Source organism: Bradysia coprophila, unplaced genomic scaffold (assembly GCF_014529535.1).
Source record: "Bradysia coprophila strain Holo2 unplaced genomic scaffold, BU_Bcop_v1 contig_24, whole genome shotgun sequence".
Classification (NCBI taxonomy): domain Eukaryota; kingdom Metazoa; phylum Arthropoda; class Insecta; order Diptera; family Sciaridae; genus Bradysia; species Bradysia coprophila.
In genome coordinates, this window is record NW_023503501.1 from 8,466,328 (window position 1) to 8,538,416 (window position 72,089).

General features: G+C 35.2%; 2 protein-coding genes across 3 annotated transcripts; both read right to left on the reverse strand.

The window, feature by feature from the left end:
• Nucleotides 1-34,456: 34,456 nt before the first annotated feature.
• Nucleotides 34,457-37,894, reverse strand: LOC119077743. 2 transcript variants are annotated; one of them, XM_037185021.1, is made up of 9 exons: nt 37,742-37,894; nt 37,606-37,686; nt 35,616-35,651; nt 35,522-35,554; nt 35,382-35,465; nt 35,254-35,316; nt 35,082-35,197; nt 34,968-35,008; nt 34,457-34,911 (listed from the first exon to the last, which is right to left on the reverse strand). In XM_037185021.1, exons 2-9 carry the CDS (start codon nt 37,675-37,677, stop codon nt 34,844-34,846), a joined length of 513 nt encoding a protein of 170 aa, XP_037040916.1. In that variant the 5' UTR covers nt 37,678-37,686; nt 37,742-37,894; the 3' UTR covers nt 34,457-34,843. The 2 variants fall into 2 exon arrangements, with proteins under 2 accessions (XP_037040916.1, XP_037040917.1); XM_037185022.1 differs by lacking the exons at nt 35,522-35,554; nt 35,616-35,651 and having other exon boundaries at nt 37,742-37,891.
• A 1,908-nt stretch (nt 37,895-39,802) lies between these two features.
• LOC119077574 (probable cytochrome P450 9f2) lies at nt 39,803-42,648 on the reverse strand. The gene is made up of 3 exons (XM_037184785.1): nt 42,384-42,648; nt 41,102-42,321; nt 39,803-39,985 (listed from the first exon to the last, which is right to left on the reverse strand). The coding sequence occupies exons 1-3, from the start codon at nt 42,584-42,586 to the stop codon at nt 39,819-39,821; spliced, it is 1,590 nt and encodes a 529-aa protein (XP_037040680.1). The 5' UTR covers nt 42,587-42,648; the 3' UTR covers nt 39,803-39,818.
• Between the last annotated feature and the right edge of the window lie 29,441 nt (nt 42,649-72,089).

A 72,089-nucleotide genomic window follows, 5' to 3' on the forward strand; every position in this document is an offset into this window, starting at 1 on the left:
AAGATCGTTGCTGATTTTCATATAGAAAGTTTTCTCGAGACCACCTCCGAAATAGATACATACAGACGAACGAGAACCAAAGCAACACTTCAAAAAGACTTTATTTTCGACCCACAGTTGCTTCAAACGCCATATTCGTCAATGGAAAATCTCCGAACCAGTACGTATTCCACTATTACATGCATCCAGCGGGCAGAAAGGTGCATTTTCACTGTCACAAACAGTGACGTAAAGTGCACTTACCGCACGCTAGCAAATTCTTCCGGTGCGGACTACAATTCTTCCGGAGCGGACTACAAACTACGCACACTACTGATTCATTTTTTTGTGTGCTAAAATCCCAATTTTCAAAAATTCAATTCTCTCACAACATTTTGTGTTGAGTGTTTACATTCAAGTTCCATTAGATAGAGTGTTGTCGCGTTAAAATTACACTCATAAATTAATGGCATCGTTAAATATTCAAGCGTCCAAACTCATTCACTGTTAATCGCTAAACTACTGTAGCTAAATAAAAATAATAAATAAATTACAGAAGGGCTACCGTTGAGCACTGATTTGTGTTTTTTTTTCTTCTGCTTTTTTTTAATAAATTCGAAGGGATTGTTGGAACGCATATTTAGCCACAAGCAGATAAATTTTAATTATTTTTTTATACTTCTTAATTGTGTACATAAAATATAATTCCGCAGACTTTCGGTTTTCGGGTATGGTCTATAAAAATTAAGCATCAGAACGGAGCCAGAAAAAAAAGCGAAGAAAAGTTGTTATGGAAAGAAAGGCCTAAATGAGAAAGTAACCCAAAACAAATTTGACTATGGATAAAGGGGCAATTAATTTTTTTTAATATAAAAATTAGAATCTCTGAGCGCAAGATGAAGTTTTAATTGATGAAAGAATTTACATTATTTTTCGTTGAAAATCATCTCAGACAAAGTATCGCAATGACATGGAAAAATTTTCCGAAAAGAAAGGCAGAGAAATTTGACTGAATCATTTGTATTAGAACTTTGTTGTTTTCCTTGATTTTAGAAAGGAAGCGTCCACAAAGAAGTAAGTGTTGAACCTGCACTAATTACTTCAATTTCTATTAAAATTCGACCATTTGAAAAGTCTATCAATACGCATACAACGTATTGTATTCTCATTCGATTCACATTAACTTGATAAAGTTTGCATTGTTAGCTCACTGAAAAACGACAAGATAGTGTCACTTCATTGGAAACGAAATCAATTTTTTTTTTCATTATTCATCAAATTTAAATGAATTGAAATGGGTATTATGTATAATACGACTGATTCAATTTCAATGTAGTACAAAGGTAGGTATTTGTTTACCGAGAGGAGAAAATATCACATCAATATAACAAGAGCAAAGTTTGCAGCCAGAATGAAGTGAGGGCGATAAATCGCTTGAGTTGATCGATCTTCTATTTTCCCTCAAGGTATAAAGACAAAGTTTTTACGAACGAGAAAATAGCTATTTTCTCACTTTAGTTGAAACTTTGGGAGCATTTGTTGAAAAACATTGCGTAGACCAAGGTTGTATAAGAGGAGGTTACGTCAATCGCTGTTATTTCACTGCACAAAAAAACGTGTAGCCCACGGTAACTCTAACTGCATTTCAGTACAAAATTTCAACTGAACTGAAACTAAGCTACAATTTTGTATGAAAACTACAGGAAAGTTAAACGGAAAAAAAAGGTGGAAATTTCATTTTCTCGTGTGACACATCCTCAAATTGAATTTTCCATTTTTTGCCTAGGTGAACAAATAATTATTTAGTCCACATCACGAAGCGAAAGCATCAATTGAAAAAATGTGTGTCAATTCAAGAGAGAAATGTTGTATTTTCAACTCAAAAATAGTGAAAAATAGTAGATTACGTCCTTTGTTGGAACCTTTTTTGCCTGAGCTGAAGGCAAAATATAAAATTCCAAACATTTTACTCACTTGAGCCCCGGGAAAATGAAACTCGACGCTCATATCAATTAAGTAAAGAAACTTTTCAGCAATGTCTCTACCGTCGAGGTCTCTCTTAGAACTTTTCTCACTTGAACTGTCACTTTGTTTATGTTTTCAAAAATGGTATGGTGAATTAAAGATTTTGTATCGTCGAGGAAAACGGTTAATCACACCTCTGGGAAGAATTGGAAATTCCTATTGGAGCGAAATTGCTCCTGCTAGAATTACCTCTTTTCTTCCCTTGGTTAACAGATAACTATTGTCATTTGAATTGTCATAGGAAAAAACGTCAACAATATAACATTTCGTCAAAGCATTTTGAGTGGAGAAAATAAGGGTAGTCACACCACACAACTGAAAATTGTTTTTGTTTCTTCGACACTGTTTTGTTATTAAGACATTCCGTCAATCAACTGGTATCAATTTTTAGCACATCAAAGCAGGTTTTTTTTCAAATCGCCAATGAAAAAATATTATTACGTGAACGTCGAATATGCAATTCTACCAAGTTTACCAAGTCACTATACCCCAACCCTAGTAATGGGGTTGCCCTTTATAAACCATAAAACCAATACAAACACTAGTTGTTACACAACAACGCAAAGAGCAAAGGAGACATAACTCAAATTTTTCTTTTGTTTGGTCAGGTTTGACAGTACAACTGTCGTGTAATATATCCAAAGTACTCCGGACACCTGGCTCTCAACAGAATTTTCCTATCGGCATTCGCATCAGCTGGTTTTCCAGGTAAGCTGGAGCCGCCTGGACTTTCTCGCCGTGATGGAAAACCACCCGACGGACTTACTTATTACCCTTGGAGTCATGGCAAATCATTGGTGTGGGACGTTACATTGCTTGATACGGTTGCCCCAAGCTATTTGAGATGGAGTTCGGTGCCTAGTAGATCGGTAGCTGACAATGCAGAACGTGATAAACATAACAACTACACTGACCTCAAAAATCAATATATCTTCACGCCGCTGGCTTTCGAATCCTTTGGTTCTGTTGGTCCAGAAACTTCAATTTTCTTGCAAAAACTCGGTAAACTTATGGCCAGAAATTCCGGTGAAACACGGTCATTAGATTTTCTGTTACAAAAGTTTCGATTTCCATTCAACGAAGAAATTCCACCTGCATTTGGGACACTTTTGGAATTGACGATAATTGTGATATTTTTATGTGATTATAATCTTTTAGTTTTATTGTAAAATGCAAATATTGTGAAAAGTGAGTTAAAAAAAAGGAAAAATTTGCATTAGGTCTCTTTCGCGATGCTATGTTGTGTAACCTTAGGCGGTTTTCGCATCGTTATGTGAAGCGCAATTATTTAAAAAACTTTCTGTAAATTTACCAAATCTTCGCACAGTAATACGAAATATACCTAAAATTGCTTTTGATAAATTGTCAGAGAACAAATAAAATGAAACGTGTTAGGTGTTTTTCGCATCGTTCTGTGTAGGGACAATGGGGGACTGAAGTTTCAATAATTTCGATAGACAACATTATTCTAAGCAAAAAATTATTCTACACTATCGTAAAATTATAAACATTTATATTTTTAATTAATTGTTTTCTGATTTTCAAAGATCAGTCAAACATAAAAAAGACTATACGTCTCTATATGCCTCTCTTTTCTTCTCATGTCATTTTTTCTTAATTCTCTCACGAAAAAGGTATGCTTTTGGGTTGAATTTGGGTCGTAGTCGTAATTGAAATATAAATTAAAAGTAAAAAACTTGAAATTTCGGCAATAGTGTAGAACAATTTTTTGTTTACAATAACATTCTTAATCTAAATACAAAAAATGTCAAAAGTTCAATGTCCCATTATGTTTTATTCTTAATTGTTCTGTCGACGTAACTTATTTTTTTGTTTCCAACGAGTTCACAATAAATTGGACAATTAACGTTACACCTGCCCGCACGTGATCGAATAAGGAAAATGAAATCGATTTTCTTTCCGACGTTATGCAAATCAATATCAACATTAATTTTATGTATAAAAAAAACCGTCTCATCTTATATTCCATCCATACCACAGTTACTACTCTACCGCAACTTTGGGCTCAAAATATTTTTATCCTAGGAGGAATTCCATTTGTATTCCGTGTAACGTTTACACAGAAGAATTTATTGTGTCTCCACAAATTCAAGTTCCATTGTGACCTAAACAAAAACCGAAAAAAAAACAAATTTTATACAAGTCTTTTGCGGACAAGAATATATAGCTGATCCAGAGTTTTTTTTTTCCTTTTTCTTTTTCTCTACGCCTATTATGTATGGGACTACACATCGTTATGTCTCGCTTCGCAAATGACATACGTGCAGAATAAATAATGAGTTTATGAAAGTGGATATTCTGATTTCGATAGAAATAGGAAATTGGATTTAAATGAAAAATCATATTCCGTTTGAGATCAATAAATTTTTCTTTTGGTTTTGTTGCTGAGCATGGCAAAACCGATTCCATATCCAATTGAGTGATTCCTGGATTATATCATGCAACTTACACCCATAAATTGTGGCCGAAAGCAGTCAAACATTAAAAGCTAACATCAGAGACAAGGTATAGCGCGAATTTGGACGCTTCAGAACTGAAGCTTAAAACTGTTCTCTAACTACGCCCGTGATGGTTACCATCACAAATCAAATCGATTGCTGTTCCACTGAAAACTCTATCCCAATTGTCTGCCAAAGTTAGCGTTATCCTTTAATGCTCAACATACGAATCGGATTTACCCGAAAATTTCGTAAAGTTATTTCAATCAAAACTTTCGTTAGACTATGTGTTAGCAATTGTTTGACGTCATTGAAGTAAAAGTCTTCCGTCTATTTACACAATTATGCGCGTTACTGAGGGGTAGATAACGGACAAATCGATTGTACACAATAAAGTTCTTGGATTCTGAACTAAAGAGGGGACGAGGTTCGGATTACCTCAATCTGATAGTCGATTGATAGTCTGATAGTCGAATCTGATCAAGTTTAACCTAACCTGAGGTAGTAGTTTTAGTAGTACAACGCTAAAAAGCCTCAGCTATTTTTCTAGTCAATTTTCGTTGAAGTTCGAAGCTTTTTAACGTTGAACGGCAAAACAAACTTGACCGCTGACCTGTTACATGAACAATTATGGAAGATATGTGGATACTTTCGATAAATGAAACCGGGTTCAGGTCAGACCCTCTTTCTGAAATTACTTGCCCTGAACTGAACTTTTAGGGTTTTAGGTTTAACTTATTTTTGACGTCGATTGATCGCTGGAGACCTATCCAGAGCTTTAAGCTTAATTTCGGCTTACAAAAATCTTTCCGTTTTGACTCTGTTTACCTAAACCACGCCTCTTTTATATTGTTTGAATAGGAAAGAGAAAAAACGGAGTGTTTTTTTGTAAGTGGAAATCAGGACTTACACTAATGACTTGCTTTGACTTATTGAATTTAAAGAAAGTTCTTTATTAAATCCACTTTTTTTGGTATTACATCTGACGTTAATTCTGTCCCCGTAGCTATTGTATTGTGATTCGTGTGACGTCGTTGCGTTCACTTTTTGAAGTGTTTTAGCTCAAAACTTCGTATTGCTATTGGGTTTTAAATCTCACATTAATACCTCGGTTTCTTCGTCTTGGTATTAATGTTCGATTTAAAATCCAGTGGCAGTGATATACTTTGAGAAAATGTTCCATCAGAAATTCTAAATACCTATGTGCCCCTCGCACATATAACACGATGAATCGGTTTCACATATTGTTGTCTTAAAATACAATACAATAAAGGATAATGATGTTGAATACTTTGAGCAGAACGAAACTCAACGATTACAAATTTTCTTTTGATGTTAAATTTGCCTTGCGGCGGATTCCAATTGGTGGTCTAAATCCATTAAATTTCTACACCTATTGTTCCGTTCATGTATTTCAGTTGTATTGTAATAAGATATATTCACATACACATTATCGTACAGGCATTGCTGAGTATGTTTAAATGTGAGAAAAAAGCTAACGTTCATAAAGGACAAACAGTGCAAGAGCGTAAAAATCCTCTACTTAATTCTTTTAATTGATTTCCGAAACATTTGTCTGAAAAGTTAGTTTTGCGACATGAGATCTGGAAAACAGACGTGCATAACTTTAGACATACAGCTCCATTTACACAGTGCTTTGGGTGCTAGGACCATAATGAATCAATTAAAATCAAAGGATTTATTCCAGTCATCTAAACCGAATACTAACTACAAGTCTTCAATGTAAACGAATATACTGTAGGGATTACACGATCCAGACAAACACGAACAGATAAGACTTTGTTCTCCATTTCAATTAAGGCACAAAGAGCTTTGTTCACGTAGTAAACTACAGACCCGGTGTATTAAATCTCTTATTTAAAACCGGATTTCTCGGTAACCGCATTTTTTGCTGGAATTTATTTCCACACAAGCAACGAAAAATGAAGCGTCAGAAGAATAACGAGCGAAAACTGGAGACAGTCATATTGAATTCACAATTTTTATATTCCCGTATATGATAGGGAACTGTATATCACATGAAACATCTCTAGTTCTTTAAGTTTTGTGTACAAACATATTTACTGAAGCAAAACGAGCAGCTTGAATCAATTTTATGGGAATTTCATGTATGAGATTAACGCTTGGATTGTCTATTCTTTTTTTCAATATTTTAGTGCAATGTGTGATTCTATTCGTAAATGCTTCACGTGTACGATTAAATATCACAAACGGTTCTCAGTGTGGTGTACACTGAGCGAAATACTTGGCATACGTGACATGAAATTTATACGCACATTACGTAAACCAACTATGATACGCACTACGAGCAAGATGTCAACGGCTAAACGTTTTTCTGCTACTCGTATTTATATGAACTTTACGTATTTATACGAACTGTGCGTATTTATACGAACTGTGCGTATTTATACGAACTGTGCGTATTTATACGAACTGTGCGTATTTATACGAACTGTGCGTATTTATACGAACTATGCGTATTTATACGAACTGTGCGTATTTATACGAACTGTGCGTATTTATACGAACTGTGCGTATTTATTTTAGATAAAAACTGTATGTATTTCATTTTGCTCAGTGTATTCGCTTTTTGACTTAATTCAACTCTTTTTGTTCAATAGAAATTCTATGTGACATTGAAGAGAGAATACAATATAATGTGGATCGCGATTCGTTTAAAGTAATTTTAGTATAAACATGATCTTTGTAAAAGCCAACATGAACATAATATTGAGCAAATATCTATGCTTTTTACCATTAAAAACCCCATATATATTGAGAAAATGCACACCACGTACGGTACGTACGGTATAAAATATCTCATGTGTACTGTATGTATAAATATGTGGCTTTGTAAGAGAGTCAAAAAGGCGAAGGTAAACTAAAAAAAGAGCTTTTAGTTCTTTAGTTCCCCCAAAACGTTCAGTTTAAAATAGAATGAGCGCTTCAAGACAGTATATCTCGGTATAATGTTCGATGTGTGTTAGAAAATACCATCGTTGACGTTGTAAATTTCTTGGAAACTTTATACATCTCAACTTCCGCTAAAGTACATACAATATCCTTGTTCCTTGCTCTTTTTATGATGGAATTTTTCGGTTAGAAAATTTGCATTAAAGTTCCGTTTTACGAAAATCTCATCACAATTTTTGCTTGATGAAAACAACAGAGACATTTCATTTAAGAAAAATTTAAGTTTTTGCCATTATCGTCAAGGAAAACGATACACACATTTTATAAATTCATGCTAGTTGATGGAATTTTTAACGAAAACATCTACTTTTTGGCACAAACGTCTTTTTAGTCTTCAAAGTGGACATTTTGATTTGCATATCCAGATCTGCTAAACTCCTATTCAATAGAGTAACGAAACTGATGAATACCGAAGTGGCTGCAAGGCAGTAGGGGCAAAGCGTTTACCTACTAATGTAGATGAAAATCCACAAAACAAATGTCAGACAGCCATACGGGCTTTAAGAACATAACATAGTTTTTAACGTTCAAAGGGTAGTCGAAAACACACGAGCAATTGTGCATTGCTGGTAGCCGACAACGATGCTGCGTTTTCCATTGTATTGTATGGAAAAATGAAAGAGAAAATGAAAACTAGTGATCTTTGCTTTATAATAGAAAAATGACACCATCTACAGTACAGCTCAAGTGTCAATACAAATCGGAGTACAATGAAAGGCGCAGTACATCTGTCAACTTTAGCAACTCAAGTTGCTTGTGTGTTTTCGGCCTCACGTGAGACGTAGTGCAAATATCTGAAGTCTAACTTTAGGCGCAGATCAGCACCAGACGAAAAATCCTAATGGCTTGCTAACCTATAGGCGTGGTTCGGAATTAACGTAAAGCATGTGGACTTCATGGCTAAATATCCCACATTGGGAGGCCTACATCCAGTAGTGGATAAGAAAAGCTACAAATAAATATGAGACACTCACTTTCCTGACCCAACGTTAGTGAAGCGCCGTGACGCTAGTCCGTTCACACTGAAAAATGTGAAACACTTTGTGATGCAAAATTTTGTTGGTAATTTTTTTTCTAGAATTTTTTCGGTCAAACGTTTACTTTTCTTTTTGCGAGTCGAAGCTGTAAGCTCCACCTTCACCGATATCAGTTCTTTTGTAAGTGGATAAAAGGACTTGCCTGACTTACAGTGGCGGTAAGTGGCTTTGGGCGATTTATATTTGACCTATCTTTCTAGCTTAGGTTAAGTATACACTCAACCGTGAAATCCAATTTTGACAGAAAATGTATGGCCTATCTGTCATTATTTCACTGCTTGCGAAAAAGTCACCGAAAGTCTATACATTTTCTGTCAAAATTTCATTTCGGGGCTGACTAAGCTTGTGATTAAACGATTTCAGCAACAATTTTCTTTAAACTGTTTATACTTGTTTATAACGGTTGAACCTGCTATACACGCAAGTGCGTGGTAGTGGTACAACGGTTTGTATGAATCAGCTGAAATTTCAATGTCTCTCACTGTATGGAAAGAATTTAGAATAAAAAGTTGTGTTTATTGCTATCCTCATTGCAGAAAACATTTTCCATAGAACTAGCCCTCTATTTTCAGCATCAACGCAACGTCTGTGTGAATATATACTTTTCTTAACTCTCATAAATTGCTAACATTCTTCCGATGATTTCCAATGAATGCTAAATCATTTTTTCATTTCAATGCACGCAAATTGTATGCAATAAATATCTCTGGAAAAGCTCCATCACAAATTTCATTAAATCAACGATGATGCTCCAGATATTCTACATATATGTATTTAAACTGAAACGAATGCAACATTTGCAACAGCTCATAATTTTTTGTTGTTGTGCAATTGAATCATACACACACTACCCGGTTATCTGTTGAATTTACAGAGTTCTTAGTTACATCGTATTTATGAAATATCAATGCGATATTAACGTACTTTGTGTTGAAATAGTATGTTGTGTTACAAGTATTGTAATGTTGATTTTTTCAGCACTAGACCCAAGTTTTCCTTACGAGCGGAGCGAGTAAGGAAATTTGGGTCGTGTGTTGAAAAAATCTCATTACAATACGTGTAACACATCATGCTTTGTGCCAACCGAGTGTCGAAATAGACAAAACACCAAAATTTCTATTAACAAAATATAAAGTTCCATTAAAAACACTCATGAAAAATTTGCAACTTAATTTGATCAATCGACGTTGCATTGCAAACGAATTATTGACAGTGACGATTGTAATAAACGTCATTCGTCTTGAACATTCTTTGCGATTAAACGTGTTTTGGGATAGTTCCAATAAAGATTCAGATTTAGAAGAAGCTGCTGAGCGGGCACTCGGTAAATTAATACCAGTGGTGTGAAGTTAAACTTGTGAAACAAATCGAAGAAAAAAAGTTGCTCGCGTATTTTGAATTTGATTTGCATAATTTGCACAATTGATGTGGCTACTGCTTTGAAATCTGGTGGACAATTGATGGGCGGACCAATGAATCGTGCTGACATTCGGTCTGCTGTACACAAATCTATTTTTTAATTGTTGACTCAAATTGTTTGCGAGAAGAATGCATTTTCTTGTCCGACCAAAGCCAAAAATAAATTTCGAATGCGTCTGAGTAAATAAACGGACATTCGGCATAGCCACCGTCATTGCGCATTTTTTCTTTTCAGCACTCAAACGGGTGTGGAAATAAAATTATTTTTCAGCACTCAAACGGGTGCGGAAATAAGTCACTTTTCAACACTCAAACGAGTGCTGCAAAATGTCGTATTTCGACACTCGGTGGCACAAAAGATTATTTTATGAAAATATTTTGTAAAGAGAACATTCATTGAATGCAGCAATGTAATGAATTTTACGAAGTGTAGATATTTGCACGATTGCCCTTTTATCTAATTGGTTTATTAACATTTTGCATCTGACAGACTTTCGATAAAGTTTTATATTTGACGGGAAATGAGACTGTAAAAGTGAGCTTAGCTGCGAGTTTTCTTTTTGTTGAGTGTAATACTATGTACGCTGTGTTTGAGTGATCCAATCCTAATAAAACCGTCGTCTCAGTACCTCAGTATTTTTGAACTTTCTCGAAAATTGTAGAAAAAATTTAATTTAAATCAAAAAAAATTCTTGATTTTCTCCAAATGTTCTTGGTTTTCTTGAGTTTCCCGGAAACTTTTCTCAAAGGTAGCCAGCCACTACACCAGGAGAGGGATGACAGCAGCAGAAGGTTCAGAACATAGCATGAATTCTCTTTCCTGTGTACTATGTCAACTCTATCGATCGATTCACTATTTTACTGATAGATGTCGCTGCAACAAAAACAAAAACTAATTACTGTTCCAGAGTCCTGAAGTGATGTACGGAATTTTATTCGAGTAAAAAATCAATTATCTTTCTGTTGACAGCTCGTTCGTTGCAGCGACATCTTTCAAAAAATGACGAACCGTAATCTGATAGAATTGAGAAAAGCGAACTGATGTCGTAGTCCTTCTCCAGGGCCTAATTTTGGGAAATCAATTTGCCAAAATTAGGCCTTTCACTAAACTAGGTCTCATTCATGAATGACGTCCACTTCTTTTCAGTACTTCCAGCTGATTTAATTCATTAACAACCCGATAACTATCTTTGAAATCAATCAATTGAATTTCGTCGACAAGCGATCCGCATATGGGGTATATTTGGGGGGTAGAACGCACACTTGACTCACGAAAACGTGAATTAAATCTGATGGCAACACTGACAAAAGGGACATTGTTTAATACTTTCTATTATAATATTACGTAATTGCTGCAAGAGACACTGCCGTAATTTTACAAAACTATGCCCGGAAAACGTCGCCTCGAAAATACAGCCATGGAAAGCATGCGTGGTAAAATGATTACTATCATCTGTCTTCCGGATTAATGTCAAACAAATTTTCATTCCAGATTTGTTTTATTATTCGCATTTTGAGAAAAGTGTCAACACAACCAACACCCCGTACGTGATGCTTTTTGATAAAAGTTGAAAAATTTGAAAAAGAATTTCACATTAAATCCGATAAGCCCAACGAAAAACTTATGTGAAAGACGAAGTTCACGGAATGCTTGGAAACAAAAGAACAACAATAGCTACGATAAAATACCCTTACCCACGTCAATTTATCGAAATAATATGAATTTTATGTCCCGCAGCTTATATGTCTTTTTCATGTGAAACAAGAATTTCAATAAAAAAAAGTTTCGTTCTACTTTGTGGACACATTTTTCTTATTTTGTGTTGAAGGAATTTTTAGTTTAGAATTTTGTTACGGCGAACTAAAGGACAAAATTTCATGCTTTTAGCCCCAAAAAACTATGTTTTCTTTACGTGAAGCTTTGATGATATTAATTAAATATTGATACGGTCAGGACAAACTTGCAATCACAATCACATACGTGGGATTGCACATTGATCGAATGATTTTCTTTGGGAAAATGAAGCATAATGGACAGTTTGCGCAAATGACGTATAACTTATACGTTGACTTATAAATCTGAACTTATAAGTTATAAGTCAGGTGGTTATAAGTGGATTATATGTATACATATAAGTCAAATTTATAAGTTCATAAGTCTATACGTCAAGACTTTTAAAGTTGGAGGTTTATACGTCATACGTCACTAAGTGATAAGTCCATAAGTTTTCGTGATTTAACCAATAAGGGAGCGACCGAGCGCTTTTTTTTTTCGTAATTTTTTGTCACATATTGCAGAAACAGAAAAAATAAGAAACTCGTATATCGGGCATTCTCAAAATATTGTCTCATTTAAAAGATTTTACAAAAAGAAAATCTAAGAAAATAGCACTTCCCACTTCCCATTAAATTTCACACCCAAGACCCAAATCACATCCACTCTGAACTTAGTCAAGTAAGGTTTAACGAAGAAAATCGTTGTCAAGGTCGTAACATGAGTATTGTTTTAGAAACGTCAAATCACCAACACAAAGATTTAATGTCGGTTGTGAAACGTGTAATAATTTTGGTGATTTCGAAGTGATTGAATTCAGATTTTGTGCGGAAATGTGCTTCTTGTGTCGAATGACATTTTTTTTCTATTGAAAAAAGTACAACCATTTTCTCCCCATGAGGATTTTATAACGTTTACACCGAGAGTTCGATGTAATAGGGAGATTAGATTTTCACTTACAATCTAATTAAAGTGAAAATTGCAGTCTCCCTAAAGGTCTCCCTACTAATAAGACCCAGTGGCAAAACTATGCGAAAATTGTGTGAGCGAAATAGTTATTGACGTATGTGACTTGGTGTCTTGGACAATCAATTTTAGGCCATTTCTCGAGTTGTAGTCAATCGTTTTAGACGAATGTATTTTTCATGCAAAAGGCCGAAAATCCTAATTTTCGGCACCGTCGCATGAAAACTCATAAAAAGTGCATGCAAATGATTTCGAAGTGAAGAGACAAGGACTTGCGTCACATTTGCCCTTTGCACATATGAAGCGGTTTTAATTGCTTTTCAATTGGTTTCCAATGGTGAGTGTTATATACATGCCAGCGCAAGAAAATCACACACAATTTCCCTTTGAATTTACAAAATTTCATCACTCAGTGACAGACAACTAACACAACGATTTTATTATTTTGACCCAATGCCAATTTAATTGTATACCGAAAACAATGAATCTAAAATTCTCTATTTTAACTTGACATTGATATTTCGCCCCAACCATTTACCGAGATGATCCTTGAAATATATTCAATTCTTATGGCTGTGTCCGGTGTGTCCACAAACCGAAAATTTAGGTGATATTATATCAAATATAAGAAGTCAAGATTCCAACTATGGGGTGGATAATAATCGTACTTCAAGATCTTTATATATTTTGTGCTTTCATGGATATTCATGCGACATAATAAAGGTTCAACTTCGGTGTTTGGATACAAGGGATCGATAGAAAGATATACAGTTGTTGAACATTTTATAGCTTTGGATGTTAAGCCCGGTATACATAATGTATACAAATCGAATATAATATAAAAAAATGAATGAACGATTCGGTATCTATATTCATTGTTTATGATTTATGCTATTCAGAATGTTTTTGAGATATTTTGTGTACACTTGGCTTAGTTTGGATCTTAAGCGAACCCATGCAAGGTAGTTTGTAATATGAAACATGTAGTGGTTGAAAATTTGGTATAGTAGATTTATTATCGGTGACATGACAGTGCTCAGACCTCGTTTTGGATGTTTGAGCGTGCAGACGTATTTTAATAACTGAAATATCTGGAAAGGGCCGGAGCACTCATTTCACTTATACAATGAAATAATTGCACTCGTATGTGTAATATGAACGCGATATAAACGTTCCACTTAAGACCTTACATCTCTAATATATACTGTGAAAATCCACTACATTTTTCACATGTAACGAAGCCAACGAGTCAACGTTTCACACAAAAATACATGAAACGCTCTCACTTGAGCTACATTACCGGCCTTACACACAGCGACGTACGTATCGAATTTCTTTTGTTCAAAATGTCAAATTTGCCACTAGAACAAAAGAAATTTGACACGAACATCGATGTGTGAAACTACGGTTACATGTTACAGCCAAACCACATCGAAAATTTCTGGCGTGAAGTGACAGTTTTGACATTGCCACTTTTGACGTTGGCATTTGAAAAGTTCCGCTCATAACCTCAACTGAAAACGTGAACGTGAAAACGTACACAAAAATTGTCTTTTCAATTGATGTTATGACGAAATTTTCAGATGTCAAAAATGACATCGTCAAAAATGACAACGTCAAAAATGTCAATGTCAAAACTGTCACTTCACGACAGAAAATTTCGATGTGGTTTGGCTCTTAATGATAGATCTTTTTCAAGTAACAGGTCTGACTGTCAACTGTCACGCAGTTGAACGTACGTAACCATTTTTTTTAAATAAAATTTAAATAATTATTAAGCCGCCGCTCACCAAACCATTTTCTGTGAAACGTTTTTAAGTTATGTACTCCCGTCTGTGCACGTTTCCAACAGCCTAAACGTACATACTTGAAAATGATCTATTGCATGGAATTTCCTAGATATTTGCGACCGTTTAGTAATTTTGTCGGCCGGGGTGAGCAGCCGAAAATGTTTTTTCAAATATATTTACTTGCAGTACCCTACCCAATCAAGTGTGAGGTGCGTGCTAGTTGCTGAGTGATTTCTTTCTTTGTTTGTTTGTTTATGTTGTTGTGGTTTCACATCATTTCCGTTTTCAAGCGCAAAAAAAGTCGTTTGTGACTCGTGATGAAAGTGGATTTTTTTGGTACACGTCGTAAGCTTGTAAATAGCATTTTACATGACTAAGGATATAAAGATGATTGATTTTATTCACTTTCACTTGTTCACTTCGTTGGGAAAGTACCTATATCTCAGCTCTCTCTGTTTTCATTTGTGGGCAAGTATTAATTTTAGCGCCGCTCGAGTGAATTGGATCCTGTGAAAGTGTATCATTACATGGGGCAACAGTTTTTTCATAAAAGCAAACGAAACACTCAAATGAGTTTTTTGAGCAAACCAGCTTCCAGATCTTTTGTCAAGTGTAACGTTTCTACATCCGAACCGAAACTGTGGTATACAACTACATTTCTCGAAAAGCAGTTACCGAAGCAGCTTGCTCGATAAAACACGAGTGACTTTGTGAGTATTGCAAAACGGTTCCGACTATGGAGCAGTATCCTATGTATTTTGGTATATTGCCTGTCTCATTCTTAAGTTGCATCTTCTTCTTCTTCTTCTTTAGCCTGTTTGTATCCACTGCTGGATGTAGGCCTCCCCTAAATTTTTCCATGTTGTACGATCCATTGCCACTTGTTGCCAGTTCGTGTGTCCATATGTACCTTTGATGTATTTCTTTATTCCGTTTGTCCATCTCTCTGGTGGTCTTCCGACAGGTCTTGTTGTGGGGGGTCTCCAGTCCATGATGGCTTTGGTCCAACGGTCATCTGTCCTTCTTGCAATATGTCCTGCCCAACTCCACTTTAGAGACGCAATTCTTTCCATGACATCAACGACTTTTGTTTGTTGGCGAATCCATTGGTTTGTCATTTTGTCTCTGAGTGTAATTCCAAGCATACTTCGTTCCATGGCTCTTTGTGCCACTCTCAACTTATTTTCAGATGCTTTGGTTAATGTTAACGTTTCTGCTCCATATGTCAACACTGGAAGGACACACCTATCGAAAACTTTCCGTTTTAGACTATTATTCATTTTGCTTTTGAAAATCAGGCTGAGTTTCCCGAAAGCTGCCCATCGAAGACCAATTCTACGCTTGATTTCTGCAGTTTGGTTGTCTAGACCTAATTTCAGTTTGTGACCAAGGTATACATAGCTGTCGACTCTTTCAATAACTGTATCTCCAATTTTTATTTGTCTGTCGTCGTCAATGTTTGTCATGATTTTCGTTTTAGATAAGTTCATCTTGAAACCAACTTTGTTAGCCTCTTCATTTAACTCTTCTAACATGACTTGTGCTTGGTATAGATTTAGTGCGACTAGGACAATGTCATCTGCGAAACGGAGATGACTAAGGAATTCTCCTTTTTTGTCAATTCCCTTTTTGCTCCAGTCTAATTTCTTGAAAACACTCTCCAGGACTGATGTGAACAGTTTCGGTGAGATGGTGTCACCCTGTCTTACACCTCGACCTAGCCTGAATTTCGTCGTGTTCTCATGAAGTTTAATACATGACGTAGCATTTTCGTACACATATTGGAGCACCTTGGAGTACCTTGAGTCCACTCTACATTCGTCCAATGAGTCCCATATCGACCATGTTTCAACTGAATCAAAAGCTTTTTCGAAGTCAATGAATATCAAGACTATGCTAATCTTATATTCGTTGCATTTTTCAATCAACGTTCTCATCACTTGTAAATGATCGTTCGTGCTGAAACCTGATCTAAATCCACCTTGTTCGACTGGTTGGTAGAAGTCGAACTTTTTCGTGTTCCTTTTTGTGATGATTTTCATGAATAGCTTGTACAGTGTTGATAAAAGACTTATGGGCCGGTAATTTTCTAGCTTTGTTATGTCCCCTTTTTTGTGCAGTAATGTGATCTCTGCATTTTCCCATGCTTCCGGGATTTTTTCCCATTGGAGGCACTGATTGAACAAAGCCGTTATTGCACTTAATAGGGAGTCTCCACCTAGTTTAATGGCTTCGATGGGAACACCATCTTCACCAGGTGACTTTTTGTTTTTCATTTCGTTGACTGCAGCCTTTACTTCTTCAACAAGTATGTCAGGCAGATCTTCTGATCCTACGTTCCTAACGACTGGTCTGTCTTCTTCTGTCGTAGAATTCGGGTTGGGACGTTTCGGTGAAAACAAATCTTCGTAATATTCTTTGGCGATATCTAATATCGTATTTCGGTCCGATTGAATCGTTCCTGTTTCGTCTCGTAATTTGAAGATTTCTTTCTTCACATTCATCAGTTTGGATCGTAAGACTTTCATGTTGCAATTCGCTTGAATCGTATTTTGAGCCAGTTGGACGTTATATTTCCTTAGATCTGATCTCATTGCCTTGTTGATAGTTTTTGTTAAGTTTCGGTATTCTACTGAATCTCTCTTTCCGTTTTTTATCAATTCTACTCGGCTAGCTATTAAATCCAGCGTTTCTTTACTCAGTTTCGATTCATTTAAATGAATAGATTTGCATTTGATCTCCATATAACCTTTGATTGATTCGACGATTTTGTTGTTCAATTCGTCTAATGTCTCGTATTGGTTGTCTATGTCGACCAATTCAGCACTCATCTGTGTTGCAAACTCTTCACTTTGTTCGTACAGTCGTTGAACGTCAATCCTTTCGCGTTTTTTCACTAGTTTTGATCTTTGGAATCGGGTATTTAACGTGACTCTTGCACGAACCATCTGGTGATCACTACCAGTTGTAAATTTGTTCAGGACCGTGACGTTCTTAACGGTTGATTTGCGATTTGTGATGATGTAGTCAATTTCATTTTTCGTTACACCATCTGGACTGGCCCAAGTCCACTTCCGTTGACTTTTTCCAGTGCATATCACCCAGGAATTCACGTATGTAAGTAATGGCCATCTTTCGCAGATAATAAAAGAATATTTTGTCGATTGAAATGTTAGTTTTTAGTGAATTTAATTAGCGATAGTGAATATTTTTCGCTAAACAGATATTGGTTGCCGCTAGTTCCCTTTAACAGCCACAATGTTTACGTCTTTATGAGTATCAATATTGTTACACCCGGAATTTGTGGTCGAAATTCAGAGTATATTCGAAAACAAAAGCAAAGGCAATTTTATTTCACAATGTTTGCGTATAATTTATACAGTTGAAACCATCAAAGGCATTGTATCAGAAATAATGTATCATTCCATTTCAGTAGTAAAAAGTCAAATATTTTATTGATTTAATTCTATATTTGTTGGGCCATATTTATATATGTAGATTTCCCACGCACACACATACAAAAATAAATGTACAAAAAAACATAGAGGCATCATTGAAAAGCAATAAAAGAAAATAACTTTCGTTGAAAAACACATAAAATAAATTGAAAAAGTTTTAATATTTTATTAAATATATATTTCGTATAACTCGGGGGGGATATTTTTATTTTTCAATAAGTTTGATATTAATTCAATATTCCCAATATTTTACGAAAATATTAAATTAAATAGAATGGTGCTGAATGTAATAAATCCGGTAAATGCGGATTTCAACTGCTCAACAATAAAACTAGTAATGTCCTGCCTACACTCATTAATATTTACGAAAAAAATCAAAATGGATTATCAGAACATTTGCATTGGATTGGTTTTTCTAAAAATTTCTAATCTAAATTTTGTACAATGTGTAAAATGGAGATTTATTCTGACAACTACATTAAATTAAAATCCTCTTATTATGGCATTTTAAGAGGCATAGGTGCTTTGCACAAAAGCATACATTCGGACGTTTTTAAAATATACTGGATTTTTGGTTACTTTTGATGATATCTTTCCAATAGAATCCTTTTTGAAAAATGTGCGATCGCAACGACCACAAATGTGTTAGCTTTCAACAGAAAATAGATTTGGTTGTAGCAGTTCGTCAAACTGCTCGCTTTTCTCAGAGAGCTGGTCGAACGACAACCACCGAAACTAATTTTTATTTAAAGCTAACAGATTCGTGTAGTGGTCGTTATTGCGGTCGTACATTTTTAGCTAAGTATCGGTGCATATTAATAGGGTAGTCTGTTCTAAGTACTTTGAGAAAGTGTACCGATACCCTAAATTTGCATCAAAGGTTCACTAAGGCACATGAAACTTTCACAGACAATTGTATTTTTATATTCAAAGCTTCCATATTTTTACTCGAATATTCGTAAATTAAAAAAAATACCATTTCTGAATTAAAACTGAGCCATTTCTGAATACAAATTGAATAATCTACTGTAAAAAGATATCAGCGATCAAAAATTTCGAAACGCACAAATGTAGGCTACAATTCCAGCGTACTAGTACACCCTCTTAAGAACAAAAGAACAATCTACACTCCGACCCCCTATAAAAACATATTTTCGATGATAACTTTTTATTCGAATTATTTTTGTAAAAAGTGGCTTCATCCTTTGGTGCCAAAATAAATAAAGTTTCGATAGCCACTAGAATTGTCCAGATTAATGCAGTGTACTCTGCGACAACTTAAGATCTTAATAGCAATGGACGCATTGCAAATTCGTAGCCTACATTTAGGTGGACAAATATTCGTTTCTCCGAACCAAAATCTTTTGCTGAAAATGTAAAACCATTAAAGCACGCAAAAATGTGTTACTTTTAAAGGAAAAATTTATTTGTGGTTGATAACTTAGCCTATTTGGAGAAACCTGTGCAGATTACCTAAATTTACACAATCTACAAAGGTTTCTTCAAGTGGGTAAAGTTATGACTCACAGCCCAATTTTTCCTTTAAAAGTAATATATTTTTGCATGCTTTCATGTTTTACTTTTTCAAAAAAAAAACGTTTCGGTTCGTAAAAATCAACAAAAAAACAAATATTTTTCCGCCTAAATGCAGGCTCCAAAGGCAAAGCAAGCCCTGGCGCTTTTGGACTAAAATTCGAAAAAAATTCTTTTTTTGTGCCGTAAGCTCTTGTTAGATATAAATATATCCGATGTATATTTCATAAATGTTTTGGAAGAACCCAAAGACTGAGTGAAAAGTGTGGACATCTTTGACTCTTCGGACATTTCTGAAATGAAATAAACCAACTCATCTTAACCAGTCACCTCAGCATCTGTTAGTTACATGCAATTTTTCATAACCCCATATTTTCATCAATTTTCGTGTTTTTCCATACTTGGTCCTTGCGCAACCCCAAAACCAACTCGGATCGCATCGGCCCCATATACATTTTTTATCAGGGTGCCATAAAGGTTTGTTTCCCGCGGGGACCGCCAAATTCATCGACTCTTTTATTTTCCTGTACGATTTTGGACTGTGACTAGGGGCTGTGTATCTCTTGTGAAAATGAAAGTCTAAAAATTCGAAATATTCTCTTTTACGGCGAACATTTATAAGTGGAAAATAGACCTAATTGTATGTCAAATTACGATGCTTAAGCCGAAAACACCTGAGACACTTTGAATTGATGGGATCGACAATAATTGTGCTGCGTTTTCCTTTTTGCAGCCCGTGGTGAATATCGGATTATAATGGACAGCTCAGCATACCATCAACCCAAAACTGCTTCTGTGTTTGCGGCCTTACCTACTGATCGACTTCTTGAACAACACTGGAATGTTACAAAGTGAACATATACTAGACCGACATTGCTGTAAATGGTCTTAAATAATTATTTTTTGTATCGAGTTTGTATGTTTCACCGCATCCAACGCACTGTGCTATGCCGCATCCCACAAAAACGTGTATTTTGTAAAAGTTATTGCAGTGTTAATATTACCACCAATCGATAATCTCTGCGTACATTTAAATGTCCCTGTTGGTGGTGAGGTTATATACAAACGCATATTGAGAATAATTGCTATGATAGAACGGTAATTTTCTACCCGCAATAATTATTCTTCATGGTTAATTGCCATCTCTTTTATTTTTTTTATTTTCAAATTAGTCTACATCAGATTCTAAGAGTTACGCAGCTTCTCAAAATTTTCGTATCATAAGATATTCTGTTAGCTCGATAATTTCACAACGAACGAATTCACCTCAATGTTTAAAATTCGTATACAAGAGTTATAAACCCATGCATTTTATATCCTACCTCTGTACAAATGTTAAATATTCAACATTTTAATTTCCTGTTCTTCAAGTTTCTGTTGAAAATCTTATAGTTTATAATTACTCCATTATGCTGCGAGAAAAAAATAAAGTTTTTATGTAGCACAAGGTGTCGTGTCGCATTTATACTTTTTAATTATTCAAAATGAATATTTATTACAAAAATTCGTGTCTTTTACACACACCGGAATGGTCGGTGATGCTTTGACTGAAGCAGCAGCAATAGCGATAAAACTAATATATTCAATCATGGGATTTTAGTTAATGAATATATTGTTGGTATTGTCTTAAGGTACGTTCGTGAAAATGTCTTAAAAATGAGTGATTGTTGACAGAAAATGTATGGGTCAACTGTCAAATTTTATTTATGCAAAATGTAGATCTGATGTAAATGCTAATTTTTCAGACATATCGCATGATGTCACCATATTGTGTAGTGTGCACTAGCCTTTATTGTGTCATGTGTTTTATAGCATAAATTATGCAATTCAGTGATGATATTTGTAATTTACGCCGCCTGTGTATAAAGGATTTGCAAGGGGTTTCATTTCAAGGCACAGTGGTAGATATAACGTTTTTCGCAATTTCGTGTACTTTTTTAAGCCAATTTCGAGGTTTCCAACTCAAGCCGAAGGAGAGTGCTGGAATCGAATTCGCTAAAAACGCCTTTTAGCATAAGTTAGGAACAACGTTTTTCCTAAACGACGACGTGGGAAATAAGCGACGGAGTCGTGATATTTCAACACAGTGATGACAACACTAGTTAGAAAAATAACTATTAGAGGGATTCTTTTGAAAAACAGCCTGCCGAAATCGGACGCATTTTCTAGTGGATTTTTTGATATGTGCCTAGATAGGTATTGGTCCCTAGAAGCCAAAACCACTTTCAAAAAAGTTCGTCCAAGCTTGTGTGGCTGGTGAGAGGTGACCGAAAACCGAAAACATGCACTTTTCTTATGGAAATTTCTCGACTCTCGTAGGCCACGAAACGTACAAGGTCGTGTGGGGTGTCATTAGAAGGGAAATTGCATGTACTTTCGGGAAGATTGGGTCTTGTTGGGTTTAAAATTCATCTACACTGAGTTATGAGCAGTTGAAAGTATCGGAAAAAATGGATAATTTCGGCGAACTTCTAACGGTTTCCGTGCATCCCAAAAGCAACAGAAACATAAAAAAACTGTTTTGGTCATTTGATACTGGTCTTAGCTATCTAATAATACCAAACATGCATGGGTAGTGTTTCGATGAATGTGGTTTTGGAATGAAAATTTGATGCTCAATATCGCTACTCAAAAAATTTCATTCAAGTGAAATTTTAGATGAAAATTATTTTTTGTGGCAATTTTAGCTCTTGGTTCACTTCTTCGAAGTCAATGTATCTAAAACAATGCAAAGCAACGTATTTCTGCTTGAAAAGGCACTGAAACTTAATTTACGTAACCCTACGGGTTTTCAATACCAACGAGTGATTCAAGCAAATTTATATTCCAAGGATAATTTAAAGTAGAAATACGTTGCTTTGCATTGTTTTAGATAGTGCAATTACCTTTCTAATGACAGCCAAACGTTTCTTGGCCTACGAGAAATTTCCATAAGAAAAGTGTAAGTTTTCGGTTTTTGGTCACCTCTCACTAGCCGTAGCCACATAAGCTTAGGCGAATTTTTCTGAAAGTGGTTATGGCTTCTAGGTACAAATCAAAAAATCTACTAACAAATACGTCCCATTTCGGCAGGCTGTTTTTCAAAAGAATCCCTCTTATTGATCCATTTCTCTGATTTCAATATTAAATTCGATTCCACAATGGGTTGCACAACACATTCTATAAATTTAATATTATGCTTTCGGTTTATTGGTTTGACTTTGATGAGGTTTGAAAGAGTTTTATTTATTAAATATACAACATTTGGAATAACAGCAAAGAGAGAATGGCATAGTATCATTTCAATTGTTGTTCCTGTGAAAATTAGTTTTTGCTCTTGCGATGAACACTGCTGACAAGGAGCTACGGGGCTTTCAATCGAGAACAAAAAATACCGAACCGATTAATATTACTCGTGTATAGAGTGCCACAGTCACAGTTATTATGTCCATTGATTGTACATAATATTTGCACGAAATAATAAAAAAATTCGTTGATCTCCTATTTTTACCAGAAACTGCATCATACACCGAAAAAACGGCTTTTACGGCAAATAATTTATGCGAGCTAATACACAAAATTCATGAATTAGTGTTCTGAGGGGTTTGACTCAGGAAATACTCTAATTTCATTTCATTTGTTCATCAGGACAACAAGGGTTTGCCTTATGTAAATGCCTTTCGATACACAACATAATCGCTCATTATTTTCATAATTTCTGAAGTGGCGACATCTGTTCATTTTTTTAGCAAATATATGGTTCACCATAAGAACTAGCCTTCATTTTTCAGATGGCGCTATCACGGTTAATATGGACAAATATTCAATCGATGACGCAATGTCACGAAACGAAAACAACAAATAAATAGGGAGATGGCGATTTTCACTTGACGCAAAATGGAAAATTATTCGTAAATTTTCCATATACTTCGTATACAGATATTACTGATAATATACAAGTTTTACATCAACTTATAAGTGAAAATCGCAATCTCTCTAAAAGATCTCGAAAGCATCGTTTCCTGTCCTAGGAGTGTTTCCACGTGCATATAAAGACATAAAAACTTGTTCGTGTTGACGTTTAATATTCAGTGTTGTCAAGCATTTACACATCCAACATTTGTGTACTCTAGCACTTCTCCAGTGATCCCAACGAAAAGGTCAAGGCTGTAAACTTTTGGAAGGTCACGCAGATACAGATACGTGGGTGACTGATTACGACACACAAAATATTTCATTTTCATAGAAGATGGATTCTCAAATTCGACAATTTCATAGAAGGTGAATTCTGTTTTGCGTGTTCCCGCGTATCTAATAAAATGACGGTCTGCGTGACCTCCCCAACAGTCTATAGCCTTGCGAAAAGGTCCATTGTATACTTGCATGGTTTACTTCCAGTATTTTTTATCAGTGTAAACACCATTGTATTTTTGAAATAATGAAAATTTCGCTTTGAAATCATGAGGAATCGTTGATAATTAATGAAAACATTTCGAATGAAATAAAATGAGTGGACAACAAATGAGTATTAATTATTGTTCTGTACACAGACGAAAATTAAAAACTTGAAATTACACACATTATGCATCCACAAAGAAATTTGAGAACATAAATTGTCATGAATTTGCAAATTATTTTATTTATTTTTTGTGTTTTATGACGACAAAATTGTTGATGAATAGGTAAAGTCATTGACAATTTTTGATACTTCAAAACAAAAACGTTATTATTTGACACAAAGCTGTAGAAATCTATGAGTTTAGTCACGACAGAGTAAAGTATAGTTTCCACTTAAAAAGAGCACTCCGTTTAGCCTCCGTTTAGCCTCCGTTTACATGACAGTTGTAAAATAGAACAAAAGAACTGTCACGCAAACGGAGTGGAAATTGAATTTAATTCAATTTTGTACTCCGTTTACGTGACAGTTCCTTTGTTCTATTTTACAACTGTCATGTAAACGGAGGCTAAACGGAGTGCTCTTTTTAAGTGGAAACTATACTTAAAGTTAACCAGGCAGGAGCGCTGATTTGACTAGGGACCTGAATAATCTAGTAGCCCAATATTTTTTGCGAACAGAATTTTTCAATTTATGTCATTTTATGTCATTTGAGTTCATTTTCATACAATGCATTAGGTCCCTTATTTGACGTTTCGAAAATGAATCGCTCCTACCTGGTTTATTTTACTCTGCCGTGGTTTAGTGACTATAAATAATCATGCCTGAAATAACCAATGCAAAATGTGCTGTTTGTATTTACCTCACTTAGCATAGCGCACTGCTCCTAGGTCGACTTCGTTATTTGTACCGAAAACGGCTTCTTTCTTTCCAATGTCAAAAATATTCATTATGAAAAGTGGAGACATATTCCCTTTTAGTTCGATCCGACGGATACGATTAATTACATTGACATGCTGCCATTGTGAAAATCAATCAGATTGATTCCACAAAGTGGTTTAATAAAAATCTAATTTTCCTAAGTTAATCCTATTAAATTCTGCGTAGGCCCTACATCTACATCAGTGAATCCACAAGCCGGTATTGCTTTTGCCATATTCCCGATGAGAGAAAGGAATAATTTCCTTACTCGTATAAATATATATACGGCCGCTATCCACCCCAAAACGAATACACTTACGTACCTTTTTGTAAGGTTAGGAAATAAAATAAATTCAAATTAAGATGGGTTTAAAGTGGCTCCGAAGAAGAAGCAAAAAAGAAATGTTAAAGGCAGGTTAGCGAAGAAGGAAAAAAAGATGCGGCAAAAGAAACAATAAAAAAAAACCAATTTGATTTTCATTTTATTTATTAGTTTGGAAAATTGGTGCCAAACCAACCGCATTTAAAATGCTTTTTAATTAAAGCAATTAAGTGATTATTTTGTGATTATCAACGTCGGTTTTGATAATTGGCGCATGATGCATGGCTGGTGTCTGCATCATTTTATATCTCATCCTCATTTATATATTATTTTACGAAAGGTAATTTAACTCTAATTGCATCTGAGTGCGACTAGAGTTAAAGGTAAAGTTTATGTATAACTTTCCGAATCCTAAGCTTCCTTTTATCTATACACATTTTATTGCTCTTCGAACGACAAGACAAGCTCAGGGCCGCACTGGCTATACTGTGAATTCACGCCGTAAGTGTGGTCGAAATTCAAAATGGAAAGTGCTGAGGTCTTTTTAACGTAGCGTCATGTTCATACAAGTGAGCGTTGAAATGTATTTTTTGGTTCACTTTTTCATCGAATCGTTCACTAAAAATTCAAATTTTTGGCACACCTACGGCGCGAATTCGAACAATTTCCGAAGGGCTTCTTGCATTTTTCTATGAAAAGTTTTAATTTTTGTGCTTTTTACAAATGGATTGCATGTAGCGGCTGCTGAAGACTAGCTGTGTCTTGAAGGCTCTTATATTTGCCGAAAAGACAGTTTATTTTGAAAAAAAAAGTGTTTAGTGTCATTTTAAAGGGCAAGGAACAAGCTCACAGCTTCAAATTCACTAATTTCCCAACCGATTCCCTAGAGCTTCATTCGCAACAACAATATATTGTGGCTTAGCACAAGAATATTTTAAATATAAAAATTGCAGGAAAACCCTAACACAATTTATAGTAAAACTTTTAACAGGTTATGGGCACAGATCAGGAATAGAGCAGTTGATGAGGAATAAGAATGTTTAAATGTTGGTTAGATCCAGTGACAAACAATAGAATATCGAAGATTACGGATACCGCTACGACAATGGATTGGGATCACGAACAGAACAAAAAGGAAACGTGTACGACAGCAATCAATAGATGAACAAATGATTGGAGTGTGTGTGTGATTAAAGTGAAGTGGTGTATAAGAAATAAAAGAACGACCCTGGATGAAAGAAAGGAAATAAAAAGTAAGTGGAACAGAATTTGAGAAACAGAACTTGAGCGGAACGATATCAACAGAGTTTGAGCAACAGAATTTGACCATCACAGTTTGCAACAGAGTTTGAGCTGAGAGCAATAGAATTTGAGCAGAAGAAGAAGAAGAAAAAAGGAGAAGCAGAAAAAAGAAGTAGAAGAAGAAGAAAGAAGAAGAAGAAAAAAGGTAGAATAGAAGAAGAAAAAAGGTAGAATAGAAGAAGAAAAAAGGTAGAATAGAAGAAGACAAAATGAAAAGGAGAAGGAGTAGAGAAGAAATAAGGGGAGAAGAATAAGAATGAGAGAAGTGATTGGAAGCATTAAACTAGGCCACAGAATTTGAAGAAAAGCTGAGAGAGCACAGGGATTTTTGGTTCGACAGGAGGATTTGTTCTATCCAACTGGAGGAAAATTATTACAGGCGGAAGAAATTATAAGAATGAGAAGAAGTGTTGAAGTTAGTAAGCAATCGACACATTCTCATAAATTCTTGTGTGTATTTCTAATCGCTATAGCCTTTTTTGTATTTATTCGTTTAGTGGCAACTAAGGACACTACTAATTAAACTTCATCCTCGTGCCAATCCGGTCCTGAACAAGCTCATATAATATATCATTTGATGTGTAACCATCTAGTTGGTTTCAAGTTTATTTGATTACATCTCTACGTTGATGTATCCATATATTCTACTTAAGTAAAACAAACAAAATTCCAATTAAAAGTAAAAGACTTATGGTGAAATCCATGCACGTTCATCCAACCCCCCCGAAATAACATACACTCTTCTTCGTTTATACCATTGTACATCATTCATTATATATATATTATATATAAATAAATAGCAATATTATGTTTACTTAACAAAAAGCTTATTGATCGCAAATTTAGCTGGGTATAAAAATCATTCAGTGTAGAGAGGGGTACATAAATCAAAATCCGATACATGCTACACACAAAATTAATTAGGCTGACAACTGACAACATAAATACTGTCGACAAACCTCTTAAATACACTAACGACCATTACATTGAACAGAAATCGTTTTCAATCATCATGACTTCTGTAAATATATTTACGCAAGGAATATGTAGAATATGTGGCCGGTGTTTGTATGTCATACCCCCATTATATCGTTTACAATTAAATCGTTGAACAGGCCACAAGCCACAACCGAAAAAAAAATTGTGTCACACAGTTTATTCCCAGATAAATCTGAGGCAAAAATCATTTATTATTTCGGGATGATTTAAGTTACATTAATAAAATTACTCCTACCAGCAACCGGCCGTATATTTGTCGCAGAATAAATCAACGATTTTTGTCTGAAAGCTAATCTAAGAACTCAATTAGATACAAGCATCTTAATGGTCGGGGCAAGGAAAAACTGAGGAGAAAAAAAAACTTTATTTTGAAAGCTTGACTTGCATAAAATGTGTTACGTCATAGCACTATAGCTTACAAGCATTAACATAGCCAAAATTTGAAATAAAGAAATAATAAGCAATATCGGCAACACATGGGTGGGTCAGGTTCCTTGACTGATTAATAAAAAATTTTTAGAATTTCGATAATAATAGTAAAGGGACCACCAACCGTGACTTTGGTTTGTTCAATTCGCTTTAACTCTTTTCACATTTATTCCATTCCACCCTATTGAACTAAGTCTGAAACTGGAGACTGTTTTCTCTAGTTGGAGCTTACGGCCCTCGCTTCACTCGCAAACTTCACACTCGTCAATGCTTGGAACACTAATTTCACTGATGTTATCGTGTTATCGACAATAACAAAAAAACTACTTCCGGAAATTACTTCCAGGTTCCCACATTATTAGTGGGAAAACTTGTTAATCTTCGAGAAGGAGAGACGCCTTGGGCTTGAGAGATAATCCCACTCTACTCCAAGGTAAAGAAATTTTTACAGAGAAACGTAAGTCATAAGACATAAGTAAAGTCCTTTTTATATCCCTACAGTGCGCCTAGAACGATAATCTCGCATTTATCCTATCTAGAGCAAAACTGTTTATCGGCAGATGAAATAGTGTGGAGTCTGTATGTCCAAAATGTTTATTTTGATGATTTGGATGACGTCCATCGTCTCCAAATCGTCCAAATTAACCCTTCGTCGACTGCAACAAAAATTTTTAAGGAATGACTCAAGTCAAAATGGAACTAGATTTGAAATTTCAAGGTACAAGGTATGGAATTTTCTCACAAATTTTGCAAAATCTCTTTTGCTATAAGTTTGTTATGCTCTTCTTCGTGTCTTTTCGACATCTGACATACGAATGTAAATGCTTGGACCGATGCTATGGTTACGTCAATGAAACCTAATGAAACAAACATGTCGTGACTTTCTATGTGACTTTAAATGCCAAAAGGAACTAGCTACTCAGCTGCACTTGATCCAAGAATTTACACATTTTTCCTTATTAAAGTTAGCATACCATTGTGTGAGGATGTCAAAGCAATAAAATGAAATAAAAATGGAACAAATGTGTATATGAACGGACAAGGATAAACGACCAAATTACATGCAGTTTCATATCCGAGCTCATACAATTTTATTTAAAAACGAAAAAACGAAAAAGTTTCTCCATTCTCACTATTTCTTTTTGTCACAACCGTTGGGAAACAAGTTTTGTTAAGAATTTAACCGACCGCAACCAGTGAAGACGAATTCCTGTACAATGTTTGAGAGAACGAAATCATTCATATCAGTACATTTTGCTCGAAATGGGTTCCATTTAAATGTGACTTGCATATCAAACAGAATTTGCTCGACAATTTTCCATTAAACCTCTTGGTATATATGAAAAGTTTTTCTGCCGCCTGAAAATCTCGAATGATTGATGACTTTTACGCTGTCTAGAGCGCCATGTATTATGCGAGCCGTCGAGGCATAAAAAGTATGATACGGAAAAGAAGTTTTAAAATGTCGTACTAATACAATGTACTTATACACTTAAGTATTGTGAAACGAATTTTTTATTTTTTTTTATTTTTTATTAGATTAACTGTTCTGTATATATGATAAGACCTTGTCAGTATATCACATGGGTGAGTGGGAAGCCATTTTTTTACAATTTATCATTTTACAGCATGCTAAATTATACACATTATTAACGAACTGAACTCTGTAATATTCACATCATAAAAAAGAGCGTTTGCGCTCAATTTATTGTACTTTTTATGGCACACATTTATAGGGAACTTCTGGATACATTAGATATAAATCTAAAAAAATGAATAAATGAATGAATATGTGTGTACCTGCAGCCACAAGAAGACTACCATCTTGACGGTTCAAGTTTGTATAAATTCACCAGAACATACATAAAAAAAAAACAGAAGTGAAAATTGTGTTATGTCAGAGTGGAGTTTGAATTTTTTTCATCGGTGAACAATCAACCCCATCGTGTGAATGAAAACGGGGCCCCTCAATATCCGAAGCAATCCATATAGGTTGCAGTGGCGTTACACTCAACAACTAAGTTTAAGCGGCAATTTCAAAATTACCTTGTTTTAGTAGACTCGTGAGAGGTATTTTGCTCTATTTTCCGTTTGTTAGTATCTCAAGGACGTTTGAAATATCATCCACGTTAAAAAATGGCATCCCTGCTAAAAACATCATTCAAAATTCAATATACGAAACATTTAACGAGACTTAAGGGAGGTTATGTCTGAAAGAACGGTGAGATGCGAGAAAACAGGAAAAGTATCCCTTTCAAAGACCTTCAAACACTCATTGAACAACAAGAACTTTCACATCGTCAACTAATTACAACAATTATTGTATTGTTCGATGTTACGAATCGAGGTGATTGTCTGGGATAACCCTTCAAAATTAGCACGAAAACTGCTTCCAGACTCAGAATCGTTTCACCCGAAACGGCAGCCTTCCCAGTCCAAATATTTCCGGATCCAGCAAGAACAAACATTTTAGATGAAACGTCTATACCCGATAGCACGCCGTTGCTAGTCGACACATTGTCAGGTACAGCGGACGTACCTTTGCGAATGATCGTTGCTGAAATAGCAACACGTCAGGTCAGTGGAATAATTTATTACAGAATGATTTTAGAGTTTTCACACAGAAGTTATATGCTAACTATGTTTTCACAGAACTTAAATCCGTATGACCAACATACTATGTTTCGCCGAACATAATTTCGGAGTGCATTTGATTGCTATAAGCTAACAGCTTGCGCCGGCATCGGCCGCAATCGTAGTGCCCGTGCGACGACACGAATGACCTGTGTATGAGTCAGGATCTTCCAGCTGCAAAAACTTGGCCATCTGTTTCGGAACACTGGCAATATTATTCTTTCCCATCACTTGATTGATGCATCTCCCTTTCCGATACTGAAGAAAAAACCGATCCGTTGTCGCGTCGGGCGGACGTAGTGTCACGTACTGTCGAATGATATTGGTGAGCTCGCCATCAATGACGTAACTTTTTGGTACTTTGGATTTCGTGTAAGGAATTTTTACGACAATGTCTACGCCGGTGTCCCGCACATTACGGCATTTGAGATTCGTTAGCTCATCGCCTCGGCACAGTCCAACGACGCCAAAACCCAATACTGCCTGCAATCGAAATTCGAATTTTTAAACTAAAAAAATCTGACAGAATAGTCGCTCTGTATACCTTCATGGCCAAGTATGTCTCATTTGGCGCTTCCAAAATAAATCGGTTGATATCTTCTGTTGTGAAAACGTTTGATTGTTTCGGTTCATATCCTTCGCTGTTTCGTTTGATCCATCCGACCAACTGCGAATACCGCGAAATGTCAACGTTTTTTTTTCAGGATTAGCGTACTCTTTAGCATAGAGTACATGCTCCAAATGGTCGTCGGCTTATATTTTGTGCTAGCCTCATAAAAATATGCCATGAGCACCTTTTCATCTAAACTTGATGTCTGGTTGACCTCTTGCCAGTTTACGAAGACGTCATACGCATTCAAATAGCGTTTTGCGGATTTTTTCGGCAGCACTTCTCCTACTGCTTTGTCATACACTTCCAGCAAGTGCTGAGGAATTTCTGAACCAGCTGCAGCGTCATTGTTGTCGGTTTCCATGTCTCCTGGACCGGAACTGCCGGCTATATCGCCTTCCGTGATGATTTGAGACATTATGACGTCCATCTCGTCGATTTCTTCAGTCCAATTATTGTCAACACGTTCCATTACAATTTGAGACATTGCAATGTCCACCGAATTAGTTCCTCCATTGATTTCATCTAACATTTCCGATATTTGAGCCATTTTCGACCGCACTTGCAATTCTTCGTCACTACTTTGGCACGCGTTTTCTTATTAATGATGACAGTAACGAAGAATAAAGCGACTACTTTTATGAAAATTTGAAAATCCGAACAATTTGTAATTTCGAATTATCGGTTTGATTTCGAATTATTTATGTGAAAGAAGACAGCCAGTTTTGTCAACGCTTCAGTACAGAGTATCCGAGAACTTTTATAGACTGTTATGATCAGAGCGAGAGAACCGAAGACTAGTTAATTATAACTTGCCTTGGGGTACTTGTCAAAATATTGCTTTCTCTTTTAACATGGTTCGTTGAGAGCGAGAGGACCGAAGACTAGTCTATTATAAGTTGTCTTGGGGTACTTGACAAAATATTTCTTTCTCTTTCATCATAATACTCTATAAAGTTTAAATTGAACAATTCTATTGTTTTGATCAGATTTTGTTTGATGTAGTTTGCGATACGTAGCATTTTTCATAGTTGGTATAAAAAAAATAGTATGAACGACTCGGGGCGAAAGTAAAAAAATTCAACTTGTGCGATTGCCGCCCTTGCATTCGGCGCGGGCTGCAACCTTCGCACACGTTGATTTTTTTTACTTTCGCCCCTTGTCATTCAATGTACAATTCTTCATATCTCCGGAACGAATGGTTCAAATGGTACCAAATTTCATCCTATTTCCTAGTACTCGATTAAAACTAGGAAATAGATAAAAGTTGGCATACCAAACTAGCCATTTTCCAGATAGGTCGTGAGTCGTTTCCCGCATTCCCCGAAAATAATTTTTGGAAGATTTAGAAAAATGTAGGAAATTTTTGGAAAAGCTAGGAAAATCTGGGAAAATTATGGTAAATATTGTAAAATATAGGAAAATATGGAAAAATTTAGGAAAATGTTTTACCAAAAATAGTTTCCGGTCAAAAGACTGATCTATTCTGCTGATATGATCGTTTGTACCAACTACTTGCCAAAATTCCGATCTCGTTAGGAGATTTTTTCGCTAGGGTCAGCACTGACCAGTTTAGGACAGTATTTACCGTATAGGTTTGAGAAAATTCGAAATCAAGCAAATTCGATTCAATACTTTCTGCGTAATAAAGAACCGACACCTACGGCACTGAACAAACATTCAGTACAAGCCTTTCACTCATTTATTTTATACCGCTGAGAGACATATTTTTCATATTTCCTTGCATTAGTATATTTCAATGGAACCATTTACAAATAATACCGACAAAAAGAAACATCGCTCAGTACAATTTTACGTGAATATCGTGTCATTAGTTAGCGTGAAATGTGGTTAAAAAAAAACCTTTTTCAACTCGATTTTTTTTTGTGTATGAATGTAAGAGTTCATTCAACAACTATCACCACCCATTGTATGTCTACTGCTTCTTTGAATATCTAATGACTTACCATATCCCAAGTAAAAAAAAAAACATCCATTTGGTCTATTTGAATTTATATTTCATACATGGATATACCCTTTTGCTGGCAAACGATTATGTAAGATTTTATTTTGGAAACGGATATAAGGTTTCCGAAAAACCAGAATTGTATAGCTATACGGAACACACGAATCGACTTTGTACTGTTAGGTTGACTTTTTTTTAATGTTTTCCATCATTTTTATGGGTTTTCGTGTTGTTAAACTTAAAGGAAGAAGAAAAAAATGCCTAATACATTTATGCATTAGTTTTATTGGTAATTTATTTCCAAGCTTTTATTCAACCTTTTTTTATGAAAGATGAAGATACTCGGAGATACTTCTGTCTTCTATTATTAAAATGAACTTTTTGTAGAAATTTTCTGTTTAAAATGCTATTTATAGACCTAAGGGAATGGAAAACACATCCGTCCGACGAAAAAGGGAGGAATCAGTCGTAAAAATTTGGACACAAGACAAGGAGTAGGGATATCTAAAAATACTTTCCCATTTCCCATTTAATTTTTTTAACTCATCGCTACGTCACATTCAACTTTTTAGAACTTGTTTACTTTTAAAGACTTAAGTTTCAGAAGTTTATTTTTAGTTCCACGATATGTCTCTAAACAACATTTTTGTATGTTAATTAACTAAAAAAAATGAGTTTAACCGAAAGGTTAAATCGCCATTTTTTTAAGGGGTTCACAGTTACTTCCGTCACAATTCCATTTGAAACGGTTTTTGACTGACATTCGCTCTTTCACTTATAGTTTTGTTCCAAGTAACTGTAAACACGAATTTTGACTGGCCGAACGAGCCCCATTTCATTCACAGATATCGGTTTTCATATAAATAATGATGACATGATGAGGTTATGTCTATATGGATGAAATTTGACAGTAATGTGACAATACTATGTATTTTAAAGAATTGCTGTGTTTTAGTGAGGCATTCTGTAGATCAATTTTTTGCTTAAGGACAGGTGAACGCTCTTTCCATGTCAATGTAAGTATTTAGCAGTGTAAGTATTTAGATGTGCAGTGCATAAGTTACTATTCCAAGCTCCACACCATGTCACTTAATACATTTATTGGTAATAACAAATGAAGTGCGTCTTGGCTTTTTTCTAGAGGAGTTCAACCTTTACCATATAGTTGTCAAATCTGCTACTTCTTTCGTTTAAACTATCAGTCAATTTTTGATACAAAATCATCTTTTACTCCTTTTTCTCTTCTGTAGAAAACCACATTAAGTAAAGGTTATCGCTCATTTTTGTCGCTCCTGTCGAAAAGATTAATCCCACAATGTCGACGTCGACTTTCCCTAATACTTAAAAAAAATTCGCTGGACTGGCTCCACCTTCATTGAGGGGAACGAGGGGAACTTTAAAAAAATGAATGGAACTAATATGTATCTACGTCAGTTTGACAAAAATTTGAATGCAAACACTGAATCAGTTAACGATGCGTTTTAATATTTCATAATTATAAATCTTTGCACGTGTAGCGCATTCGCTCTTAATTTTGTTCGCTTTTAAAATCGGGAAAAAACACACAAGCGAGTATATAATGATATGCGTACATATTAAGCGAATACAGAGCACTTCACGAGCTGTCAACTTCTGGGCCTATTGGCATTTTCATATGGAAAATACAACTTGAAAAAAATAATATTTTTTCGTCAAGTTGCATTTTCTTGCAAAAATGCCAATGGTCCCCGAAGTTGACAGTTTCGCGAAGTGTTCTATGTACGTTGGTGCAATGAGCGTTTTCTGTTCATCTCATATCGATGTAGCTATTTAATTGAAAAGTCTCATTATTTTGGGTCACAACCAGAGACACTAATAGACTATGCATTTCGAAATGTTGTGGTATGAGGGAGGTTGGCTCAATCTGCCCCGACTCACAGCTGAAATCATACGGAAAATGTTAGTACAAAAACTTTCACAATAGTTGGGTAAATACCTCTTCGCGTATGGCAAACCGAATCCAACCAATTACCGTCACTATAGCAAATTTGCGTTTTGTGAACATTAATGATCAAAATCAATTAAACATCAGATTTAGATAGAAACTTACGTGTCGACACTTGGAGCGCGTGTGCAACGTGGCACACTACCTGAACGAGGGGATCGAATATCTTCCAATACTTTACTGGTCGAGTAACGAATGTCTGCTGCAGCCTCCCTGAACGTCTTAATAATGTTTTTCGATTAATAATCAGTTGTCGCTACATAACATTGAATCTTACCAAACCATGAACAAAAGAATATCTGTCGGCTTGCGACCAAACTGGGGGAACTGTTCTTGGTGTCTAATCATTAAACAATATTATTCTTGATTCCTTTTAATTAACAATCATTCGGTAGGTGAACTTACAAATGTTGTGTAATATCTGTATTTGTAATCAGGGATGTCCAAGTTGTTGTCAATGTTGTATCTATACGGACGATTAATGCTAGACTGTAATAAAAATAAAACATGAAAAGCTAATCTAATCTGTCGATATTTACGCTTACTATATAGCTTGATGGATATCGATACAATGAACTCTAAGAAACAAGCTATTTGTTAAATAAACTGAATTTAATTTTAAAGAGAACAGTTACTTACATAGTATGGACTGTAGTAACTATTGTAGTAGGTCGGCTAGAAAATATTATTTGAATTTAATAGAACACTAAGCGAAATTGGTATATGCAAAATTCAATCAATTAATACAACTGTTCCGAAAAATGTTTTCAATAAACTTTTTCAAAACCGATGGCTTTTCGAACACAGATGTAAATAATTAACTACTAATTTCAGGATTTTTAGGTTTTGAGAAAAAAATTATAATTTATTGGTTACTACAGTGGCTAATTCTTAAAGACCAGCCACCCTTGAGAATTTTAAATAAATCCACTAAATCCAATTCACATTACATTCCATAATTTCTGGCAACGACAATATAACCCACACAACAATAATCCATCGGTTGACCATCAGTTATATTTCACAATCAGTTATATTTCACAAACACAACCCGACACCTCACTTGTCCAACATTTTTACAACTCTTTCACAGAAAAAATACAACAATTATACATCAATTCCACGCAAAATTTATCAGATTGCCCATTATGAGATTGCTCGACACTCCAACAAGTCTGCCGTAATTCGGAAGAAAAACAATTTCCAATGAAATACCAAAAGAATTATTGGAAAATCTTTTGTTATTTCCACTGGAAATTGTTTTTTATCAAAATTACGGCAGAAGTGGCAACGGATCGTTCGGAATGGAAGAGAATTGGGGAAGCCTACGTCCAGCAGTGGATAAAAACAGGCAAAGAAGAAGATATATAACAACATACAAAAGGAAACTTCTACGTTTTTCTACATTTTCATTATATTCCCTTAGAATATGCTATTCATTTTGCCGAACTGGTCTAACAAAAAGGGAGCTTCCTCGTCCGTTCTATATTACACGCCTCGAAATTTCTGGCACAACTTTAACGATGTGACTAGAACTTACTGGTATCACATTTTTTTGTCTATTTTACGAAAAATGTGCGAATCACATCTTTTCACAATTGCGTTTTTCGCTAGATGTGATCACTGTACAAACAATTAACGATTCCCGCAACTCTTAGTAACTCTTAGTAGCCCCATTTCGATAAGAATGTGTTAAGGAACTCGCTTCGGAAACTAATATTTTGACAAAAGTAGTTTCATACCTCGACCTCGGCTCGAATATGCAAACTCTACGCTTGGTAAAATTTCGTTTTCCAAAGCGTTTTCCTTAAGCCCACACTTGTGACTTAGACTTGTCCTACAAAATTAATTCCGCATTAATTAATTACTAAGAAACGCCCAATGTACACTGCTTTGAACGAAAGTTGGAAATGTTGGCCACCGTGAAAATACTTGTATATTGAAAATACTCAGTGTCGCAGAGGCGGACTTATATGTCATGATCAACTTTCGCAGCTATTCAATGTTAACGAACTTTTAAAAGAAAATGTTTTTCAGTCCTACTGTGATATACGAAAAATCGATATTTTCCATGAAAATTGATCACAATCTCTAGATCTTCCGTTTACATTTCCACATTTCATGACTAATTTTGTGTCTTCTGTCATAAAAACTAATTTCAAGTTGACAGCGTGTCACACTTCGGACTGCGACGGCTGTTTAAGTAGTTAAATGTACGGTGCCTAAATTTAAAAATCGTTTCCCATTAACTTTCCGAACATAAACAGAATCATGCGATATTGCATATATGCACTGATCACCATTAAAGCCTATGCAATGTTTCACAGATTCAATAAAATATTACTTGGTTATAAATCAAGTGATTTTCCATGTTTATTTATAAACATTTTCACGAACACATCTTTCAAATTATATTTTGTGTGCCGCACCGTTGAAAATGATTATATGTAAACAAATTTATAAATTTACAAATAAAGTGACCTTGACCATACACACTCATAATGTAATATAGTCGAGAAGACGTAATAATTTGTGGAAAACAAATGATTTTTATATCTTGAAAAATGTCTCTAAAACGGTTGGCAGACATAAATCACAATAAAAGTCGATCCTTTTAGGCGAATCTTACCAAATATGACGAATAGTAACGTGGCGTGTAATCGTTTCTATTGGCGATTGTATTCACAAAGTATTTTGTCATTTCGTTTTGCTGTAAAAATCACTGAATGAAATTCATAAAAAGATTTTCACCGGAAAAATGTTACCACTCAAATTTACAATTTTACTTGAATCGGTTCACGATCAACTCAAACTAAATTATTCATGCAAATTTTGATTTTATATTCGTAAAGTTTTCTACGATTCAATTTTGAGTTAATCTTGTGTACGCAAGCCCGCATGTCCTCCAGTCTTGACAAATCTGTGATCGTCTTTGTTTTCTAATTGTGATAGTGTTCACTGAACGGTTATGTATTTTTCGAATGTGACCTAGATCATGAATCGTATACGCTTGAATGTCTTTTTTTAGATCTTTTATTTACACCAATAAAAATTTATATCTGAGGAAGCATCAACCAACAACAAAATTTTTATAAAATTAGAATTTCGAATTTAATAAAAAAAGTGATTCGTTTGACGAACATTTAAAAAAATCAAGTTGATTTGAATGAAGTACTTACATTTACATTGCAAACACCCGTCTACTCATAGTTCCGACGTTTTATTATTGCAGATTGGCAATTGTTTTACGAACCTTGTAAATTAGTCATAATACTCTTAGTTATTAATCGCACAGACGAACGACCTAGCACGCGCAACAGTCCTACCTCAATATAATTTCAGAGGTGGTGTGACCGTAGATTTGTGCTATCAGCATGAAAATGAACAACTCTTTATAGCGACGATAACACAAATCAAGAGTCACATGTATTGAGGTAGGACTGTACTTTTTATGAAGTTGTTATCGCCAATAAATTTGTTATTAATTGTATATAGCCACTGAAGAAGATGCCCTTGCGGAAAATGTTTATGCATCTCAGCAACTTGTAAATGCATCATAATGTGTAAAATTTGCAAACTTAGATGCGTCGGGTCAGTTATAATTACAAATCTAGAGCTTCATAAAGTACTTTCCACTCGATGTTATAAATAACCATTTCCTAACTAGTGTTGAAAAATCGCAATTCCAGAAGTTCGACTCACCTATACGGCTCGAGCTGGAAACCTCTCATTCGCTAAAAAAAAAGCCTTTCAGGTTGCATTAGGAAAATAACTTTGGTGGCACCCAAGATACATCAACCAGCCCGGGAGTAATTCGCTTACTAAATTACATAAAACGTAGTCTGAAACAAGAATCTTATATAGAAGAGGTATTTTTATCGCACTAGATGTCGATTTTATCAACCCGAGGCGAGGCCGAGGTAGGACGACATCGTGTGCTATAAAATAACAGGATATGATTCGTAATGGTTACCAGTGTAAGACCAAGAAAGGTATGAAGATAAAAATATCCATCCATACAACATCAAGAAGATGCATGAATAGGTCATGATTATGGGGCTCGAATTGCAAAAAAAAATTGTGCTGCTGTTTAACTAGCGATAATGACTAAAATCGAAACATATTCGTTCGCACGTGTTAACAATCTTACAAATAAAAATGTAATAAAGATAATTTAATCGCCCGATTTAACCATTTATTACGTCAGCATTAACTTCGTTTTTATTCCATAATCTTACAATTTTCGGGCCAATTTAACTACAAAAAAAACTGACCAAGTGTTAGTTTATATCGGAAATTAGACAGTCAGTAGACTTAGTAGTTTCTTGGTTTGAACAAAAATATTTTATTTTTTATCACATTAACTTGTCGATATTATCAAATTTAATTTTCGAATGAGTTTCAGTTTATTTAAAAAAGTTTGTTTCTCTTTTCTCATTGCAACGCCAAAAAAATCATTTTTTTCTTTCGAATTAGTGTCGATTTTCGCTAACAGTTAAAGCAAACGAATTTTTAGTAGTTTTAAATATTTTGTGCAACAGTGTCAGAAAAATGATAAGCGGCGGCTCTCGGCTGAAGTAGAACGATTTTATCGAAAGATGTTTTAGTTTTCATGGAACCAATATGAAAATATTATTTCTCAAAAATTTACGTAAAACTGGGAGAAGATATTTCTTGCAAAGAAAGGCGCATTCTATTCCAGTCGAGTGGCGCAGCTTTACATTTCACTGAACAGTTTCAATCAACAATTTAATTTTTTATTTTTTACGAAGTCCCTCATACAAATTACGGCAGAGAAGTTAGACATCTGTCATACACTTGCCACATTTGATTTTTTTCCCGTCATTTCCTTAGCTTTAGCCGTACGTTTACACCTTTTTCTGCTCTCAAAGAGAACGGCGTTTTCAACAGTTTGAGTTGAACTTGTGTCTGCTCGTTCGGTTCCAACTTAAAGTTTAAAAGCACATAGAAGACAATCGCCTTTACTTCCATCAGTGCAAATCGGGATCCTAACGAATGAAAAAATGTTTAGTAATTTGTGTCAACTTTTCCATACAGTCATGAGCTCCTAAAAGTGGCACCGTGATATGAATCTCTTATTTTTATTAGTCCACTGCTCACATGACTGCTCCACACATTAAGTCAACGTGACTAAACAAATAAGAAATTGATATCGCGATCGGTGGCACTTTTAGGTGTTCACAGGTGTAGCTTTGTGTAGCGACTTTTAATTATATTTTTTAGTTGTAGGTGGCTGAAACCGAAAACAAAAGCTCACTTATCCACAATCCACTGACGTTATTAGAGAAAAATGTTTTTGGTCGGAGTTAAGCTTCCGGCCTTTCTCTGTAAGCTATGTACAGTGTTTAATGTTATCTTTCGAATGTTTTTTTTTTGCATTAAACAAAACTAAGGTTAAGTTTCTACTTTTTGGTTTCTACTTGCGCTCTCCTTACATTTCTTCCATCACCACGTAAACCGTAGAAGGTTTACCACGTAAAAAGTTTATTTTAGTTTTGTTTAAAAAAGTTTTTTTTACAGACTCAAAAATCTCTTCGGATTAACGAACTTCGGTTTCAATCCAACTAAACAAAATTTTTAATATACTATACACTAGGGTAAGAGCTACCTGCATGCATGCATTTGTCATTGTTTCAAAAAAATAGATATTCATTTGTTATCCGAGGAATACAATGGGAATATCCAACAAAAGCGAAAGATTTCCCTGAGGGTAACACAACGTTCTTGACGTGTGAATTATCGTTTTTGTCCACGAAACAAAAGCATTTTAACATTTTTATAAGCAAAAATCGTCTGAGCTGTCATCAAAATGCCAAATGTCAGGGGGTGGAGAAAGTAAGGTTATTATCACCGCACAAATGCTACATGCGTCGAAAACGGTACTTTTCACGTTTCAAGAACTACTTTCGACGCCCTCAGCATGTAAAATCCATTAATTTGTTTATTGACCTCGGCTACGCCTCGGATCAACACGAAAACGAGACTTTTCATCTGTTATGTTATGTTGTGCTTGGAACATGAAATGTACGGTTTGCGACGCATGTAGCATGTAAAATACTATTATTCACCAATGGAAACTACAAATACAGTCACTTCAACTGTACCTATGCAATTTCTAGGCCCTAGTCCGAATGGAATGTATGCACCAGTGTTAACGGTATGCCGGTTTTCCTCGCTGAATCGTTCAGGATCGAAAACATAAGGATTCGGCCAGTACTTTTCGTCATGATGGAGACCGTAAATTGGAATAACAAAATACTGTCCCTTCGTTATCTTGAAGTTAACTTGTCCATCGTCATAGTCATAGTCTTTGACACACCTTCGATCTGTTGTTGCTGCGGGTGGCCAATGTCTTAACCCTTCGGATATACATGCATCCATGTACTTCATCTTTTGTAACGCGTCATACGTTAGTCGTTGTCCGTTCAAATTGTCGAATGTTTGTCGTACTTCATCGTACAGTTTCTGTTGAATGTCTGGATTCATAGTCAGCTCATGGCTTAGGAAAGACAACATCGATGAGCTGGTATCGAAACCAGCAAGAAAAAATAGGAAACACTGCGCTGCAAGTTCATCATCTGTCCACACTCTTTTGACGATTTTCTTTCCGATTGTCGACTCTACTGTCGTAGCAAAGCCTTCAGCATTGGTTTCTTCGGCTGATTGCACCTCGTTAGCTTTTCCTCGTCTAACGTTCATCAAAATGTTGATCATGTCTGGCCGGAACAGTCCCTGCTTCGTTCGACATTCCATGTTCCTCAAAACCATCGACCGGAAAAAATTCATCACTTTGGAATTGGAGAAGTTAATGTCTAAGAAAGCTGCGACCTTCGGCAACAGTAACATTACTAGGAACTTTACACCAGCCAATGGTGAGCTAAATTTCATAAACTGTTTCCCAGCCAAGTAGAAGTCATTCGTCGGATCTGCAAATGAATTGATTTTATGTCCGAATGCTGTGGATGAGATTACGTCATTGGTCATTCTGCTGAATAAATCTTTCATTTCACAGTCAATGTGACCACCGGCCAACAAAACATTCTCTTTAATTGTAAACGATGTTTCATCAGCACATTCCGCAACCAATTCGAACATTTGTCTCATTTTGCTGCCGGAAAATGCTGGCGACAGCGTGGCTCTCATATCTCTCCATTTCATGCCTCTCAGACAAATCAAACTGTTTCCGAACAAAGCGTCGACATTTTCATCCACAAACATTCGATGGTCCTCAAAATGATCAAAATCTTTAACGGCCAATTGCTTCAGCACATCTGGATCACGTACACAGAAAAACGGTTGGCGCATGTCGAACATTCCGATAATTCTTAATCGTTGAAACATTTTTATTTTCACTCTCTGACAAAAATGTGTGCTAAATGAACTTACTTCTGGCGAGGAAAGGCCGTGTACATTGTCTTTGCAAATTTAAACCACTGTCGACGAAACAGAAATGGAATCATATTCCCGAATAAAAATGTTGGTTTCATGTGGGCAACACCTCGCTTTCGGAAATAGTCATTGTTAAGCGTCACAAATTTGTGAATTCCGTACAGAAACAGTGCAATTATAGTAAACACTAGAAAATCCATTTCAACAAATTTTTCTTTTAACAAGGTAATGATATCGCTTCATCAACGGTCGCGCACTGTCTAATTCGGTATATAACATCTACAGTAATTTTTATAGCAGATCAGACTTGATAAGACAATTAGGTAAGATTAATTTTACTTATTGCAGCCAATAAACAAGCATTTGTTATTGATTCTCTAAAACGTTCAAATAATGCGAATCAGTATTTTAGCCAGACTAATACATTATCTGCACCTAACTAGTAACAGTAGATTACGTCCTTGAGATTTTTATTTTTGCGAGAGTGAGCTTTGTAGCCCGATCCGAAGGCAATGGATATAATCCCTCGTGGCAAAATAACAATCTCCAAACAATTACGTAAGGGGTTTTACTTGCAAAGCCCTGTGAAAATGAAAATTATCGCAGGTGTCAACGGTGTAGCCGCTGAAAAGGGTGCTGCAAGTAAATAAATAATAGCATATTATGATACAGGGGAATATTTCCAGCGTTATACTCGTGTATATAGTTTTATCGTGTATCTTTTCCTCTCAAAATTATTCAACTAGGATGTGAAACGAAAATTATCATTCTATCATATGTCAAACATGTCATTGCCTTATTTTGTTGTCTCGTTTTCACTTATACACGATAAAATATCTTACTGACATTAAATGGCAGTAATATTTATTATTGTATTGGCGGAAACGACCAACTTATCGACATAATAATGTAGGCTTTTAAACTCGAGGTAAATAACCTTAGTTCTGCACTTAAGTTTTATGGAAGTTCTATTGAACATGTGAAGTAAAAGATTTTGTGTTAAACACTATGTAATAGGCTAAGTGAAGGAAGTGTAACAGATTGAATACGCGATACACTTGCCGTTTCTAAAAGATTAATGAAACAAAATGTAAAGACCACTGGATGTACAGACTTTCTTAGTAGGACGAGCTTGGTGCAAAAACGCTACTATAAGAGATTCTCGGCGGAATTTCAGTTAAATCTTAGCCTAGTGCTTTTCCAATACACCTGTATTGGTAAGACACAGGAGCACTTACTCCTTGATAAGAATCACAGATGAATTTTTTGTTGAAGAGATAGAGAAAAATAGATTTTGTATACAACTATACCAAATCGTATTGCATCCCATAATGCACCAGTATACGACGACAAAAAATATAGGCGATAAATGTATCATTGAAATTTAATCTAATTCTAATTTATAATATCAAATATTACACCATATTGCCTTCAAATCGGGCAGCATTATCAATGGCTGAAATGTAAACAAATGTATATCTAGACATTTAAGAGGCATCGATGCTTTGCTGAAAACCATACATTCGACCGTTTTGTAAATGCTGGTTTTTAGTTTACTTTTGATTATATCTTTCCCCTAGAATTCATTTTCACTACAACCCAAAATTATTTTTATTTAAAGCTAACACATTCGTGGTCGTTATTGCGGTCATACATTTTTCGAAAAGAATTCTGATGAAGAGATATCATCAAACATGAAATAAGAGACACGCAAATGTGGGCTACAATTTTAACTGAGCACCGATGCCTCTTAACCAGACAATAAAAATTAAATGAGCAAACACTTGCTTCATTACACATTATTATCGCAAAAATTGCTAAATTGCACGTCTCACATGACTAATCAGCTTGAACATTGTCTTGTTGCGGAAGGTCAGGGTGATTCAACCTACAATTCAATCAACTTTTTTTCACTGTTGTCATCGAATTCATTAACGGCCAAATAATACAATACAATTACAGTAGACATTTGTTGAATTGCTTCCCGGAAAAGGACGTAAGCAAATTATATAAGAGATGATGTAAGTGGATGGATGGCCGAATTTGTGATTAGCATTTGTATTACTGAGACATCCACGTCTTTATTTTCGATTATTTATTGTTGCGGTTTTTTATGTTTACTGATGTTGAAAGGGAGTTGCGGGAATCGTTAATAATTTTTACAGTGGCTCATCATTACAATTGGTTAAATCCCACATTTAAAAAAGATAAAAGTTGAACTTGGGAAGATTGTTCTGTTAAGTAAATGGACAATAAAGCCGACAGTCTGAAAGTGTTAAGTTAGCATTTTTTAAAAAGACCAGTATAAAGGAATTTAATGTTTGGCTCTTTTTCGGAGATATTAAAAAATGACCGAAAAGTGTTTTTTTTTCTGTTTTTTATGCTAATTTAGCTGTAATTGTATTTCTTATTGTTTTCTTGCGATGGAATCAGCAACTAATTTATAGTTACTGGGTAAATAGTGTCACTCTCAAGCTTTATGTAACCGATGTAAATATCTCCTTTAAAAATGCTAACTTAACACTTTCACACTGTCGGCTTTATTGTCCATTTACTGAACAGAATAATCTTCGCAAGTTCAACTTTTATCTTTTTTAAATGTAGGATTTAACCAATTGTAATGATGAGCCACTGTAAAAATTATTAACGATTCCCGCAACTCCCTTGTATTTTCTCAAGAATCAGTAACATTGCGGTAGCGGAGTTCGTGACGCAGTTCTCCTCTCCATATTGTGACTCAGGCACATGCGAGAGGGACTGCAAAAAATGAGATGTTGATGCCACGGCGGCACTTTTGAATGTTCATGATTGTACAAATTTGTTTTTTTTTTTTTTCATTTAAACAAAATTATGTAATTGGTATTTGAACATAAGTGTGATTGTGTGTTAGGTGAAATGTTCTAGTACTTAGCGCAAACATTTAAAATTTGAAAAATTCGGTTCTTCGTCCACTGTTAGAATATTTTTTGGGATACACAGTTTATGACATTCCATTGGTCGTATTCTCGTTCATTTCCGCATAAAGCGGTCGAACGCAGTCAAAATATGACTACGTGAACATTCAAAAAGACAAAGCTGACCTGAACCCGTTTTTTTATGCCAGGTCAGGTTTCATGTTTCAGGTATACCTGAAAAATTGTATGAAAACGTTTTACGGCAAATAACAAGTGCAGTCTGGACCTCCGAGCAAAAAAAAAAAACGCATAATCGACGTCCACTTCCTTGTACTTTTATTTTACCCACAAAAACCTCAAAAGAGGAAAAGGTGACGCTAGGCTAGTAAAAATTCAACTTCCAAAACATTTGATATCGGTTTTGGTGACGCATTCTGCGTCTAAACGTAATAAATTTTAAGCAAGAAAATATGTCGACGAGAATTTTACCAATGAGATTTTACAACGAAAATTTAACAAAAAAAAATTGTGTCACAAATGGCAGATGATTTTTGTCGTAGGAGGGGTTTCCTCAGCATCTGCCACCTGTGACGCATTTTTTTGTAAAATTTTCGTTGTAAAATCTCATCGATAAAATTCTCGTCGACATATTTTCTTGTTTAAAATTGATTACGTTTAGGCGTAGAATGCGTCACTAAAACTGATATCAAATGTTTTGGAAGTTGAATTTTTTACTAGCCTAGCGTCACCTTTTCCTTTTTTTGAGGTTTTTGTGGGATATCAGTTGTTTTGGAAGTTTTGGGTAATGCTTAGAGTTACAGTCGAAGAAATTTAGTTTTCGGGTTTTCCAAAGGTATTAATCTTATTTAACCCACACTTTATCCCACAACAATGGAATCCACAAATTTAAATTTAGTTAACTCAGCGGTCGCAATGACGGCGCTGCAGTCACGATTTCAAAATGTGATATAGGGTGGATAAACTAAATTTTGGTTTTAGCTACATTTTCTCTTGGTTTTTAATTATTATATTAGGCTTCTAAATTAAGAGTAAATTTATGCAATATAAACGTTTGAGTTTGAAAAAAGATGTTTTATATCAGTGAACGATATAGGAAAGCGTTCAGTACGGCTCAACATACAAAAGAACGTAAAATATAATTGTACATTTAGCCACCCTACGTCCGTCATCGCTTCTATTGTCTTCAAAAACATATTGTGTGCTTGTCATGACGTTTGTTTATTTATGTGTCTCATCTAAGATGCTGGCCAGCAAAATTTTGATCATTAAATTCAACGGCAAAATTGATCTAAATGTTAAAATAATTGTGAATAATACTGAAGTTAATGTGGTTTTGTTTTCTCTTCATAAAGGAATTTGCATCAGTTCGATGTAAAGTGCGGAGCACCATTAGAAAAAAAAACTTGTCGCTGAAGAATGATCAAAAAGTTGCTGGACGCAGTAGCTACAATTAATGCTTTGCATATTCAACTCTTTGTATAAGTGAAGCTCATGATTGAGCTCAATCATGAAAACAGAATCTGGTCAGGAATAAGATAAGAATATGAATATATGACGAACTTCAAAGTTCCTGATTTATAATCCTGAGATGCCTGCTCATGCAATTATGCGATTTACGATTTCCAAAGAATTTTAATATCAACTTTTAGACAAAATAACAATTTCCAAGTCTGTTTTCTATTTGATTTATTTGATGTTTTTCCGACCTCGTTCTAGGGTAATAAAATTTTCTGTGGATTATTTGTAACTTCATGAAAATATTAAGATGGAAAACCTCAGAAACATTCACATAAAAATTATGCTTTCCTAACTAATGTTGAAATAGCCTTTTTGCACTCATTAGGAACTTAGGAAAATAACTACTGGGCAGTCGAGACGGTTTACTTGTAGTCCGAAATTATATTTTGGCTTCGTAGAACACAGATAAACACACGAGAGAGGAATTATATGATATGCAGTACATACTGTCCCGTACAATCTTTTTCTAAATAAAAGTTATAGTCAAATCAACAATATTGTATTATTTGGCGATTTGTCATATTTGGAGTTTCTTCACACTTTGGCGATTTTTCTTGACAATTCATCATATTTAGTTGATTTGTTAAATCATCAAGAAAAGTCTCAGAAGTGTGAAGAAACGCCATAAAGACAAATTTTCAATTCTCTATGATCCTTGGAGTTTCTTTACTCTTTGGCGATATTTCTTGGTTTTTCTTCACATTATGGCGATTTTTCTTGTTGATTTAACAAATCAACCATAATAATGAATTGCCAAGAAAAAAAGAAAGAAAGAAAAAAGAAGTATGAATTCCCTAGGATCGAACAAGATGCCGTTACCTGACGTAAAATAAGAGTTTCCTTAGGATCGAACCAGGCAGCATTTCGTAACTTTTATAAAAGAATAGATTCACTAGCTTCGAACAAATAACGCCTTTTAGATAAATTTCGTAAAAGGATAAATTTCCAAGGATTTGTTTAATCACCACGAAGAATCGCCAAAGTGTGAAGAAACGCAACAAAGACAAATTTATCATTCTTTGTTTTCGCCGGCGTTTCTTCATCCCTTGCCAATTTTTTATTTTTGGCGATTCTTCATGGGAATCATGATTAACGACGGCTACGAGCTTTAGCGAAAACGAATGAGATGTGCCGATCCGAATCTGCGAGCGAACTTCCGTTTCGTTAAAAAAAACCTTTAGTTGAAATGATGATGATGAAGATTTCAAATGGACGGCTCTTGGTGTTTCTCTAATTTTGATTCTATATCCTGCAAAGCATTAGTTGAAGCTATTGCGTCCAGCAACTTTTTGATCATTCTTCAGCGATAAGTTTTTTTTCTAATGGTGCTCCGCACTTTACATCGAACTGAACTCCTTTATGAAGAGAAAACAAAACCACATTAACTTCACTATTATTCACAATTATTTTAACATTTAGATCAATTTGGCCGTTGAATTTAATGATCAAAATTTTGCTGGCCAGCATTTTAGATGAGACCGATGAGACACATAAATAAACAAACGTCTGATACATATCATGACAAGCACACAATATGTTTTTGAAGACAATAGAAGCGATGACGGACGTAGGGTGGCTAAATGTACAATTATATTTTACGTTCTTTTGTATGTTGAGACGTACTGAACGCTATCCTATATCGTTCACTGATACAAAACATCTTTTTTCAAACTCAAACGGTTTATATTGCATAAATTTACTCTTAATTTAGAAGCCTAATATAATAATTAAAAACCAAGAGAAAATGTAGCTAAAACCAAAATTTAATTAGCCACCCTATATCACATTTTGAAATCGTGACTGCAGCGCCGTCATTGTGACCGTTGTGTTAACTAAATTTAAATTTATGGATTCCATTGTTGTGGGATAAAGTGTGGGTTAAATAAGATTAATACCTTTGGAAAACCCGAAATCTAAATTTCCTCGACTGTAAGCAAGCTCTACAAGCGACACTTTATCCCTAGTCTACATACCGTACAGTTACAGTGGGCATTTTTTTAGTTCAGAACATTTTGAGACATTTTCGAGTCTCAACAGTCATCGATGTTACCGGTCAGTTAAGTTGTTTCCACTTATGATATTTTGCGCCAAGTTATCATACACTGGGAATCACTTAATGCACTGGGTACGTCGATGGACATTAAAAACTCTGATAAATGATCTAAAATTGTGTTTTCTTATGGTGAACATGCCGTATAGCCGAAAATATCTCAAAAATACAATCTTTCAAGATGGCCGTCATTTTCTTGAAATATAGAAAACAGTTTTCCAACAACGAGACTGTACAATTGACACTTTATCCCAACTCTCTACATGCCACATAGCCGAAAATATCTCAAAAATACGTAATTTCAAGATGGTCGCCATGATCTTGAAATATCGAAAATAGTTTTACGTCAAGGAAACTATATGATTAGCAATTTACGTCAACTATGTTTGTGTCGTGCCATATAAGCCTAAATTAAATTAAAATTAATACAATTTCCAAGATGGTGGCTGTCCGCCATTTTGTTGGACATTTTAACCCTAAACACACGTTACTCATTGAAACCAACATACCAAATGTACAAATACCTAAAATTCCAAAATGTTCCAAAAATTTTGTGAAGAAACAAATTTTTTAATTTCATAATCTTCGCGCACATTTTAAATGAAGCATGGCAACACTGATCTACTACATACACCATCATTATAGCTGTCATATTTTTGTCATATAAATGAAATAATGGCTTTCAAATAAGTGAGTTTTTTTAAAATGTTCATTAAAATGTTTTAATTAAATTTACAGAAATTAATTTATGATTTGCCGGTGAAAAAATGTTCAGATTGAATTAATATAAGTTTTAGCAAAAGTGCCTGCGCGGTTTTCACAAACAAATGTAGTGGTTCGATACGTGAAACATTTCTATTAACTCGAATATGGTGCAAGTGCTGAAAATGTGTGAAGATGCTTCATTTCAAGTGGTGTTTTCTCCGGATGTAGGCCACCGTTTTTAATGATCTATAGCTCGTTTAACTCGTATTGAAGAGTACTTTCGTTTAAACACATTTTTTTTTTGATTCGGTTCAGTATGGGAAAGTTAAAATGTTCTCCTATATATAGGTTCCTCAGTCTACCGTTGGTTGTTCTTTTTTATTTTTAAGGGAAGTCAAGTAGCGTCACAAACCTCTGCTATCGCTTTGGTTTATGATTTATTTTTCGTTGATTTTTTTTTTCGCCCGGTGATCATCGGTTTAACGTGACTTCCGAACCACGCCTCGAAGTATGCAAATACTCTCTGAGGAAAATTAGGAGCTTGATTGAGATATCGCCTAAATTTAGGCTAGACATATATGCACACAAATTAATCGTATTTATTTGGGTTGCGTCATTCAGAGTGTACATCGTTGCAGCCACCAAGCTTTAGTGAACTTTAGGGTGTGGAATTGTCTGATACGGGAATCGAACGCGACCCATTTTGGTGGAAGGCTTGTACGTAACCACTGAGCCAGACCGTGCATTCTTTTAAGTATGGCAGTTCGATGCTAATAGATATTAAGTGGATGTTTGCATTTGCCAATGAAAATTGAAATTGAAGGAAACAGAGAAGGCGCTGATTGGTCAACCATAATCTTGCAGATATTCAAATATTTGAAGTAAAATATGAGAAGTATCGCAGCTACTTTACCTTTATTATACAAAATGGTTCGGTCTCAAGTGTCGAAAATGTTCTCGCCCGTTTCATATTTTGATTGGCAAAATTTTCCTTTCCCAATTATATTTATTAAATGTTTGCTCATAACTGCAAATTTTGCGAAAATGCAAAGATTAAAAATAATTTCCACAAAATTTTCCAAAGTGTAAATATGACGGATTTTGGCAAATAAAATTTAAATAATTAAAATAAATAACAAAATTACGAGCAATTAATTATAACCGTTTCAACATATCTCAACCAAGTGCCATATAATAAATTAAATCATAAACATAAATTCACTTAAATAAGCAAATTAACTTATACGCTCCCAAGCAAACTACATTTTCAATATAGGTATATGTACGGTGGTGTGCACGGCATGGATGTAACGGAGACTTTTCAAAAAACGAAAATTCTTTACCTTCAATGTTTTAACGGATAATATTGCTTTATATACAAGCAAATGTAAAGCTCCATTCATACTCTAAAAGTGGAACCAGATGTTGATAATGTTTAATTAAATTTCTTTCCGAGTAATTGTAGGTTTAAGAGTGTACCACTTCATGGCATGCCTTTGCTGTGAAGAAGCAGTTTCATAAACAAAATTTTATTTTTCTTGCTTTACTTTTTAAACGCAAAGTCTTCAAACTTAATTTTATTATTTATCGTTTTTCATTCAATTAATAATGTTTTCGGGGTCACTAATAAACGACGGAGTCGATTCGATCCAGCAAGGTAATATGCGGTTGCATATTAAATTATTTAAAGCTTCTTTGAGGGAAGATTAAAAGCCGCCACGTTCCCTTCTGACAAATTAATGTACAAAATTAAACTAAACCGAAGCTCTCAGAATGTTACACGAAATGAAAATTCAAAAATTGATAACGAATTAAATCAAAATTTAACAACATTGTTAAGAGACGCGGCAATGCCCTGTACCTAAGCAGATTTTTTTTTCTAGCGTTTGCAGCTTCCATGTTTCTGGTAGGAACAAACAAAAATATTAATGTTTGTGCTCATATGACTTGTATGATACGAAAATGAATCAATGGAACAATAGACTCATAAACGTGCAGCGAATAAGAAGGAGTTTATCAGCTATTGTAAACAAAGTGTTCGCGTGGCGTATACGTATACAAGGATGCAAAATGCGACTTTTTTTGTTGGAAAACTAAAACTGAAACTACCGTTTTCTGTGATACTCTGCACGGTTCATGGTGTTTTTGATAGCAGAGGTCCAAACTTCCATTCAACCAAATCAATGGTTTTCGATAAGAGAAAATTTAAATTTTTATTGATATCGCAGAAAGTAAATGAACTTCCAGACCCTCAATATTTTACAGTTCTTTCTGAAGAAACGGTGAGTACCTGACGAAAAGACGAGGAGTCGAACGAAGCTTTTTCAGGAAGTTATCGTTTCTAACCATTTTTTAAAGGGAATACTCCCTTTACAAGAAATGAAGAAACGGCAAGGAAAAACGATGTATTCCTGAAGTAGATGTGAGTTTCTCAATAAGCGTTGACTACTCGTCTTTTCGTTAACAATTCGTTGTATTGTCAGAAAGTCGTTTATACTCAGTCGTCGAATTCTCAGGACAATATTTCGTACTACGATATTACTACGTATTAGGCATTTCGTACTACGCATTTCGTACTACGCATTACGTATTTCGTACTACACATTACGTATTTCGTACTACGCATTACGTATTTCGTACTACACATTACGTATTTCGTACTACACATTACGTATTTCGTACTACATATTACGTATTTCGTACTACGCATTACGTATTTCGTACTACGTAAATTATTTTTTTAGCACAATATAGCTGGGCTCTTATGTGCGAGTCTTCGAATTTCTTGTTATTTTCATTGAAAAAGTGGAATATTTCAGTGGAATACAAAAGAAGGTCAAAGCTCACGAAAGCTCTTTAGGCACAAATGCTATACGGTATTTTGCCGCATCACTGCAACACAATATCCTCTAGATATGGCACTGAAAACATGTGTCAGTAAGTCGACCGCCAAATATCAAATTCAGATGTTAAATAATTAATGAATAATTTAATATTATACACACACAATTAAACCTATTCCGGACGATTATGAACGTATCATTTATTTTATTTTAAATATAATACGAAACCATCAGTTGGATATTTTGTTTCATTTATTTAAAATTGAATAAATGGACGGGGTCGGTGTGTTATGCGTATCAAATATTAATAATTTTATACAAATAATGATACTCCCCGTGTTGAAGCTATGACTTAGTAATGACGCACAATGAAATGCCATAAATAAATACGAATTCATCTATTGTAATGCCATAATATTCACACTTTTGGTGACACATTCACAATCAAAATGAACTAGATTTAAACATATCATACTCAGAGCGTCAATTTATGAACTGAGTGCTTAAATGCATGGAAAGCATCAGTTTTCCTGCCCATCTTATATTATCTTATTCTGCAGACGATACTCACTCAAACTCAATATGTATTTTCTACTTAGAGGCTACAATCAGAGGCAGTATTCGACATGTATTTCCTTAATATGTTTTTCAGTTGATCCACACACAACAATCAAAACTGTTTATACGGTTGAAGATGCTACACGCACGCGTGTATTACTGGTAAAACCGTATAAAGATGTATAAACGTTTTGGTTGTTTGTGTGAATCAGCTAAAAAACAGCTGAAGCGAATTCACGCCGAAATTTCACTGCCTCTAACTGTACAACCATTCCCAACTATGGAAAATCGAGGATGGTGTATACGACTCTAGGTATGGATTCGTATGCAATCTACTTAAGAGCAAGGGACCCTTTCCAAACATTCGTTTTTTGATGATTTCTCTGAAGCGAAATCTTTTGTTGAAAAAGTAATGCCATCAATGGCGATGATAAGAGAACGATCTGAAATGTTCACATCGAAAAATTCGGAGTGAATATCGTTGGTATCGATCCGACATAGTCATCCTACAAAGAACTACGGGAAAATAATTTTACGTTGAATTTATGTCTGAAGGGGCTCATCGTTTGAATTTAGAGTTAAGTTGATATTCTCTTCGAAATTCAAGACAAATATGCAAATTTTGTGTTCTTTCTAGTGTTAGGGCGGACGTTGAACGTTAATTTTTCGGCTGCTAGGAATTTCGCGCCGCGTCTTTCACAATAATTGACAAAATGGCATATTTTGTATAAGGAAAATGTCACTTTGTGGGTTATTGTGAATGACACGGCGCGAAATTCCTCAACACCCAACCAGAACCTGACCTGAACCTATAATGGTGTGATCCGAATTTTGCCTGAGCTTGAATTTTCACTTTCGGATTTGACCCAAATCTGACCTGAGCCTGAAATTTTTTAAGTCTGATCAGGTGTGATTCGAAACACGAAATCTTTGGTTAAAAGTTTTCTTTCCGCTGCAAAAAAAAATCACGTTCAGGTTCAGGTCAAATTTGGGTCGGACCACTTCAGATTCAGGTCTTGTTCGGGTTTAGATTCTGTCTTACCGTCTCTTGTATTTGTTACAAACCGCCTACGTAAAAATCAATTTTCCACAAAATTGACTGAAATATTAGGCTTGTTTGAAAGGTATATTTAGTAGCTTTCGAATGACATCAAATTTGACGATACTTGTCACTGCAGCTGAAAGCATAATTTTCGGATGTTATACCACCGACATTGAGCAGCAGTAAACGTCCACAGGGAAGTCAACGCACATCCAGATGGGACTCGTTTGAAAGCCACTGAATACCTTTTGATGGATACTAGACATGATAAAATTCATGAACGGCCTAACAAATCGGGATGGTTTTCATATATTTTAGATTTTTTTTATCTTCTGACCAGTGTTGGCAACGCGACGTGAGGGGTATCGGAGTTCCTTGTACTATATATTATACTCCCATCCCTCCCATACCTGAGATTTCACTCATGCCGTTTTTTCAGATTTTTGAAACACTGTGACCAGTAAGGGATGAGAAAGAGATGCAAGACGTGGTTGATAATGCGATTGAAAGAGATGCAAACAGTCGTCACGCGTGACATACTATTTGATAGATATATCAAATTATCGACGGTCGCCCGAAATCCTGCTTTAATCATTGAATTGCGGAATGTTTTTCAAAAATACCAGTAGTATGCCCAATGATGTGCTCGAAAGCCCAGTAGAGTCTGGACCCCAGATCTTGTTACACGCTTCAGTTTATTTATTTACTTCAATGTGTCGAACACAACGCATACTAGAAGCAGAATCATTTTATTACAAGTGTACTCGAGTACTGGTAAGCTGGTATTATAGATTCAAAGGAAAACCGAGAGTCGACATCACAAATCTTGTCATTAGCATAAAACCAACGACTGTATGTAATGATCTTAGCGTTGCTTAGCTAACAAATACATGTAATATTTTGTAACATTCTACTGAAGCTGAAAATGTCAAGGTTCGAAACAATAAATTGTCAATCAATAACCCAAAAAAGAGAAGTAAAAAAGGAAAACTTTTCAACTAAAAAGTTTCTAGTGGCGAATCGCCCGATTCCCTTATTATCTCAAATTTCCGACTTTCCTTTCTGTTTGCGTTCGCCTTTCCTCTTAAACAAACACTGTCCAATCGAAACATTAACTAAACATTTGAAATAATTAGAAAATGTTATTCGGCCAACGAACGGGTCAAGAACAACGCAATATATCCCGCAAATACTTCATTTGAACCTGATAAACCCTTGTCAACTTAACCCATAAAATTTTATCTCAGCCAATATCGTACCTTTTTAACTCGGAGCACTGCTTCCGTTGTATACCATCAACTGATTTTAAATCGAGACTACGCCACAACAGAAGAAATGGTGTACAGCAACAACAAAAAACGGAGTTTTTCTATGAAAATGTATTATTTACAAAAGAGCCCAAAACATTTTTTTCTAACCAACAATGTGTCCCTGCACAAAAAAACCTATAAATCATAAAGGACAATGGATTTCTTCCATTTTTATCTCGAAAACATTTTCTTCGACATATAAGATGGAGTTTTTATCATGATTCGATACCCCCGCCGCACAATGTATTGTGCAATGTTGTTGTTGGTATACATCGAATAGAAAAGATCGTAAAATTTGATTACCGTTGTCTAACTCGTACCACATGACTATCAATCGTTCTATTAATTCTGAATAAACAACGCTTTCATAATACGTAATTTTCCAGAAATGTCAATCGGTTCAAATAAAAGTCGTTTATTAGGCTTTCAGACTCTTTTTATTGCCCAATCTATACGGTTTGAGTTTGACGATCAACAATTTCGTATACGTATGATACGCATTTGTGTCCTGAGTTGGTTATGTTGGTCCTTTTTTAAAAAAAAGCAGAAAAATTTTCCAACAGAAAATTGAAAACATTCAACCAGAACATCTGCATTGCTATTCTTTACGCAACCTAACAAGCACTCTGGTATTTATATTCCTAGACTGGAGAGTGGGGGCGAGAGAGAGAGAGCATTGAATCATGTTTGGCTGACAGCAATGCCTCCAATTGCAAGCCACTCTTTATAGCAAAGTGGGTGTAAGATTACTGTGTGCATTAAATGTATACGAACACATTAAGTATTTCAAGTATTTTGGTTGCTGAAGCAGAGAGGTTATAGAAGTTTATCATAAAACTAATTTATGGCTCAACTTATTCCTTCTAACAATTGTGTTTTATTCGCCCAATAACATACTATGCGAGCAATGCGAGCAATTTGAAGCTTTTAATTGGAAAAGCGGCTTTAAGCTCGCATAATCTTCAATTCTACTTTCACCTAACTTTTTGTTTATTTTAACCAAAAATTCAAATTTACCTATTTCTTGTGCCAGAAGAGGGATTACGGAACGAGTTCTCTTGTCTCAATTCTATGTCAACTCTACTGACGCCGACTTCACTATACTCTACACTGTAGCTTACGCTAGGCCAACCAGGTTAGCGGCAAAGGACAATCACACAAGGAGCTTGACCCTCAATTGTCGTACAGTCCGACTAACTACGAAGAGTGTTTTATATATTCAAAATATCTCCGTATGGGAGCTTCACCACTATTGATTTAAAATTCCTCATCCGATCTCCGGGGAGATTCACCTAATATTTGAGAAATGTTAAACTGTGTGGTATGCGGATCTGTTAAGGCATTAGTGGTATGCAAACTTGAAATAATATTAGTCGCCTTCACGACAGAGTAGAATCACCTTCCTTTGCTAATATTTTTTCAGAAAATGTGATGCGTGACAGTACGGGAGAGGCAATTGCCGTCTGATATATGGACTGCGTAAAATCATCGGATTTTAGTAAAATAATATGTCATCGTATTGCATATGACCTCAGGACTCTGGAACAGTAATTAGTTTTTAAAACGGTTTCTCGATAAGAGTCTTAAAAAAGGATATGACGAAACGATAGGAAACGCTTTTTAAATCCTTACCTCCAAGAAAATATAGGGCCGATTGAAAAATTGATTGTTCCGGAGTCCTGAGGTTATGTGCTAAACGATGGCATTTTATTTGACTAAAATCCGACGAGTAAAAAGTTAATGGTTTTTCTTTTGACACCGGGTATATTGCAGCGACATCTTTCGAAAAATGGTTAACCGTACTCTATCAGGTAGAATTGAGAGAAGAGAACTGATGCAGACATTCCTCTCCTCTGTCTGAAATGACACTATTAAAACATCCATATTCATTATAGCGGATATGAACAGTGTTAGCTATACGAAGGGAGTATGTAACTATGTTGACTTGTTGATAACACATTATTTTTGTCGTAACATGCTACTTCAAATGCAACGAGGGGGAAACCACTCGGGTAATAAATTAAACACCCTGCGCGGAATTGCCGGATAATCCGGTAGTTAAACGGAATTGACTGGAAGAACCTATAGAAATAGAAAGAAATTGAACGGAATTGAAAGAAAATAGAGCGAATCCGGCAATTAGACGAGTTGCTCCGGTAATTGAGGTAATTAAACGGAATTGAAGGGAATAAGAAATTAATTTGCCACTCTTTTGGCCAGTGGTTTCCCCCTCGAAATGCATTTTGTGTCATTACTTTACATGTTTGTATTTATAATGTCTTTAACAACAAAAAGCTTTCCTTATTGAGTTAAGTGAGCTGAATAATCTATAAACGTATTGTCGACACATTACCTACGTAGCTCTGTCATAGCTGTACTCATAATGGACATGTTATTCCCTTGACTGAAAGTCAGGGTCTTACACCAGAAAATACCGAAAAATGTGGGTAACAAAAAGGTGCACTGTGATTGAAAATGTATGAAATGCTATGAAAAACGATAAATGTGGGTAACAAAAAATCGTTGAGGGCACGATAACTTGAGTAATTTTTAACCAATTTGGATGATTCTTTTTTTTTTGAATACGTGGAATTAAAATCCCGAGGCTAAGTTCGAAGATGGGCTATGTAGGACTAAGGATCTGTAAGCTATCCGAGAAAAACGGGATTTTATACTGTTGATCATAGCCTCAATTAAAAAAGATTACTTTGATGAAATTTGATTTTGTTTGGTAGTGTGGGTAAATCATATAAGTTTGTTTTCGACGTGCATGAAACTAGCAGGAAGAATAATTTCATCATTCGATGCCCATCTTCTAACGTGTAAACTAAACATCTCTTGCTAGTGTACTACTAACATCTTGATAGTTGACTAACAAATTTGATAGTTGACTAACAACTTGATAGTTGACTATCAAGTTGTTTGACATTTATCAAGCAGGTAGTTTTTTACTCCCTTTCCAACCACATCTTACGCCAGCAAAATGCTTGTTATCAAATTAGCACACTTTAAACACAAGAAATTTTAATAAAAACGTTAATTTTTTGCAGGCAATATAAGATGAATTATCTCAACTAATTTCTGAAGATTTTTTTAAACTCATGGAATTAAATGAATCAAAGAGGATATTGTAAAAATTTTACGAGTGTGTAGTTTGCGGCCAGAGCGAAGCGAGGGCCGTAATTCACACGAGTCGTGACATTTTATTCACGATTGAAGGTTTTGTGAATGGGAAATCGAGGGATTATTTTTTCTCGGTCTACCAATAAATTTTTCCTTTTACAAATATTTTTAATCCCTTTACCATTATAGAGTGGTACCAATTTACTGAAAATATAGGTAAACTGAGTTATTTTTAACGATGAACCAAAAACAAATTAAGTTCATTTATTACCGTGTCACCATGTGAAGTATCGGGTTTAGTATCGGGGGACCTCCTTTTTTTACGCAAAAGTGTAAGAGAATAACATCCATCGCACTTTTTTATCTACTCTGATGTAACAAAAAGGCAATCAAACAGAATAATAGACAGCTCATACGAGTGGGAAGTTTACGGCCAGAGCGAAGCGACCAATTTTACTGTCATTTGCGTGGAGTCATTAATATAGTAAATATATTAAGTATTAAATGTGACAACTTTTTATGAATACGTCAAAAATACATTTAGAAAAATGTCAGTCAAGGGACCTGACCCGCCCAAAAGGTGGGACCTAGTACGTATACAATGCATTTGTAGTTATTAATTTTAGATGAACAGGAACAGAAATACAGAACGAAATATCTTATATATACTTGCTTGCATGCAAATTACCCAGCATATTTTATTCAAAAATTGATTTTCCTCCAACTTTTCCATTGAACATTTTCTATGGGCACAATATTAAAATGTTATATCTAAAATGGAAAATGATGAAATGAATGCAAACGTCTCAAAATGCAAACTGAATTTCTGAATCGATACTAACTTAATTTATTATTGAAAGTTGAACTGAATGGCATTATTATCTGACGATGGAATTATTTTTTTTTTACATTTAAGGAATAAATGTGCATTCACTTTAGAATAATGTTTGTACAGAGGAGAAAAGCGAGACGTTTTTTGTTAGATCCGTACGAAGTACAAGAGTTTTATAGGTTTCCTATCCATGTATATGTCGAATTCGGTTTCTTGAGTAAGATGAAATATTTTTGCCGGTGGCTCGGAGATACTGTAGTGACCCATAGATGGAAACATTGCTGAATGTTAATTTGTCATAATAACATCGCAAACATCCCCACATCGCAAACATCCCTACTATTTGTACTCTCGTGCAAGTGATTTTAGTTGATATGGAGAGAGTGTTGCGTACACAGGATTCAATTAGACATTCCTCTCATATGTCAATAATCTACTAATATTAGGGCAATTCACTCGAGTATAAAGTTTAAAGTATACAGTGAACGACATCTCAAATGTCTCACTGTCATTTTTTTCAGAGAATGTCATTGTGAATTTGCAATGACACAATAAAATTCTCAGAAAAATTTGACAGTGAGACATTTGAGATGTCGTTCACTGTAAAATTTTGACATTATTTGAATAAGAATCAACGAGCATGCAATTCAGTCAATGTAGGCCATACCGATATTTCTCTACTTGTCTTGAAGACTTGAAGTAAACTGTTCAATCACGTGTGTATCGAAAAGACTAAAAATTGTTATTCTGGGTAAATAAAATGCCGAAAAATACAAATGGAAAACGTACACGAGTACGTACAAAGCCTGTACGAAAGTTAACAAGCGAAGAATCGTCAATGATGTTCAACTATATCTTGGACAAGATGAACGTCAGTAAACCTTTTGAGGTAAGACAATAAAACTTTTCGTCGTTTCTCAACCAATTTTGGATTTGGTAAATATTTGCAGAAGGTAGGTCCTATTGGCAGGCGCCTGCCAATAGCCAGATATTATTATAATGACTATTGGCAGGCGCCTGCCAATAGTCAAAATATTATTAAAATGACTATTGGCAGGCGCCTGCCAATAGTGAAAGTATTATTAAAGTGACTATTGGCAGGCGCCTGCCAATAGCGAGATATTATTATAATGACTATTGGCAGGCGCCTGCGAATAGTCCAGAATATTAAAATACACTATTCGCAGGCGGAGAGGTGTAGCATGTCGAGAATATTAGATTAGTTGGCGCCGCGCTCAATTTACAGCTCAATAATTTCTAATATTTCTCAGCAATCTATATGTTAATTAGCTTTTGAGAATTGCATAGGAAAGTTTATTAAATAAATTTTCTCCAGATGTAATCGCCTATTCTATGAAATGATGTGGACATTACAAAAAGGTAGCAAACAGATAATGACAATCAGCTAACCTTGTTGCTTAAATACACACTTGTGAGTTCGTCTCGTAACACAAAATTGGTACTTCATGCAGTGTATGACTTTCGCAGCACCCAATATAATATACTATTTGTACTAGATTAATGAAGACGACACAGCATATGCTGTGATCAGTTTAGAGATGACCCATTGGAACCTAGAATTTTTCTGCTAGTACTTTTTGTCTATGTATCGCTTTCGCGTTATTCGTCATCTCATCATATTATGAAGTGACTATTCGCACAATGTATGTATTGTACATACGAATAGCCTCTTCTTCGCTATTTGCACATTCTGAGGAAGTGACCTTTGGTCAAGGTCCAACAAAATGACGAAATGAGGCGTATTTCGTCAAAGGATAAATTCAGTAAAAAAAACGAACACCTTCATCATTCAATTTGTAGAAGGATGAATTCAGTTGATCAATCAGAATACAGAAACCTTCCTTATTCAAGTTGAAAAAGTTTGAATTCAGTACCAAACTCATTCTGTACACAGTTTGTAAACGGATGAGTAAATTTGGAACAAACCAAACTCTTACCTTTTACAGTTAGTAGAAGGATGAATTCAGTTGAAACAAATCAAACTCTTTCCTTACACAGTTTGTAGGAGAATTAAAAACCAAACTCTTTATTGACACTGTGTGTAGAAGGATGGATTCAGTAGAAACAAGCCAAACTCCTTCCTCACACAAATTGTAGAAGGATGAATTCAGTAGGAACAAAGCAAACTCGTTCCTTACACAGTTTGTAGGAGAATGAAAAAAAAACAAACTCTTTATTTACACTGTTTGTAGAAGGATGAATTCAGTAGGAACAAACCGAACTCCTTCCTCACACAAATTGTAGAGGGACGAATTTAGTAGGAACAAAGCAAACTCCTTCCTCACACAAATTGTAGAAGGATGAATTCAGTTGGAAGTTGGAACAAACCGAACAACACCTTTACTCAGTATGTAGAGAAATGAATTCTGTAGGAACAAACCAAAATCTTTACTCCTACAAATTGTAGAAATGAATTTAGTTGTATCAGACTAAATTTCTCCCTCACACAATCTGTAGAAGGATTAAGTAGGAACAAAACACATGCCTGAACCATATGATTCATAAAAGGTTAATATAACTGACTATTTGATCTAATTAATATTCTGTTATAAAGTCGTTAATAATATTTGGTTTCGAAAGCTCTAGAATACGTAATGCGAATAGCATTTTCCTTTTTAAATTATCGTCTGTGCCAATAGTCAAAATTCTATAAGAAAAACTATTGATAGGCGCCTGCCAATAGTCATTTTAATAAAATTTTCACTATTGGCAGGCGCCTGCCAATAGTCATTTTAATAATATTTTGGCTATTGGCAGGCGCCTGCCAATAGTCATTTTAATAATATTTTGGCTATTGGCAGGCGCCTGCCAATAGTCATTTTAATAATATTTTCACTATTGGCAGGCGCCTGCCAATAGTCACTTCGTTTGCAGAAACCAACGGTCGAAATGTTTTACGACAAAATGATTCAAAGCCTCGAGTTGAAAGATGTATCATGGAAACAGCTGAAGGCAAAAATGCATTACTTTCGGACGAAATTTGTGGAAATGAAAAAGTGGCTGGAAGGAAAGCGAACATTACAATACTTTACCATTTTGACAGCCTTGAATCTGATGGTGGTGCTCCAAATGTACATGAAACATTTGTCACTAATGACACCGCACCACTTAACGGCAACTACCCCGAACCGCTTGACGACAACCACACCGAATCGCTTGACGACAACCACACCGAATCGCTTGACGACAACAACCATCCTGAACCGCTCGACAACAACCATGCCGAATCGCTTGACGAAAACTATCCCACACCGGTTGATGATAACCACAACCTTGAAAATGACATGGACGATTCCATTTTGCTGGCACATCGAAATCCATTCACCTTTGGATGGCTTCGTAATTGATTTGGATACTTTCATACCGTACGTTTCCAGCTTAAATCCGCTGGCTTCTTACAAGTCAGACCTACTAATTCCATTGATAAAATATTAATCCGATCACATTGTGGGAGTAATAATTACAAAATTAACTCCATGTGTTTCAATTGCAGGTTAACCACGAGTTTGTTGTGTAGTTAAGGATGTTTGTCGTCGAACAGCACATTGTAAAGTTTATAGATTTTTTCCAGCACAGTGTTGCTATCTTCCTGCAAATTAGATCTACGGATTGCAGTAATAAAATATTGATCCGGATGACATTTTGAAATAATAAACGAAAAACAAATCAAAAATTGCGTCGTCCATGTGTATGCATTCACAATAGTGCCATTTATTGACAGGGCATTACCGTTCATTTTAGCGTCAGCGGGGGATTTAGCGTTGGAAATTAGTGTTAGCGGCCGTTTAGCTAACGTTCTCTATTGAAAACGTGTTTTTGTCCTAGTTTTCATGCAAATGCAGCAATCGTAATTTTCGATAGATAAATTTCTAACTTTATTTTTCAGTTACGACAAGGACCAAAACATGCTTTGAATGCCTCGTTTGTTTTCAGCTTTAACATTTCGTCATAAAAAATGTCAGCGCATTTTTTTTGTAACTTTGCGATCAAAATTTTGACCTTAAAGTCCGTCATAGTGATATGATAGGAGAGTTATTAGAGCTCAGCGAAGATTTAGTAAAACTCAGCGGAGAATTATTAGAACTTAGCCGATATTTTTATTCAGCAAAGTCTTGTTACCTTTAAAGAAGTATGAAATCTGAACGAACATTTATTTATGCTCAGGTCTTACGAGAGATTACAATTTTAATAAATTTCTTTGAAAGAATATCTGCTGAGCTCTCGTAAAGCTCTAAAAAATGATCGGTGAGCATTAACCCTTTGTCGACTGTTTGATGATTTTTATAAAATATTCGACACTTTTTTGACTGAAAATATTTTACCGCTGAAAATAAACAAACAATAATAGTGAACAGCAAACATTGATTCTAGTACTTATAATAGCGGAGTGTCACAGTTGTGTCGAAATATTTTCTGTGTTTTTGTCGCGAATACAATGGAAAACATCAGAGGTGAGTTTCTTTTAATTTTTTCGGTGAATTTTCGTGATAAAAGTTTCCATACATTTTCGGGAAATTGTCCTGTCATATCCCTATGACGGGCGTTAAACTAAGAATAGTTTTTAGCTTTCCTAACTCGACTTACGGGTATATTTTTTGAATTGGTACTTTAGAGCCTCGGCCTGTCTCCGCTATCAAAATTTTTTCTACGCCAATAACAGATTTGTTCCACAGTTTTTCCGGCTCTTTTCATCACCGAAAGTTTTGGTTGTCCTCTTACATAACTCAGCGGTTTGCTGATGGTAAATTGTCAAAATATGTAAAATCGTCTATCAGCGGACGCCTGAGTTTCTATGGTGAGCGAATAAAACTTGCTGGATACGATAGAGCGTGAAAAACTGTGGAACAAATCCGTTATTGGCGGAGAAAAGATGTTGATAGCGGAGATCGCCGTAGAATATGGGTTTTAAAATGCAGACCTCCACCAATTGCAATAGTTTTGTATGACCAGTTACCTCATATCAAATTTTTAACACTTTCAGGCAATAGAGGAAGGATCAGTCTAATGCCTGAAACTACGATTTTTTCTTGAAACTAGAGTTTTTAGTCTTACAAATTGTAACGCAACAGACCGTTATTGGCAGAATCTACCCTTACGAAGATTTTATTAGAAGAAAATAAAATATTCCAGAAAATCGCTTGTAACAAAATGGGACGCCGTAATACCCTCTCTAGCAAACAAACTACTTTTATTAAGGTGGTGAAAGAATCAGGAATTTACTTATACATTACAGTGTATTCAGTCAAAATGTAGAATAGGGTTTGTAGAATGCAAAGAAATAAGGTGTGAATTTCACAAAGATAGCTGAGAGTTTGGTTGCTAGAAAGAGTATTGGACGCCGTTATGCATTTCAAAAGAATTCTTCGAGCCCGTCCAGAAATTCTATTTTTTCGTCGCTCAGTGAACACGCTGAGTTAATGAAAGTAAATTTTGACAACTGGTGTTGCAATAAAAACAAAATTTAATTAATTGATTTTCACTATCTGAACACAATGTCATCACCTTTTAACATCAAAAATGTCAAGTTTCACTGACAAGTTAAATCTTTACGGACAAAATCGGCCGTGGACAATCTAACCTCACTTTGACACTTAACTTTGACAGTATTAACTGAGCGACAAAAGTTGTCAGTGAATGAAATACAATTCTTGTACGCGCCCTTAAAGTTACGAAAACTCGAGAAAACCCTGACCATTTTCATTTTTTTGTTGTCATCGTTCGCAAAAGATCGCAAAAGTATTGTCATTTCACTTCAAAATTTCTACGGCTATAATCTCAGCAATTATATGACAATTAAAAGTGAACGTCGTCAGCCAGTTAGCCAGTCTGGCACTATTCGTACGGGTCCCTGATGCTGTTTTTATCAAACATTGCTAGAATCAATTTTGCAAAAGACATACACATACTTATCGCAATCAATTATTGAAGTCATGATCGTGGAATAGTTATGTAACAAATGCAATTGAATTTAGCGTTTATTTCATTTATATTCGGCATCAGTAACGTAGACTGATAATGAGAATATAGTAAAAAGTTTCAGTATACTCTGTAGTGCACATCCAGAATAAATTTTATTTCAGTTTCACATTCTTTTCCAGGTTGGTGTAACATTAAGATAATGTCGTTGCGGACAGATGGTATATACCACAGTCGATTGTATTTGCGTAAAAGATTGTCTGCAATATCTACCATTTGTATGTAGTTCACATCTCCGGAATAATGAATATATTAAATAAATGGAGAATATCAAACAAAACACTTAATTCCTGAACAATGCCCTCTGAAATTTGCATACATCGTATGTAATGTGAGTGCTATTTACAATGGTTACGAGATAACCGAAATTAATTTCCAGATTTAATCGTTGTAACACATCGGATGATTGATGTATTTTATAAAATAGAATTGGTCTCGCTGCATATTTACAAATTTATATTGTTTTCATTCTCAATTTTTGCAATTTATAACGTAAATGTTTATCGGATCTGTTGCAGCGGATGAAAATCGTGATACAGATCAGTAATTGTGTAAATACTACAATGGAAGGGTTGAATTTCCGGTTGAAATTTAATATCTAGATCATTAAATGTTTATAGACCCAGAGTCCTTCATTTGAGGCTCGAATGAAGAGCCTTCCAAGAAAACTTTTATTTTAAATCTGGACTCATCATTTGCCTAGTACACCATCACTTCGACACCAAAATTAGGTTTTTCTACTGGATGTGAAATCGTGTCCCGCCGCACGTTAGTAAGCAAGAGTGACGCAAGTCTACTACTACAAAAAAGTTCTTTGTTTGGAATACGAAACAGCAACTTTTTGACCTCTCCACAAATTTCGATATTTGGAATCTAGGCATCCGTACGAGACCAACAAGCTATCACACGTCAAAATCGGTAAATATTTGGAAGAAAAATGTAAACCCACTGGCCGAAAGTGACAGATATGTAAGCTGACGGGACGAAAGCTTATATTTTTCTGTCACTTTAGGCCCTTGGGCGTACACTTTTCAGCTTTCGTCGTAATACGTAACTCTTTCGGCCTACTCAATCGTTACGTTAAGAACTATGGTTTCTTCATTTTACATTGTACAATAAAACGATAAAAACATGCGAACGAAATCAATATTTACTATATGTTGACCAATTAAGTAGAGTTCTCTTCCACTACTATCACCATATCGTCAGAACCCTTTAAATATTCAACTCATTTCCAATTTTACGTTATTTTGAAAAATTTGAAGAACGTTGAGAGATTTTGTTTCCGTTCATCACGGCAGAGTAAAGTGACCCAGGCAGGAGGGCTTGATTTGACTGGTGAATTATGTAGTAGCCCTATAATAGGACCCATATTTTTTGCAAATAAAACTTTCCAATTTATGTCAGTGTTCATTTGAGTTCTTTTTCATACAGTGTATTAGGTCCCTTATTTGACGTTTCAAAAACGAACCGCCCCAGCCTGGTATATTTTACTCTGCCGTGCGTTCATTAATGTTTTCAAAGTATATTCGATTGCACTTTACACTAACTCTCCAGAGGCGGTATTACGGGACAGGTTCTCTACTCCTCTACTTTTCCTTCTATGTTTTACACAAAGACACTCAATTGATCGACATTTTCAATGGTTAATACTATTGAAACAGCATCTTCTGTAGAACTTCAACGGGACCAATTAGAGTCAGTAAATGTCAATGGTATTTATTCGCTTACCCAGTCCTTGAATATAATACGAGTAAAACTAAAAATGATGGTCCACCACATCCGGGAATATGGGACTTTAGTTGTATTAAATCTGAGCGAAAATTTCCTCAGCATTCCGTTATATTATTCAAGTGAAAGAATACTCAAAAAGATATTAAACGAAATATCAGTTCGATAATCGCCTTAATTACACTCCCCCCTTATCTAATGCGTCGGCAAATAATTGAAAACATTTCGTGATGATTGATTAACTTGATGGCTTAAAAACAAAGTAAATTTTCCCCCAAAAAAAAGTTTTGTTGCGAAAATTTTACAGATCCTAGATAATGAGGCGGTCGGCCGAAAGAACGGAGAGCTGTAATTATATTTTCAATTTTACGGCGATTTTTATTTTTCACAGACGAACGAACGAGATTAAAACAAAACCACTACGATGAACCACATGAAAGTGAAGCATTTTTCTGGTTTTGTTTCGTAGAACTTGTATTCCTATCTATGGGTTCGTACATTGAAAAGTAGACCACAACGAATTCCTCTGCGTCGAAGTTGTTAATTTTTGTTCGAATTCAAAGGCAAAGATAAAAAGTTTCGCTTCAATGGAAAAGTTTTGATTGATCTAAATCCCCAGCAATGTGATGCCAAGCACCCGGTCGAAACCATATTTATCTTTGTAACAATCTATATAAAACTATGGTCCAATATAATATCTCTCACAAATCAATTTTATTTCGTCCCAAATTCAAATTATCTCTGTTGATAAGCAACTCTGTTCGTTCGGATGTTCCACGAGTACATTCAAATATGTGAGGCCAACAAAAAAATTACCAACAAAAATTATTTGTTTTCCATTGAATTGAATTACATCATTGAGTGTACACAAAATAAAACTCAAACCGCAAACCAAACAAGAATAGAATGGCTGGTGAGGTCTTTTTTCTTTTTCTCAATTTGTTTCTGTAGCTGCCAACTACCAAATCCGTGAGTTCTATGAGTTGGTAGTCAACTACAAATTTCGTATTCAGCTACCAAATTATCAAATTATAAATTTCATCGCAGTCGGTGTGCACCTATCAAACTGTAAACATCTCTACCACCTCCCTATCAGCATGGCAGTCAACTACCAATTTGGTAGTCAACTACCAAAAATTCAAGCTTTAAGTTGGCAAGCAGACAGAATAATTTCGTCAGTCGGTGGGTAGTTCTCCAATAGTAAACATCTCTGCCGAAAATTGCGTTTGGTAGTTAGCTACCAACTACCAAAATTTTCGATTTGCAGTGGCAACTCTGAGCCGGTTATCAGATTACAAATAATTATTATTTGCCTGGTGTTGATTTTGCTCATAGTGGCTGTGCAATTTTAAATGTCAATCCAGCCGTGCAACTACCAACTACCAAAACTACCGGCTACCCAATTTTCGATTTAGAATAATATAATCTATGATTTGTGACACAGACATCTGGACAGACAGACTAAAAGAAAAAAGACCTAAAAAGAAGAAGAAAGAAACAAAAATTAAAAACAGAAACGAACCTTGAAATTGGGTATGGGTTATGGGTAAAGTGTATGGGTAAAAAGCAATTTGCCCTTCTGCAACATTCACATATTATTTATTCAAAATCATACCATTATCATGTGGCACGGTGGTGAATTCTTTTCCTAATTGAATGTAACTAAAAAAAAGTTTTTTTTCTGGTGAAAATGAAACCATTAAAAATGTGTATTATACCTTTGATGGTGGTATCCACACAACAAAAAACCCATTAGCTTTCGAATAGAGAACAGATTGAAACTTTTCAAAAAGAATTTACTTAACGGCATAATTCGGTTTACATGTATAGTGCACTACAGGTGAGATGAGCTAATTGATAAAAAAAAACATATTTTGGTTTGTGTAATATTTCACGATTTATATAGCGGCACGAATAGGTAAAAGACAAAGAGCAGCACAACATAGTAAATACACACACAGGTAGAAGTGGTTCTTTTTTCGAAAGTCAAATTTGGGACCTAGATACGAGCAGTTGACGCCTCTAGCGATCTTCCGTTTGCAGAAGTCGGTTGTGACATTTTTGAGTGTAAGGGTAACGTTTTTCTGATGACTGTCGGTTACTACAGCAAGTGGATTGAGGTAGTAGGATGAATAATATGGGCTGCGGGGAAGTTGTTCGGGTCTGGCCTCATATTTTTATTCTACTTTTGTTATTAGTTCACCTAAGATCGCAGAGCGGTTAAGAATATAATGAAGAGGATGAAAATTGAGAAGGATTTGTGAGGAAATTGGTCGGTGTACCCATCGCAAATCAGGACGATTGGTGTTTGTGGACGAATCGTTGAATCCTAGAATCTAACTTGATGTTTCTTGCAATCCGGTAAGAGACCTTAAGTTAGGTCAAAAGGTGTTTGGTGCGGGAAAACAGGAAAATATGAACAGGAAAATATGCTTGCGAATAGCTGCTTTTGTACCGATTGTCTTAAAAATCAAATATTTTGTTTCGTCTCGTCATTTGACATATCGAACATGATTTTTGAGCGAAAACATCCATACTTGACTAAACTAGTGAAAAACCGGCAAAACAAGAAAAATACGCTGTTCTGCTTGCTTTCTCGCCAATAGCTCCTGATCAACGTTCCAGACGTTCCTACAAGCTTTTTCAAACTTCAAGCTTATCTACATTTTCTTGAGTTTTTCCACATTTTCCTTAATTTTCCAAAAAAATATTTTTCGGAAATTTGGAAAAATGTAAGAAATTTTGTGAAAAATTAGGAAAATTAGGAGGATGTTTGCAGTCTGCACTGAAAATAAAATCTACCAATTTTACTGTTGATTTGGAATCAAACGATTGGTGCGACTTACCAAATAAATTGGTACATTGTACCATTTTGGAATGTTCATTCCAAATCAATGGTAAAATTGGCACGTGGTACGAAAAAAGTTTTCAGTGTATAGAAAGAATTCGAGTTGTTCGAAGTCGGATGATCTAATGGGAGAGCTTACAAGTAGTTCAAGGTTTAATGTTTATTTTTGGCACTCTTATATGCTATTTACAATTTTCAATTCATCGCAGTTTGTTAGCATTAGCTTGTCGAATTATAACAAACTAATCTTGAGGGGAGATGCAGGGTTAATAGGGTTAGTTCACATTTTGTATCAAGTTTTCTAATTTCAACAAGTTAAAAAAAAGTGCGCCTATGACGCCAACTTTACGATTAGACAGACCAGTAAGTGTTTTTTTTTTGGCTCGGGTATCATTGACGGTTTGAAAGGTGCTATCAATCCTGCACATGATGATGAGGTACATTGTGTGTTCAATCCAAACAAAAACTGAAACTATTCTCTCAAATTTTTATTGTTAGGACGTAACAATGTCTTGCCGTACTTATCGGCATAAATTCTGAGAAAGTTAGGTGATGAAATTTATATAGAGAAGCCGCAAACTTCCACCAATTATTTAGTGTTCGTTCCTGTACAGCGAAGCGAAGATTATTATCTTCGAAGCTAAATCAATTGAACGGCATTCTTGTTAATGGGATATTAGGATAATTTGGTCTATATTGGTGTTTGAGCGATAGTTTACGGATAACGTATAAATAATTTACAAAGTTCTGCCTCGAGTTTTGTTATGGGTTTATGAAAGTATCAAGTTCATGCCTATGCAACAAGAGATTCTGGTGTTTTCTTTAAGTTTCGAAGCTGTTGGGTTTCTTGGTAGAATACGATAAACACACGAGCGCATATATTATCGTACGGTGTGGTTTTTCCTTTACGAAAAAGAAAGAGTGTAAGCTGGTATAAATACCAAAGACCTGGAGTATGGTGTGGGTATAGTTTCATTATTTGTTTCACTAAAACTTTAGTAATTTAAAAATGCAATTTTCTAGCGACATAATTTTCAACGAATGGTTTGAATTTCTTAAAAGTAATTATAAAGTTTTACGGTTATCTCAGCTTTATTTTATAATCAGACGAAAAATCGTTAAAAATGGAAATGTGACGCAAGTCCTTGTAGTTTTTGGGGACGTATTCTGCGCCCAAACGCAAAAACCTTTGCAACGAAGACGAATAACTATTGCTCAAAACGACAAAAGCTTGATCCAGTGACTGTTTTTTGTAAAAACATTTTCCCATATTCTCTTTAATTTATCCACACTTTTCCAAATTTTCCCAAAAAACTTTTTGGGGAACATTAAGAAAAATTTGAGAAAACAAAAGAAAATATGGAAAATGTTTTACCCAAAATAGTCCAGCTTGATCCCATAAAATTAGGTGAAGAATATTACTGTGTAGCTCGTACTTGCACGTCCGCTATAAGTTACGGCTAAGTGGTTGTTGCTAAATGGGCCATAGAAGCAGGACTTAGTTGTGGCAACTTCAATTCTGACAATTCCGAAAAATTCAGGAAAGGTTCCGAAAGCATTTTGCCTGATTATGCAAACAAAGGAATTTGACAGCGTCAAAACGAAGTTTGTTTGCTAGAAAGAGTGTCGGAGAAATAGATGATAAAAGGAGATAAATGTGCTGCATGTTTCAAGTAGTAATTGAATTCGGGTATAATTACAGTCAACAATTTTTTTTTAATTAAAGTAAGCCGCTCTACTAGCGTAGAGCACGCACGGAGGCCTCCGTTTGGGGCCTCCGTTTGGGGCCTCCGTTTGTACTGGCTTTGGGGTTGGGTTAGACATTCGCTGTTATATGGGACTATTCCAAACTAACGGTGTAGCAAGCACATGTCTGAATATGAAAAAGAACAAAAAGTCTTGTACAAAGCGTATACAGAAGCCTGAACCGTTTGTACCGATAAAAATATCATTCTGCATTTCCAATGGAAATTTTCCTTACAAAACAAATTCACTGTTCAATATGAATTTTAACTTAGTTTCGCTCAAAAGAAGTCCAAGTACCGCTACAGCTGTAAATAACAATTAGATAGTTTACACATTCAATAATATCATGAGCCATCAGGCAAGAGATCCGTGGATCATTAGAATCAGGTTCATTAAGAGTCCCGACATAGAGCCATACGGCGAAGAGTTCTTTCGAACGATTGTACAACAATTGTACCAGAAATTTCATTGTAAATCCAAACAAA

Excerpts from the sequence above, each read along its gene's own strand:
- LOC119077574 (XM_037184785.1), bottom strand. The coding sequence starts at position 42,586 with ATGGATTTTCTAGTGTTTACTATAATTGCACTGTTTCTGTACGGAATT. Across the intron at positions 42,322-42,383 it reads ACGGCCTTTCCTCGCCAGAA|AATTATCGGAATGTTCGACA; the intron begins GTAAGTTCATTT and ends TCAACGATTAAG. Across the intron at positions 39,986-41,101 it reads AGGGCCTAGAAATTGCATAG|GATCCCGATTTGCACTGATG; the intron begins GTACAGTTGAAG and ends TTCATTCGTTAG.
- LOC119077743 (XM_037185021.1), bottom strand. The coding sequence starts at position 37,677 with ATGACAAAATACTTTGTGAATACAATCGCCAATAGAAACGATTACACG. Across the intron at positions 35,652-37,605 it reads GTTACTATTCGTCATATTTG|CCGACCTACTACAATAGTTA; the intron begins GTAAGATTCGCC and ends AATATTTTCTAG. Across the intron at positions 35,009-35,081 it reads CGCGCTCCAAGTGTCGACAC|TGACGGTAATTGGTTGGATT; the intron begins GTAAGTTTCTAT and ends AATTTGCTATAG.